We start from the raw sequence: 72,089 nt of genomic DNA, 5'->3' as shown, positions 1-72,089 counted from the left end.
TCTAGTTGATAAATTCTATTTTTTATTTTTGTTATTTCGCAAATTGTTAGGCTTATCTAGTCGTAGCGACTAGGTGCCGTCATGACATCTTACGAAGGGAGATTTGGGTCGTAACAATAATATATTAGCTTCCTTGATTCCGTGTTGTTACTTTCCTTAAATTCTTTATTATATCATTTCCCTGTCATTTTCATTATACAATTATTTCTTCTGTCTTGTTCTTATTATCTCCAGTAGGGCCTTGACCTGACCTCGTCACTATTCTACCGAGGTTAGGCTTGGTACTTACTGGGTATCATTGTGGTGTACTCATACTATACTTATGCACATGTTTTGTGTAGATCCAGGTATATCTTATCAGTACCGGTATTAGTGCCCTTCTATCATGTTCTTTCTTATTTCTTTACATCTTTATAGACAGTGATGTATATGAGTGTTCAGTACTGTATCTAGAGCTTGTGACTTATATTTCACTAGATTTTGTGAGATATAAATATTGAGTTGCATATTTTATTTTATATAGTTATTCATGTTTTGAGATTTAAATTATTATTTCAGTTATTCCGCATGTCGGTTAGGCTTACCTAGTCTTAGAGACTAGGTGTCGTCACGACATCCTATGGAGGAGATTTGGGACCGTGATAGAAGTTCAATAATTAGTTCCTTAAAATAAAATAAAAAAGAATATAATATAAAATCAATACCAACTCATTGATAATGTTTTTGACACGATGAAAGGACAAAATAGTACTAAATATTAAGGAATCGTACAATTATGCAATTAAAGTAAGGAATACAACAATACTTAATATTATTTTTTTGATTTTAAGATTTTCTTTGATTTAGTGAAGCTTTAATGATTCGGATACATGAAAATCATATTTATCAAGATACATTCTTAACAAAGAAACCCAAGATAGAAAGTCATTTAGTCATTCGTACCTTCGTTGGCATTACTTTTTTTTGTTGTGTTGCATGTTATCCTTCGTCAATTATACAAAAATTAATTTAAGAAAACATAAATTCATAACTATACAAATATTCAAAAGAAAATTGTTACCGCTAGGATATAATTTCACTCCAATCCTGATCAATACAATCCAATCTTTGGTTAAAAAGCACATCAATTTTCCATGTTTCATCCACGAGTTTAGTTGCTCACGCAAATCTAAAGCTCCACCATACATGAAGTTTCATGAATGCAATAAAATAGCTTCAAGCTTATTTACTGTCAAATTTGAATTATAAAAAATAAGTTAACAACAAAAAACTATATATGACAAGGAAGGGGAGAACATAAATCGGTTAAAATATTGTCACCTTAACCGGTCTCCCATTCTGCTAAAAAAATTATTTACTAAATTCAAAAAGGTAGTGCACTTAAAATATATGGTGGTGTTCACTGCAAAAAAAAAAAAAAAAAAAAAAAAAAAAAAATTATGTAAGCATATGTTAAAAACTTAAGGTGTGTACGGTATAAATGGAGAACGTAATTATTACGGTAAAAGTAGGATTCAAGAAAAATATTAGAGATATAATTGATATCCGTTAATAAAAAAGGTCAAGCTTTTAAAATCTCTATGGCATGATATATATAATGAGCTTTTTAAATGGAGCGACCATTATGTAGCAAACATATTTAGATGGACAGGATTGTGAACACCATTACTCAAATGGTCACTCAACTTTTCGAAATTATCTACCAAATTTATCTTTCTTTCGTTTGTAACGACAAGGTCACTTAACTATACTTATAGCACTCAGAAGATCACTCAACCAGATTTATCAAACTTTTGATCGCCAAATACGTATTTTACCCTCTAAATTATTAACTTTTAACTTCTATTTTTTTTTTGCTTTTTCAATATTATGAGTTTTTTCTCTTTTTAGTCAATATTATAATTTTTTTCTCTTTTTAATCAACATAATGGACTTACCTATACAACAAAAATATTATTTTAACAAATAAAAAATAAAAAAATTATTTTTCTAGCATTATAATGTCGAAATAATAATACAATTGAGCATAATATTCAAGAATATGTAATGTATATTACAAAAATACTTTTATTTTAAATAATTATTTTCTATAGTACGTGCATGGAATATATATTTTAAAACTTTATTTTCTTTCATTCTCAATTATGTAAATAAATTTTTGAGTTTTTTTTGTTAATTTCAAAATTATTATTACAAACAAATTATTCTAATTAACTTTCTATTATGCTCAATATTTTATTATTCCAACACTGTATATGCTTAAATACTATTTTAATTTTTTTAATTTATAAATAAAATTTATTTATTCTAAGGTAAATCCATAATATAAATTATAAAGAGAAAACTATTATATTAAAAGGCTAAAAAAATAAAAAGAAGATAAAAGTTGATAATTTAGAGGGTAAAATAGGTATTTGGCGATTAAAAATTTAAAAAATCTAGTTGAGTGACCTTCTGAGTGTTATTGGCATAGTTAAGTGACTTTATTGTTACAAACGAAAGAATGATGCTTTGGTAGACAATTTAGGATAGTTGTGTGATTGTGTACCAATAGGATTCAAACTTATAAGTTATAACAGGAAAAAAGTTTTAATTACATATAACTTCTGTTTTGGAAGACTCTTCGAACAAGAGTCAGAATGGATATTGTCTTAATCAACGAGAAAATTCAATTTGGTTTAAAACTCCTAGCATTAGGTAGAATAAAAAGTATAATATAATTTTGTCCAATATGGAGTTACATATCTAAAAGAATAATTTTACCTGGGCATAAATTAAAGGTCGGTCAATATTTCGGGAATATTTTTGTCGATTAATATTTAATATTCTAATAATGGTGCTTTTATAATAATATAGATATTGATAGTCTCTCCCTATAATATACACTACTAGAAATTTGGCAAAAATCGACCAAGGTCGACCGACCAACTTTGGTCGGTCAAAAAGCCGACCAAAAAATCGACCAAAGTTGGTCGGTTTTTCAAAATATTTTATTTTTTAATTTTTTTTTTACAAAACCGACCAACTTTGGTTCCGTTTTCTTTGGCGCAAAAATACGGAAAACTATTTTTGAGTCCCGCAAAATTTATTTTTCAAGAAACCGACCAACTTTGGTTGGTTTTTCAATTAAAATAAATAAAAATTAATATTAAAAAAATCGACCAAAATTGGTCGGTTAATTCGGCCGGTCATTTAAAAAAAACGACCAACTTTGGTCGGTTATTTTTGTGCGAAAATACAATTAAAGAGTATAAATCAAATAAAAGACAGTCTTAAAATAAAATGCACCAATGGTCTAGTGGTAGAATAGTATCCTGCCACAGTACAGACCCCGGTTTGATTCCCAGATGTTGAATCTTTTAATTACATAATTAAAATACCGACCAATTTTGGTCGGAAAAAAGTCAAAACCGACCAACTTTGGTCGATTGTTTTTGCAATTTTTTTTTGAATTTAATTGACCGACCAAAGTTGGTCGGTAATTTCCAACCAACTTTGGTCGGTATGCCTTTACGACCCCTAAAATACCGTTCACATATAAATGGTCGCGTTTTGGTCGATTATTGGTCATTACCGACCAACGTTGGTCGATTTTTACCAGATTTCTAGTAGTGATAGATATAGATATAGATATAGATAGATAGATAAATTAATTATTATGGCTTATAATTTTTTTATATAAGATTATAAGATTAGGAATGTAGATATTCGGAAGAAGGTGGTCGTGGCTCCCATGGACGACAAGATGCGGGAAGCGAGGCTTAGATGGTTCGGGCACGTGCGGGGAGAAGCATAGATGCCCCGGTTAGGAGGTGTGAGATGTTAGCTTTGGCAGGTACGAGGAGAGGTAGAGGACGACCTAAGAAGTATTGGGGAGAGGTAATCAGGCAAGACATGGCACGACTTCAGATCTCCGAGGACATGGCTATGGATAGGAAGGGGTAGAGGTCGAGCATTAGGGTTGTAGGTTAGGGTTGTTCCGGGGGCGGGGCTGGCCTGTTGATGTTTAGCTATGGGTTGTTAGTGATTTATGTAGTTTCCTCACTATTTTCTATGGTAGTATTGTTGTTTATAGTTATTTCTTTTACATCTATTTTTCTATTTCTTACGATGTTGTTACTATTTTTATCTTCTATTGTTGTCACTGATCTATTGTCTATTATTTATTTTTCTTCTTCTCGAGCTAAGGATCTTTTGAAACAGTCTCTCTACCTCTCTGGGCAGAGGCGGACCTACCTTGGAGGTAGGGGTCACCGGAACCCGTTAGCCTCGGCAAAAATACTGAAAATAATATTTTATGCACATTTGTATATACACTGGGGACCCCTCAAATAATTGTGATGACTCAAAATATCATCTTTAAACTTAATAATTAATTATGTGATCTAAGCACTATTTACCATTACTCGACTTGCGTATGCAGTCCGTAAAAAATTTTCGGAAAGTTTTCAGGTGAAAAATGAATTAAAATGTGAATTAGAGCTTTAAAACTCAACTGAGTTGACTTTGGTCAACATTTTGAGTAAACAGACTCGGATTAGTATTTTGACAGTTTTGGTAGGTCTGTATCATGATTTGGGACTTAGGCGTATGCCCGAAATCAAATTCTGAGGTCCCTAGCCCGAGATATGGAATTTTGATGAAAAATTAAAATTTTAAGTTCAAATAGTGATCGGATGTCAAATTATGTGCAAACAACCCCGGAATAGAATTTTGATGATTCCAACAGCTCCGTATGGTAATTTTGGACTTAGGAGCATGATCGGAATTGTATTTGGAAGTCCGTAGTGGAATTAGGCTTGAAATGCCGAAAGTTGAATTTTTGGGAAGCTTGACCGAGGGGTTGACTTTTTGATATCGGGGTCGAAATCCGATTCTGAAAATTTTCATAGCTCATTATATCATTTATGACTTGTGTGCAAAATTTGAAGTTATTCAGAATTGATTTGATATGTTTCGACACAAGATATAGAATTTGAAAGTTCAAAGTTCATTGATTTTGATTTGAGGTGCGATTCGTCGTTTTGATGTTGTTTGATATAGTTTGAAGCCTCGACTAAGTTCGTATGGTATTTTGGGACATGTTGGAATAATTGGTTAAGGTCCCGAGGGTCTCGGGTGGATTTCGGAAGGTAAACGGAATGGATTTCGAACAAAGAGTGCTGGAAATTTCTGTTGCAGAAATTTTGTGCGTGGAGCCAATTTTGGAAGCTTATATCTCGCAATTCATAAGGAATCAAAATATTTTCAAAACATGAAAGTTGTAGTCGTTTGATTATAGTTTCCAGAAAGTTAAACCATTCATTATTTGGACATTTGTACAAAAAGTTATGATGGATTAAATGAAGGCTAGTAGAGCAGTTCTGGTAGAACAGTTTCGCCAGAAATTTTTGATGCGTGGAGCCGACTTTGGAAGCTTATATCTCGCAATTCATAAGGAATCAGAACATTTTCAAAACATGAAAGTTGTAGTCGTTGGATTATAGTTTCCAGAAAGTTAAACCATTTATCATTTGGACATTTGTACATGAAGTTATGATCAATTGAAGGAAGGCTGGTAGAGCAGTTTTTGATGGACTTTTTGGTGACGAAAAATGGACTTTTAGTGACGGATTGGCAGAAACTTAAGGACCAAAAATAGTCATTTCATTCATTTCGTTTTGAATTTTTGGAGCACGATTCTTGGACGATTTTTGGGCGATTTTCACGGAAAAATATTGGGGTAAGTATTCATTATCCTATATTGATTATATTTCATGATTCCATACTCATTTACATCATGAATCCGTGAATTTGTGGAAGAAAAATCAAGATTTTTGCAAAATCTTCCAAAAATAAAAATTTAAGATTTGGAGGTCGAGTTGTTATCGAATTTTGGTAAAATTGGTATGGGTGGACTCGTAATTGAATGGGTTGTCGGATTTTATAAGTTTCGCCGGATTCCGAGATGTGGGCCCCACTGGCAAATTTTGAGCTAATTTTGGATTTTAATGAAAATGTAATATTTTCTTATGAAATTGATTACTATAATTTTTGTTGACTGTATCGAATTAATTATGACTAGATATGAGTCGATCGGAGTCGAAAAATCGAGGAAAAAGCATAATACTTGATTAAATTGGAGCAAGTCGAGGTAAGTGACTTGTCTAACCTTGTGTGGGGGAAATTTTCCCTAGAATTGATATTAATGTGATGAAAAGTCGTGTACACGAGGTGACGAGTGTGTACACGTGCTAAATGTGAATGATTATATTTTAAATTGTGTAGATCACTGTTATGCATTAATTAAATTATTTTATTTTGTTATATTCTTCATTATTGATTTAATGTTTATATTTTAAATTTGTTTGACCTTTTCCGGCTAATTATTTTTTTTGTTTAGTTGGAACTTGGTTTCTTTTATTCTGTGCATTATTTGAAGGTTGATTTTCTTTAAATTAAATATTATTAATATGAAGTATTTGACATTTTTAAACTTGATATTGAAGCAACATATTAAAGATTTTGAAATATTATTTTCCTGAATTATTTACTCCTGAATATTTTTGTAAGATTTTCGTACTCATTGTGATGGAGCAGTGAACTCTTTATTGTGGAAAAATATTATTGTTGAATTATTTTGACATGAGCCGTGAGCTCTTTGTTGTAGAAAAATATTATTGATGATTTATTTTAGCATGAGCCGTGAGCTCTTTATTGTGAAAAAAATACTGTTGTTGAATTATTTTGGCAAGTTAAATTATTTGAGCACTTGAGGTGTAAATTGTTATATATTGTGATATTGATACGCATGCGGTGGTATAAGGTCTGGGTGTTGAAACGCATGCAGTGAGATAAGGGTGGCTTGATACGCGTGGCTAGTAGGGGTGACTACTAGAAATCATGCGGTATGATAAGGGTGGCTAAAACGCGGGATGCTATTTCGGAAAAAAATGTTTTCTTTAAATAAATTGTGAAGGCTCCCGCGGTGATATAAGGAAATGAGATATTGTGAAATTATTTATAACTTAGGACTACGAGGCGGTACCTCGGTAGTGCCCTTGTTGATATTGATTTATGGCCATAATTGCTTTCGATTAATTGTTGTGATTTTCATAAAGTTGAAGAAAATTCTGTTTTGATTTATGGCCACTACAAATGGGTGGATTGCGGGGTCATGTATTATATCAGTTTTGGCCTGAAATGTATATATGTGGTACTGAAAGGTTCCCTAAAATTTACACATGTTTAAGACCTGAGATTTCGTAGAGGATAAGGTTGGGACTTGCGGTATGTCCGCCTCCTTAATAATCCTATACTTCAATACCAAAGGAGTTATAGAAATAACTCTAAATTTATAGAAGGTCTACTCAGTGTGGACGTCACTGTTGCGGATTTTGGGGTGCTTCGGAGTAAGTACACTTGTTGACGAGAGTCTGGACTATGTGGTTCGTGACAAGATTTGTCTGTATGGAGCTCTAGTTTTGTGATCGTTGTGTATAAATAGGGGTAAGGGTTACCCCAAAGAAGAGTTAAAGAGTATGTTAAGAAATTGGTCAGCTCAACAGTGTAGAGTCAGTATAACAAAAGAAGAAATTCGCCTTGGGAGAGATAATTCTCCATCGGTGTTCGCGGCAAGCCTATGAAGAGAGCAGACCAGCCAATGCAACACCGCCCACTTGGCTCAGTTCTCAGAAACACTTTTGAAAGAGTTTGTTTTCTGGACTCTCCGTAATGCATGGCGTATAGGATTTGAACGGTTGCGTCATGTCACCATTGACGATGTCAGAATATGCCATCAAGTTCAATAAGTTAGCCTGTCATACTCCTACTTTTCTTCCTACAGCCAGAGGGCGAGTCCATAGACTCATTAAAGGACCCAATTATGATCGTAAAATTTTGTACGACTTGGGAGCTACAAGTTGATACTTCATTTCTGCTAGTTGTACAAATTTCCAAGATATTAGAATGTGTTCGGGGTGAGGAAAAAAAAGGAAACTAAGGAGACCAAGACGTCTCAAGGTTCTGGGGGATTCAGTGGATTCTACTCTGCAAGTATAAATCATTATGGAGGGGGTTCAGGTAGTCGGCCAGCCCAGTCCGCACATCGGATTACTCGGGGTGCTCCAGTAAGTTCTTTTAATGCACCACCGACATGAGTTCTTACAATGGTTATTCCAGTTATCTGGCATAGACTCAATATGAGCAGCCTAACCCGCAAAAGGGTTGTTATGAATACGGTGATACTAGGCACATCATGAGAAAAATTGTCAAAAACTCGGGAGAGACTTATTTCATCAAAGCACTCAGGCTACGTGCCCCATTGCAGTTACTACACCACCCACACGACCAGTTAGGGGTGGAGGACAGACGAGTAAAAGGCGTCCTAGAGGTGGAGACCCAGCCGTTGATATATTTGTTTTACGGTATGGCAGAGGTCGCTACATCAGATGGTGTCGTTACAGGTACGACCTCGATTTAATATAAAGGAATAATTTCCTTAAGTTGATTCGGTTCTCAATATCGAAACGAGTCTTCCTATTGTGCTCCACTTATGAGTGAGCTTCATAATTCTATAATCTACTTATGTGTTTACCCCTGTTGGGAGATTTTATGGAGATAACTACGCCTATCATTTCGTGTTGGTCACTAATAAGAGTTGCGAGGCTAAATGTGGCTTTGTGTTACTCATTTCGGTAAATTTTGATATAAATTCTGAATAATTAATTGCAAATTATGAATTATATGCCCTACCGGTATGGGGTTCATTATGTATTGTGATTTGGGATAACCGAAATTATTTAAAAGGAGAAAATGGAAATTTTAATTGGCACGATGTGCATATTACTTGTGATTCAGAATTGAGGACGAGATTCTCGTATTTTTTTAAAATAAACTGATATGTTTAAACCGGGGTACGATCTGTGGTGGAAGTTATATAAGGACGAGATCCTTGTGAGAAAAAAAAAATCTTGTGTTTAAGTTCTCCCTTGTGAGATCCAATTTGTACTATAGTACTAATAGGGAGTCATGCCTGTTAGGCTTATTTGAAAATACTTATATGAAATCCTCTGTGCATACTTGCCAAATTTATGTTGTAATTATTGAGTTTTAACCTACAAGGTAGGTTCTCGCCCAGGTGACGTTAAATGTGACTCATTAATTCGGGTAAATAATTATGAGGTCTTCATGCCTCATATCTCGTTATCAGTATTGTGAAGGTTTGAAACGAGATTTTTGTTAACATGAAGTTAATTGACAATTTTATAATTGATTATGAACAACTATTAAGACCAAATTGATCCAAGAGCGTGCCCCATTTACAGGGTCAGACGAGTGTGAGTTAAGCTTTCAGAAGCTCAAGGTCACTTTGACTCCGACACAAGCGTTGGTATTACTTACATGTTCAAGGTCTTATACTGTGTATTATGACGCGTCGCGTATTGGTCTCGGCACGATGTTGATGCAAGACGGTAGGGTGATTGCCTACGCGTCTAGACAATTAAAGGTACATAAAAAAAAAAATCGGTCTACGACCTTGAGTTAGCAGCTATTGTTCGTGCCTTGAAGAATTTGGCTCCATTATTTGTACGGTGTCCATTGTGAGGTCTACACCAATCACCGAAATCTATAATATCTGTTTAAACAGAAGGATCTTAATTTGTGGCAACGGAGATGGTTGGAGTTACTTAAGGATTATTATATCACCATTCTCTATCATCTTGGGAAGGCCAATGTAGTGGCCGATGCCTTGAGTCATAAGGCGGAGAGTTTGGGCAGCTTAGCATATTTACCGGTAGCAGAGAGGCCTCTAGCCTTGGATGTTCAGGCCTTGTCCAACCAGTTTGTTAGACTGGATGTTTCCGAGTCGAGCCGAGTTTTGCTTGTGTGGTTTCTCAGTCTTCTCTTTATGACCGTATCATGGAACGTCAGTATGATGACCCACATCTGCTTGTCTTTAAGGACACAGTTCAGCACGACGATGCTAAGGAAGTCACAATTGGAGATGAAGATGTATTACAGATGCAGGGCAGACTATGTATGCCTAATATAGATGGTTTTCGTGAATTGATTCTCCAGGAGGCTCACCGTTTGCGGTACTCCATACATTCGGGTGCTGCAAAGATGTATCAAGACTTGAGACAGCACTATTGGTGGGGGCGGATGAAGAAAGATATAGTGGAATATGTAGCTCGGTGCCTAAATTGTCAGCAGGTGAAATATGAGCATCAACGACCGGGTGGATTACTTCAGAAGTTGGAAATTCCAGAATGGAAATGGGAGCGGATCACTATGGATTTCGTTGTTGGGCTCCCACGGGCTCAGCGGAAGTTTGATGCAGTTTGGGTGATTGTGGATAGGCTGACCAAATCAGCTCATTTCATTCCTGTGATTACTACTTACTCTTCAGAGCAGCTGGCTCACGTATATATTCGCGAGATTGTCAGACTTCACGGTGTACCGGCATCTATCATCTCTGACCGGGGTACACAGTTTACCTCACAGTTTTTGAGGGTTGTACATCGAGAGTTGGGTACTCGTTTAGATTTGAGTTTAACATTTCACCCTCAGACGGACGGGCAGTCCGAACGCACTATTCAGATATTGGAGGATATGCTTTGTACGTGTGTGATAGATTTTGGGGTTGCTTGGGATCAGTTCTTACCACTTGCGGAGTTTGCTTACAACAACAGTTACCAATCAAGCATTCAGATGGCTCCGTATGAGGCCTTGTATGGTAGGCAGTGTCGGTCTCCAATGGGTTGGTTCGAACCAGACGAGGCTTGACTTTTGGGTACAGACTTGGTTCAGGATGCCTTGGAAAAGGTTAATTTGATTCAGGATCGACTTCGTACAGCCCAATCTAGACAGAAGAGTTATGCAGATCGGAAGGTTCGTGATGTTGCATTCATGGTTGGTGAGCGGGTATTGCTCCGGGTTTCGCCTATGAAGGGTGTAATGAGGTTCGGGAAGAAGGGCAAGTTGAGCCCTAGGTATATTGGGCCTTTTGAGATTCTTGAGAGAGTTGGAGAGGTGGCTTACAGACTTGCACTACCACCTAGTCTTTCTGCGGTTCATCCGGTATTCCATGTTTCTATGCTTCGGAAATATCACGGCGATCCGTCTCATGTGTTAGACTTCGGTTCGGTTCAGTTGGACAAGGATCTATCTTATGATGAGGAACCAGTGGCTATTTTAGATAGGCAGGTTCGAAAGCTGAGGTCAAAGAACATTGCTTCCGTAAAAGTTCAGTGGAGGGGTCATCCGGCCGAGGAGGCGACTTGGGAGGTCGAGCATGATTTACGCAGCTGTTATCCACACTTATTCACCAGCTTAGGTACTTTTTCTAACTCCGTTCGAGGACGAACGTTTGTTTTAGAGGTGGAGAATATGATGACCCAAAATGTTATATTTAAATTTAATGATTAATTATGTGATCTAAGCACTATTTACCATTACTTGACTTGCGTGTGCAGTCCGTAAAAAATTTTCGGAAAGTTTTCAGGTGAAAAATGAATTAAAATATGAATTAGAGCTTTAAAACTCAACTGAGTTGACATTGGTCAATATTTTGAGCAAACAGACTCGGATCAGTATTTTGACAGTTTTGGTAGGTCTGTATTGTGATTTGGGACTTAGGCGTATGCCCGGAATCAAATTCCGAGGTCCCTAGCCCGAGATATGGAATTTTGATGAAAAATTAAAAGTTTAAGTTCAAATAGTGACCGGATGTCAAATTATATGCAAACGACCCCGGAATAGAATTTTGATGATTCCAACAGCTCCGTATGGTATTTTGGACTTAGGAGCGTGATCGAAATTTTATTTGGAAGTCCATAGTGGAATCAGGCTTGAAATGCCGAAAGTTGAATTTTTTGGAAGTTTGACCGAGGGGTTGACTTTTTGATATCGGGGTCAAAATTCGATTCTGAAAATTTTCATAGCTCAGTTATATCATTTATGACTTGTGTGCAAAATTTGAAGTCATTCCGAATTGATTTGATGTGTTTCGACACAAGATATAGAATTTAAAAGTTCAAAGTTCATTGATTTTGATTTGAGGTGCGATTCGTCGTTTTGATGTTGTTTGATGTAGTTTGAAGCCTCGACTAAGTTCGTATGGTATTTTGGGACATATTGGAATAATTGGTTAAGGTCCCGAGGGTCTCGGGTGGATTTCGAAAGGTAAACGGAATGGATATCGGACAAAGAGTGCTGGAAATTTCTGTTGCAGAAATTTCGTGCGTGGAGCCAACTTTGGAAGCTTATATCTCGCAATTCATAAGGAATCAGAACATTTTCAAAACATAAAAGTTGTAGTCGTTTGATTATAGTTTCCATAAAGTTAAACCATTTATTATTTGGATATTTGTACAGAAAGTTATAATGGATTGAATGAAGGCTGGTAGAGCAGTTCTAAGTTGCTCCGACACGCCAATTTCGGTGCCGTACCGGTGTCGACACGACACTGATACGGGTAAGGGTGTGGGATCTGTGTCGGATCCGGTCAGACTAGTTCGGGTGCGTTGACCAAAAATTTGGGAAAATTAATTTCCCTAAGTAAAGATTTGAAGAGATGGAAAACGAAATACCTTCAATTTCGCTGCTATGTAGTAATTTATACTAGTCCTTTTTTCTCCTTTGAAGCTTTTTGTCTTGGTCAATCTTTGAGTTTCCATGCTGCAAGTTTCTGAAATCAAGAGCTCTGTGTTTTTTTTTAGGGCAGAGAAGCTGTTGATGGGTGGACTACTGGACTGAGGCATATTGGGAAGGGCTCGAATGGGTGTGTTGTACTGGAAAAAACCAGAGACATGGAGAAGATTTTGTTGGAGAAGATGATTCAGAAGGACTGAAGAAAGGCGCAGAGAAGAACGACTGAAGAAGAAGACCTAGGAACTAATTAGGAGAACTAGTCTGTTAATTGATACATATATTATAGTATTTTTTTCACGTTAGTTTATGAGATAAATATTACAAATATTATATTCAAAAGTTTTAAGTTTATAAAAATTAGAGTTTTAGTTGTACCAAAATAATTAGAGTTTTAATCAAAATAATAAATAATTATTTAATTGTAAACTAAATTTTCTTTTTTTATGCTTTAAAGGCACACATTTTTTTATGTGAGTAAACTTCATATATATTACAAATAAGTATTTACTCTAAATAAACAAATTCTATTAATTAACCTAATAATACTATTTATAAATATTTTTTCTCTATTAATTAGCATATTATTTTTTTGATAGAATATGACCGCGCGAAACCTAGAAAAATTTATAAATTGTACATATTAAAATTGACCCCTTTGTTCTCCATTATATGCTATGTTGTGATTTGTGACACATATTGTAAGGGTAATTATAAATCACATTATTTGAGAATGAACTAAAATAATTTAGAAAAATGTCAAAGAAGAATAATCGCGAATTTTAGAAACCAAATCAAGAATTAGAGCATTTAAGAACACTTCATTTATATTAGTTAAAGTGAATATGAATTATTTGTATTCTTATAGTATATTTGATTAGGACCGCCAATTAATATTGAGCTATCGAAAAACTTGAAATATAATTAATTATTAATGGATAAGTTATATAGCTTTCCAACAAATCACATTAATCGACTAGAGTAGGAAACTCTTCTTGTTAGATTGTTTGTTCTTCCTATAAAATCAAGTGGGTAAAAATCTCATTTAATAGTATAAGTTTTGATATAACGAATTGCACAAAGTTTAATCACATATTTCTTCGGGACTACAACTTAACTTTATCCAGTTAACCATTAATAAAATATTACGATATATTTAGGGCATTAATGACATTACGATATATCCAGTTAACCATTAATGACATTTATTTCATTTAATAGTATAAGTTTTGATATAACGAATTGCACAAAGTTTAATCACATATTTCTTCGGGACTACAACTTAACTTTATCCAGTTAACCATTAATAAAATATTACGATATATTTAGGGCAGTAATGACATTACGATATATCCAGTTAACCATTAATGACATTTATTTCACTTTATTAGTATAAGTTTTGAAATAACGAGTTGTACAAAGTTTAATCACAAATTTCTTCGGGACTACAACTTAACTTTATCCAGTTAACTATTAATAAAATATTATGATATATTTAGGGCATTAATGACATTACGATATATTCAGTTAACCATTAATGATATTTATTTCATTTCATTAGTATAGGTTTTGATATAACGAATTGCACAAAGTTTAATCACATATTTCTTCGAGACTACAACTTAACTTTATCCAGTTAACCATTAATAAAATATTACGATATATTTAGGTCATTAATGACATTACGATATATCCAGTTAAACATTAATGACATTTATTTTATTTAATAGTATAAGTTTTGATATAACGAATTGCACAAAGTTTAATCACATATTTCTTCGGGACTACAACTTAACTTTATCCAGTTAACCATTAATAAAATATTACGATATATTTAGGGCATTAATGACATTACGATATATCTAGTTAACCATTAATGACATTTATTTCATTTCATTAGTATAGGTTTTGATATAACGAATTGCACAAAGTTTAATCACATATTTCTTCGGGACTACAACTTAACTTTATCCAGTTAACCATTAATAAAATATTACGATATATTTAGGACATTAATGACATTACGATATATCCAGTTAACCATTAATAACATTTATTTCACTTTATTAGTATAGGTTTTGATATAACGAATTGCACAAAGTTTAATCGCATATTTCTTCGGGACTACAACTTAACTTTATCCAGTTAACCATTAATAAAATATTACGATATATTTAGGGCATTAATGACATTACGATATATCCAGTTAAACATTAATGACATTTATTTCATTTAATAGTATAAGTTTTGATAAAACGAATTGCACAAAGTTTAATCACATATTTCTTCGGGACTACAGCTTAACTTTATCCAGTTAACCATTAATAAAATATTACGATATATTTAGGGCATTAATGACATTACGATATATCCAGTTAACTATTAATGAAATTTATTTCATTTCATTAGTATAGGTTTTGATATAACGAATTGCACAAAGTTTAATTATATATTTGATTAGGGCTAAAATATAGATTTATCTAGTTATCTATTAATAAGGCATACGGCACTATGATGATATTATTCTTAAATAAATCACATTTATCACATTAATAAATGTCTATTTAATGTTAGTATATGCGTTAGTCTATATGTGTTAGTATATGTGTTAGTCTATAAATCACATTAGCATTAGTCTATTTAATATATGTTTATTTAGTTGTTCCCCCACCGTTGGTTTTCCCCCCAAAAGTACAAAAGTGACCCATAAGGCTACTAATTCCTTTCAAAAGTATTTTCTCACCAAACAAAGTCCCTCAAAAGTCCAACCGCCTGCTGCCTTCATCTTGTTTACCATTCCAAATGCCTACTGCCTCCAAAGTCCATTCCATTTTGCTGCATCTTCATCTTCTTCTTTACCATATTATTTAGCTCTTAAAAATGTCTTCTTCTACCTCCTCAACAGCAAATCAAAAGGGGAAAGGTTTGTTAAGGCCAATAAAAAGTGTAGGCTCTGACTTTGATGATAAACCTCTTTGGAACCATGTCAAAGTCCTTTCACTTACTCCAAATGGTGGTAGAAATAGAATATGGTCATGTAACTATTGTAACAAAAGAGTTACGGGATCATATTCTAAAGTCAAAGCTCATTTGTTAAAAATCTCTGGTCAAGATGTTCAAATATGTAAAGAGATAAGCAAAGAAGTTTGTGAAGCTTTGAAGCAAGAACATGAAGAAGCTGAAAATAAAAAAGCATCTGTACAACTTGATGCGAGGAAAAAGTCGGATTACGTATCGCTTCCTGAAGGGTCGGATTTATCGCATTTTAAAAAAAGAAAAGGTTCAAACGTTGGAACTCTAGAGAAGTCGTTCGGCATTGAGAATAGAAACATCGCTGACAAAATGGTAGCCCGCATGTTCTACGCTTCAGGTTTATCTTTTAATTTTGCCAAGTCTCCTTATTTTAGAAAGTATTCAGAGTTTTTGGCAAAGACTTCTTTACCCGGTTATGTTCCGCCAAAGTACAATAGGTTAAGAACTACCCTTTTAGCTCAAGAAAAAGCTCATATTGATAGAAAATTGCAACCTATTAAGGATGCATGAAAGAGAAAAGGGTTGTCTATTTGTTCCGATGGATGGTTGGATATTAAGAGGCGACCATTGATAAATATAATGGCGGCTTCTAGTGGTGGTCCAATATTTTTAAAATCAATCAATTCAAGTGGCGTTGTGAAGGGTGGAGAATATATAGCTAATTTGTTCATTAAATCAATTGAGGAAGTTGGTGCAAGTAATGTTGTTCAAGTTATCACCGATAATGCAAGTAATATGAAGCTTGCCGGTTCTATGGTTGAGCAAACTTATCCACATATATTTTGGACACCATGTGTTGTTCATTGTTTGAACCTTGCACTAAAAAGCATGTGCCAACCTTCCGAAAAATCAACTCAATTTATAAATTGCAAATGGATTTTAGATTTGATTGATGAAGTTAGTAGCTTGAAAAATTTTGTGTTTAATCATGATATGGCTCATGCTCTTTTTCAAAAGCATTCAGCGTTGTCTTTGTTGAAAGTTGCCGAAACGAGATTTGCATCTCATGTTGTCATGACTAGTCATGTTCATCAAGTGAAAGCATATTTGGAAAGAATGGTAATGGATGATGATTGGAGAAACTATAAGGGAGATAAAGTGATTGAAGTTAAAACGCGTGAAATTAAATCCCTTGTAATGAATGACGAATGGTGGGATAAGATTGAGTACTTTTTAAAGTTTACCGAACCAATTGTGTCTATGCTTAGAAGTGCCGATCTTGATGCTCCAAAGTTGCATCTTGTTTATGATATGTGGGATACAATGATCGAAAAAGTGAAAGCATTTATCTTTGAACAAGAGGGAAAGGATCTTATTGTCGGGCAATCAGACTTTTTTTTATACAATTTAAGAAATTCTTGTTGTTAGGTGGAATAAGAGTAACACCCCTTTACAGTGTATGGCACATTCTTTGGTACCAAAATACTACCATGAATCATTCTTAGGTACCAAAATACTACCATGAATCATGGCTTAAAGGGGAAGGCAATGGGGTTCGAAGGCTTGCTCCAAATGAGGATAGCGAGATTTCCTTAAATAGAGTTAAATGCTTTTAAAGATACTTTAAAGATTCAAATGATCTAAAACAAGCATTTTTGGAGTATGGAGCATTTGCAAGTGGTAGTGGTTTCTTTAGTGAGCCTCATGTGGTTGAGGCTATGATGTACGAGGAGCCTCTATCTTGGTGGGCTAACCATGGTATAAACGCTCCACTTTTGCAAAGCTTGGCGTACAAATTGCTTTCACAACCAGCTTCTCCTTCTTGTTGCGAAAGGAATTGGAGCACCTATTCGTTGATCCATAGTATCAAAAGAAACAAGTTAGAGACTTCTAGAGCCGAAGATCTAGTTTTTGTGCACTACAATCTTCGTTTGCTTTCTCGTCAAAAAGAAACATATACAAGTGGCCTAAGCAAGTATTGGGATGTGGGTATGTCTATAATTTATGTTTTCTTGAATTTATATTTCCTTTAGTATTTTTTTATTTTTTAAATTATTTTTATTTTAATTTTGCTTTAGGTGGAGATCGTTTTGATGTTGATGAAGCCACCAATGATCTACTTGACTTATCAATCGATGAACCTCAACTAGAAGGAGTCATATTTGAAGAGGAGATTGAAGATGTGCAAGAAATTGATCTTGAAAATATTGAGGAAGAATGCTAAATGTTATTGTTCAATTGTTAAAACTTAGTAGTTATCCTCTCCTACTTTTTGTTAGTTTATATAGTTCAATGTTAATGTAACTTTATATGGGAATGCTCGAATGGTGATTGCAATTGTAGACTTGTAGTTTATTTTTGCCTTTTTGGTGTTCATACTTATTTTGATTGACTTAATGAGAATGGCTAACTCTTCATAATTTGTGACTTGTGAGAGAAATGCTAATTGCTAAATAATACTTACATCTTTTATTCTCTATATTCTTATCAACGTCATGTTCTTCGACAAAAACAGTAAAAGCCTAAAAGGTATGTTTTCAATTTTCTTTATCTTTATATATCCAGCTCTTTTACTTATGTAATTATATGATATTTATTATGTTTTAATATACTTTGTGTAACCACTAACTTGTAAGAGAATATGAGAATGGAAGAAAATCAAGAAATCGTGCCTACAACTTGAGAATAAAAATTCACACTTTACAAGTTATAGGTAAGTATTCCATAAAGTTTCTCATAATGTAGAGATATTTTTATTTTTGAATTAATTTTTGTCGGATCCCCGCACCCGTGTCGGTTCTAAGATCCGTATCCCCGAATCTAAAAATTTCCATCTCAAAGGATCCGACCTCTAGATCCGCGCCCGTGTCGGACACCCGTACCCGTGTCAGAGCAACTTAGGTGCAGTTTCGCCAGAAATTTCGTCAGAAATTTCTGATGCGTGGAGCCGACTTTGAAAGCTTATATCTCGCAATTCATAAGGAATCAGAACATATTCAAAACATGAAAGTTGTAGTCGTTGGATTATAGTTTCCAAAAAGTTAAACCATTTATCATTTGGACATTTGTACATTAAGTTATGATCAATTGAAGGAAGGCTGGTAGAGCAGTTTTGGTGGACTTTTAGTGACGAAAAATGGACTTTTAGTGACGGATTGGCAGAAACTTAAGGACCAAAAATGGTCAGTTCATTCATTTCGTTTTGAATTTTTTGAGCACGGTTCTTAGACGATTTTTGGGCGATTTTCACGGGAAAACATTGGGGTAAGTGTTCCTTATCCTATATTGATTATATTTCATGATTCCATACTCATTTACATCATGAATACGTGAATTTATGGAAGAAAAATCAAGATTTTTGCAAAATCTTCCAAAAACAAAAATTTAAGATTTGGAGGTCGAGTTGTTATCGTATTTTGGTAAAATTGGTATAGGTGAACTCGTAATTGAATGGGTTATCGAATTTTATAAGTTTCGCCGGATTCAGAGATGTGGGTCCCACGGGCAAATTTTGAGCTAATTTTGGATTTTAATGAAAATGTAATATTTTTTTATGAAATTAATTGCTATAATTTTTGTTGACTATATCGAATTAATTATGACTAGATACGAGTCGATCAGAGTTGAAAAATTGAGGAAAAAGCATAATACTTGATTAAATTGGAGCAAGTCGAGGTAAGTGACTTGTCTAACCTTGTGTGGGGGAAATTCCCCCTAGGATTGATAATTGTAATGTGTGAAAAGTCTTGTACACGAGGTGACGAGTGTGTACACGTGCTAAATGTGAATGATTATATTTTAAATTGTGTAGATCACTGTTATGCATTAATTAAATTATTTTATTTTGTTATATTCTTCATTATTGATTTAATGTTTATATTTTAAATTTGTTTGACCTTTTTCGGCTAATTATTTTTTTTGTTTAGTTGGAACTTGGTTTCTTTTATTCTGTGTATTATTTGAAGGTTGATTTTCTTTAAATTAAATATTATTAATACGAAGTATTTGATATTTTTAAACTTGATATTGAAGCAACATATTAAACATTTTGAAATATTATTTTTCTGAATATTTTTGTAAGATTTTCGTACTCATTGTGATGGTGCAGTGAACTCTTTATTGTAAAAAAATATTATTGTTGAATTATTTTGACATGAGCCGTGAGCTCTTTGTTGTAGAAAAATATTATTGATGATTTATTTTGGCATGAGCCGTGAGCTCTTTATTGTGAAAAAAATACTGTTGTTGAATTATTTTGGCAAGTTAAATTATTTGAGCACTTGAGGTGCAAATTGTGATATATTGTGATATTGATACGCATGCGGTGGTATAAGGTCTGGGTGTTGAAACGCATGTGGTAAGATAAGGGTGGCTTGATACGCGTGGCTAGTAGAGGTGACTACTAGAAGTCATGCGGTGTGATAAGGGTGGCTAAAACGCGGGATGCTATTTCGGAAAAAAAATATTTTCTTTAAATAAATTGTAAAGGCTCCCGCGGTGATATAAGGAAATGAGATATTGTGAAATTATTTATAACTTGGGATTACGAGGCGGTACCTCGGTAGTGCCCTTATTGATATTGATTTATGGTCATAATTGCTTTCGATTAATTGTTGTGATTTTCATAAAGTTGAAGGATATTCTGTTTTGATTCCACGAGATATTATTTGCAATTATTTGATGTCATTAAATGTGACATACTATTTGATTCATTTCCAATGTCATTTTATTTTAATACATTGATAAATATTTTACCATGCCATTATTATATTCCAATAGGGCCTCACCTGACCTCGTCACTACTCTACCGAGATTAGGCTTGGCACTTACTGGGTACCGCTGTGGTGTACTCATACTACGCTTCTGCATATTTTTTTGTGCAGATCCAGGTACATTTTTACCAGCCTAGACGTCAGTGAGTTACCTGCGCACGGAGACTTCGAAGTATATCTGCCAGCGTCCGCAAACTCCGGAGTCCCCTTCTATCATTTTATGTTGCTTCCTTATATTTTATTTAGACCTTGATATATAGAGACATTAAGAATAAATTCTTAGAAACTTGTGACTTATTTCTACCGGGTTTTGGGAGTTAAAATTATTTGAATTGTAGTTTATTTATTTCAGATATTTATTATTATTCCGCATTGATAGGCTTACCCAGTCTTAGAGATTAGGTGCCATCACGACATCCTACGGAGGGAATTTGGGGTCGTGACAATAATTTACCTGGCCCTTTTAAGTAATAAAAGCCGGACAAAAGTGCTGGTTTTGTAGCCTGCTCAAATGCTTCAGTTAGTTGATGGGACCAGGTTCGAAACTTAGCTCCTGCACCTCACTCCTTCCCTTTTCTCTTTTTCTTTTTTAATTCAACGATTGTTTACTTAGTACTAATCTACTGCTTTTTTTATTTTATCTTTTCTGATTTCTTTAATGCTTGTACCAATACTCAACCTAAATTTTTAACTTTTTTAAAAATCCCTCGCTCACCCCTTCTGCTTAAAAATAAAAATTCTTTTTCAATTGATTGTTTTAACCTTTTTCTGCATTTGCTGAACTCTGACTGTGCGAATTAGCGACGGTGACTCGATTTGAGACTCTTCTTCAGCTGAAACATACCCTTAGTAAGTTTTTTTTTCTTTTGAAGATATTAACTTAGCAAAATAATCTGCTATTGAACTTTTGCTTTCTGCAAAGAGTCGAGTTAAAAGAGAACGCCAAATTAATGTCGTAGCTCGTAGGCATTTGAAAATTGAGTGCTAATGCTATTTTGAAATATTCTTTCAGTGAAGTGTTTGTCTTCAAATAAAATTGTGTTTGGAAATTAGTATCAAAGCAGAACTTCGAATTAGGATATCTTTTATAGGACTAGGGTAAAATTTTGAACTTGTTTAATTTAATTAATACGTGTTCCGATAGTAGTTAGGTTAAGTAGTAAGTCTTAAAATCTTATTATAACTTGAACATTGGAACTGTTTTTATTAATAAAGTGTATAGTATAATAATATTTATTTCTTACATATGAATTTTGGTCTTGGGATAACTTTGTTGTCCACTTCGTAACAATATAGTATTTATGAATATAAGTAATAATATTTAATAAAATTAAAGTTTGTATTTTGCTGATAATTTATCATACTCATTAAGTTTTTGAAGAGTTGCGCGCCGAACTTTATCGCCAGTAACAGTGGCGGAGCCACCTTATAGGAAGTTCGCGGGAAAAATACAGTGTGTACAGGTAAAAAAATAAATTATATATTTATACTATGTATTGACTCCCCTTAATTTTCTGATATATTTACTTTTATATATTTGGAAACCCTTAACGAAAATTATGGATCCGCTATTGGCCAGTAATTCGTATGCTTAATATAATAGTGCCCCCGTAATGCTCAAATCCTGCGTACACTCTACCATTCCAATCCTATTTGTGTAATTTTATTAGTTTGTTGTTGTTGTAATTTTTTTGTATAAATTTTTAATTTAAAAAATTTAGAAATTAATAGTGAAGACTGCAAAATAAATTGAGACAATTTTATCGGATGTCCCAAAGGAACATACGCACACGATGGCCTTCCAAGAACTCTTTTCCAGTTAAACTCTCTCAACCCAAGCAGACAAAACAGCAAAACAACTAAACGGAAAATGGCTGCCGCCGGCGCCATTAACTCTAGCCTCCGAGCTTTTCTTTTCAAGACTACTACTCAAAGTCCTTTCGCTCCCTCTTTCTTTACAAAACTCTCACTACCCACTTGTCTTTTTCTCCCCAATAACCACAAATTTTCCCATCGCCCCTTTTGCTATTCGTCTACCCAATTGACATCCCAAGAAGACAATCCACGACCCGAAAAATGGCAAAATCCGAATAATAATACCCGACCCAATGTTCTACAAATTCTTGAAGAAAGAGGGTTACTGGAATCAGTGACCAGCGACTATCTTCGCTCCGTTTGCTCCGACTCGAACTTTGGTCCGTTGAAAGTGTATTGCGGGTTTGACCCGACTGCGGAAAGCTTACACCTTGGGAACCTTTTGGGCATAATTGTTCTCTCTTGGTTTTTGCGTTGTGGGCATAATGCTGTTGCGCTAATTGGTGGCGCTACGGGTCGGATCGGTGACCCGTCCGGGAAGAGTTTGGAGCGACCCGAGCTTGATTTAGTAACACTTGAGAAGAATATATCTGGAATTGGGGGGATAATTAAGAAGATTTTGTTTGGTTCACCAGATGTTTGTGAAAATGCTGGAGAGGTGAAAATTTTGAATAATTATGATTGGTGGAAGGATGTAAAGTTTTTGGATTTTCTGAGGAATGTAGGGAGGTATGCAAGAGTTGGGACTATGATGTCTAAGGAAAGTGTGAAGAAAAGGTTGGAGAATGCGGAGCAAGGGATGAGTTACGCTGAGTTTACATATCAGCTTTTACAAGGTTATGATTTTGTGCATTTGTATGAAAAAGAAGATGTCAGTGTGCAAATTGGTGGTAGTGATCAATGGGGTAATATTACTGCTGGTACTGATCTTATCCGTAGGCTTATCGGAAAATCTTCCGAAAATGGAACTGTTGTTGGCAGTGTTCCTGTTGTTTTTGGGCTTACTTTTCCTTTGCTTCTCAAGAGTGATGGTACAAAGTTTGGAAAATCAGAAGATGGTGCAATTTGGCTAGCCCCTTCACTTTTGTCGCCGTATAAGTTCTATCAATATTTCTTTACAGTCCCTGATGATGATGTAGTGAGGTTTCTCAAGATTCTTACTTTTCTGAACATTGAAGAGATTGCAGAGGTGGAGAGGGATATGGGAAAACCGGGATATGTTCCTAACACAGCTCAACGTAGGCTGGCTGAAGAGGTTACACGGTTTGTTCATGGACAAGAGGGATTGGAAGAGGCTCTTAAGGCTACAGAGGCATTGAAGCCTGGAAATGCTGATACCAAATTGGATTGGAAAACGATTGAGGGTATTGCAGCTGATGTTCCGTCTTGCTCCATGAATTATGATCAGGTGTTGAACATACCGATTTTGGATCTTTATGTTTCCAGTGGTTTGCTTGAGAGCAAATCAGCTGCTCGACGAATGCTTAAGCAAGGAGGGCTTTACTTGAACAATGCCAAAGTTGATGGTGAGAGTAAGAAGATTGAGGCGGATGACATTGTCGATGACAAAGTTATCCTTTTATCTGCTGGGAAAAAGAATAAGATGGTCGTAAGAATATCGTGACTTGCTTTGGTCTAATATTTGATTGCATTTTTATTTGGAATTTCAAATTCAGCTTTCTGAGTTGACAACGCACAAAATTTTACCTGGTATGCAAATGATAGGAAGAGAGGAAAGCAGCCAAGGGTTGAAAGGAAGTAAAGCAGGAAGATGTACATTTTAATATTAAAATTATTTACCCGATTAAAAGAAGATGTTGAAATTATTTCCCTTCACTGTCGTATTGGCATTTTTTTTGTACTTCTCAGAACAATAATTGTCTAGGTGGGAGAACAAGATGAGCTATGCAAATTTTAAGAACTACTTTGGAGTTTATGGATGTCTGATAAAGTTGTATCCACAAACTCCTGCTTGCATTTTCTTTTTCTTTTTCTTCTTTCTCTTTTGACGAGCATGATGTCCCATTGCAGGTAGAAGGACTCTTTATTTATGCTTAAACTATAGGGACTTCTTCGGTCTTCCTCCAGCTTTATGCATTCAATTTTACTATCTATCCTTTATTTGACATGATCTTTGGAGCAAGTTGTATCACAGAATTAATGGCGAAGCTAGAAAATATTTCAAGGGTGTTCAAACTTGAATAAGAAAAATAAAAATTGTGGAGAGTGAAGCTCGAACCCGCGCCCATGAGGCCCTCTTGACCACCCTTTGCCACTGAGCTATTACTCTTCATTGTTGCAAGGGTGTTCAATATGTATTAAATGCATGTAAATCCAAAATTTTACCTATATACACAGTGTTAATTTTCCGACATTTTCGGACGAAGGGTGGTCAGTTGACCACCCTTGCTACACTGTAGCTTCGACCCTGGCCATGTGGCAGGTCTTATTGTGGCCTTGAAGAATTTTATTCATTATGGCCTTACTAATAAATCACACGATATGTTTGCCATTGCTGATAAGAAGCAGATTACTTCTGTTAGCATGAAGCCAGATTTGGCAGAATCAACAAAATCACAAGCGGGCCGATATAGGCCTCCACACTGGCGAAATAAAAATCTGAAAAACTTGCAGTTGGAGGATGATAAATCTCTAACACTATCATCTGATTCAGAAAACAGTGACAGTAATGGATCAGGGAGGGTTACTTGCAAGACACCCTATGCTAAGACTAGATTAGCTGCGATCATCTGTATCCAGGTATATCCGAACTAACTTCTTTCTTGCAATTTGTCTCATGGTCTCAATATCTTATATCCTGCTTGATCTTGTGTGTACTGAACATCACATCAAATTCTAAAGATGTCTTATTTGAGATGATTCTGAAAGGTTCTGAAAACCTTTATGGTTCTTGTTGTTGATAGTTGGGGTTTTGGAATTGTTTCAATTCCACTCAATTCGTGAAAGACTCTTTTTATGCATATCCTACTTCTCGAACTTTATGATTTTTGTTAGATTTTGCTAACAAACAGAATGAAAGAGCATTTATATTTTAATGATATTGGATAGTAATAAGTGAGAATATATGGCAGGTATGCATTATCTGCATGCTTTAGCTATTATGCAGCAATAAGAAAATGTACAAACAGTCAATTCTACGCGACAATGTTTTCGGTGCAAAGCAAGGATACTTGTAGTATAGGTAGCTGTCATATTTGTGAGATGCCAGTGGATGACTCGGATTGAGTCATACAAACAAATTTGTATATACTCTGACACCAACTTGGTATATAGTAATGAAATGTTTGACTTGGTCCAAAAATTAAAAATCTACATGGAATATGACAGTGCAAATTTTTCTAGATATTAAATTGTATAGATAGCTGGAAAATTAGAGAGATTCCAGTGGATCAATTGGTTTGAGTCATATATACTTCTGACACCAACTTGGTGTATAGTAATGGTATGTTTGACTTATCAAAAAAACAAAAAAGAAAATCTACAGGTAATTTGACAATGGAAATTGTATTCAGTTTCTTTTTATTTTCTTTTGAGAAAGGTAAATTGTATTCAGTTTCTGTTTTATTAACTTATGCAATATTCTTAATGCGATAGTGATTGGCCTTCAAGATCCTGGATATGCTGCTCTATCACTAAGATCAGCATTTGTGGATCTCGTGTCTGGAGTGTAGTTGTGTCAGGGTGTTTCAATGTGGCAATTTCTACCAAACCCTATTATGTTACAATTGCGATCAATTCTCTAAATAAAAATTAGAAAATATAATGTTCGACAGTAAAACCGAGTAGGTTACCACTATTAAAAGTTTGGAACGCATATTCCATAATTATGTCTTTCTCTTATCCTCCTCGTTTCTTTCTTGGTGAGCAAGTGCCAATATGCGCGACTGCCGGATTGCAGTTGGCCTGCTAATCAGTCTATTTTTGACAGTTCTGATTTGTACATGTACTTTTGTTTAACAAGTTAGCCAATGCAATGGCTCAATTGCTTCATTGGTCACAATATCATCTATTTGTAACATTCTTTCTTTCATGTACTTATTTGAGTAAGTTAGCAATATGTTTTTCTTTGAGAAGGTAACATATTTGTATATATATAGAGGCTGACATTGGATGACCTACGGAGAGGTAGAGGTAGGCCAAAGAAGAGGTGGGGAAAGATGATTAGGCAAGATATGGCGCAACTTCATCTAACCGAGAACATGATCCTTGATAGGAAGGTATGGAGATTGAGGATTAGAGTAGTAGAGTAGGTAGTTTAGGATGTTCATAACAGTAGTATTGGCATGCATTCTCGCTTTCTGTTGGTAGTAGGTTTTTATGACTAACCGTTGTTTCTTCCATTGTTGATCACCTTACTATCTTGTTGTTTTTATTCTGCTTCTAATGGCTTTTTGGTACTGTCCGTTCTTGTCTATATTTTCATTAATGCGGTGCTTATACTTTCCTGAGCCGATGGCTTATTGGAAACAGCCTCTCTATCCTCACAAGGTTGGGATAAGGTCTGCGTACACACTACCCTCCCCAAACCCCATGGTGTGAGATAATACTGGGTATGTTGTTGCTTATATCATTCTAAGTGATTAGCTTTGATTTTGTCATTCTAAGTCATAACTCAATGGGGCTTCCTTTGTCAGTGTTATGTTGCAATTTATACATGAGTTTTTGTACTACCACGCAAGGGGGTTAAAGGCACCTTTATAGAAGTACCAGTGTGCTGAATGTATATCATAAATCTTTATATGCTGATGTGGAGTAACTTTACAACGTGTAAAGGAATGACTATGTGGCCCTTTTGATCTCTGATGTGCTTCATTATTGAACAGTTATTTGTAACTGCTTTCCAAGATTCGTGTATTTGCACATAGAAGTTTGAGGGGCGGGCCTATTATCCACCGAGTTTATAGCCATGTGCCAGTTGCCCTGGGGAATTTCTCAAAGTTTGGCTGGACGAATGTGGATATCAGCCAGATCTAGTACTGCTGTTTGTGTTCTCTAAATTTGCTGTGGCTTTTCCTTTTCCCTATTGAGCATCTTTTTCACTCATGGCCTCTTTATTCCAAATCATTTGTATAAAGTTTTTGTGGAACTACGAATTTTTGTGGTAATAAGTTGTGCAATTACGAATTTTTGTGGAACTAGTCAATAGTATGCGTGTTACGCGTGTACCTTGTCTAAATGAGTAAAAAGTTTTAAAAATTATATAAATATTTTATTTAAAATTATGTTTGAATTATAAAATTAAAGTGCAAGTCCTGAAAATGAAGAATATTGAATTCAATAAGGACAAATAGTTCCACAAAGAAGTTCTCAATCGCGGTAAATATTTTGAAAAAGAAAAAATCATCTGTCAATATACAAAGATTAAACTATACTAATTTATCATGATTAAGTGACAAAAAAGGTGAAAATATATATTAATTAACTATGATTCAGTAATAATATTAAATATAAAAACAGATATCATAAATATAATATGTGTTGTAATATTATAAAGCATATTATTTTTATACTTAGTTACCAGATTTATCGTAACTACGTAAAAGGAGTACATAGACTAACGTAGAATATATGAATAATATTGTTGTAAAACAAAGGGGCTCTTTTCCTTATTTGAGGTAAATTAAAGTGAATTTTAACTCCTAAATTATAGGATCTAATTCAATAAGGATATAATAATTAAAATTTAGTTGATTTCAAAATCCAAAATATTAGTAAAATAATTTAAATGACTATTTTGTCTAATGTGAAATCTAATTTCAAAGGGTAAAAAAGGCGAATGACATTTCGTTAAGGACGTTCGTGCTTTTAATATAATATCGATATAGATAGATAATTCGTAATTAATTATGGTGGATATTAATTTCGAAAATTAGAAATTAATTCCATAATTCGAAGCCTTGTTAATTAAATTTAGTGGTCTCTGCAGTGCCTAAATAAAAGGAAATAAAGGAATCATTTTTCTGGTGGAAAGGAAAACCCAACAGGTTTTGGAAAAGGATTTTAACCCTTAAAACTTGTGCTATAAATACATAAGGTTTTCCCCATAGAGGAGAGAGTCACGTTGGCCGAAATTTTCAGCCATGTTTTCCTAGAAATTTTGCCCACACGAAATTGTTATTTCCGGGTATTATTTGGGTAACACAGTAGAAGACCGTGGAACGTTCGAGGATCATAATTGTGCGGGTGATGGAGATTCCATTAAGACGTTATGGAACTGAAGGCTCACGTGATAGAAGAGATTTTATTTATTCACGCTTCAAGAGGTAACCCGTGAAACCTCATATATGCTAATTATCTAAATTACATGTGATTTTGATACTGGGATTGCTACCGCTGCTTATAATAATCCATCAAGAAGAAGGGTGAAGAGATATATGATGAATTCAACGTGAGGATTTAAATGCCTTGCCAGATTCAATAAGGTGTAGCTGAATTTGGAGGAACCAAGGAAGGCTGCTGCATGAGTTGCGAGGCAAATGTTGCCTGAGAAGGCCAGCAAGTTCTCTTGCTGTACGTACAGTATGAGCTACTGAACTCTTCATAACTCGCTGAGACCATGGATTTCATAAGTTGCTATTATGAGGACGAAACCAAATGGGGAATATATGTTTCGACTGCAAAAGATGTTGTGACAGATTATATTATATAAGTAATAGGGGTTGGAGATCAGTTTATAGATGTTGTGACAGGTTATATTATATACTCCCATAATAGGGTTGGAGTCTTGGAGATCAGTTTATTGTGTCACAACAGGATATTCTTCTAGAGGGACAACCTCAATTAATCTGACAGGTACGCTTATCTAAGTTCTCAGATGGGCAAAAGGTTTGGTTAAAATCTTTTTCTCTCGCGATAATCTCTATTTGCAACCCCAAGAATGAAGTTGCTGTAGAGGGTGGTGTATTTCAATGTGGTAAATGTACTACTTCAATTTTCCTCCTTGTTTATAGAGTTTTGCCTGCACTTCACTGTCCTCAGGAAAATTCATTTGTGCAAATCCCTCAGTATTACCGTTTTGGTGGCTGTGTCGGAATCAAGATTTTCACCAAGAGGATTAAAAATATAAACTCGTAAACATACAAAGAAGCCAGCAGGATCCAACATATAGTATATTTACCTATCTACACAGTACAATTTTCCAGTGAAGGAGTGTCAATTAACGGACAAATGTGGCTCTGCACTACACAGCGGGGAGCTTAGTGCACCGGCCTGCTTTTTTATCTAGACTGATTTACTTATTTCACTTGTTGTTGAGTGTTGTATCAAGCTTATAAACAGGAGTTTGTATTGTTCTTCCAGTATAATAGCATATTAACGATACCCAAAATTACTGTTTGTAAGTTAAAACCAAGAATACCATCTCCTAGAAGTGCGTTTTATTTGCATATCTTAATTTGGATTAGAATTGTCCCCCCACATTTTCAACAGTAGACATCTTAATTCGAGTATGTGCTTTTGTTTCTCATGCTAATTGAAAAGTTGAATATATATCTGAGCAACTGAACATGTTTAAAGCACTATAAAAGGCAAAGATGTTGAGAATATTAAGACTTATATTATTGAAGTAGAAACATCAGAAAAATCACAATGTAATGATCAATCAAACAGACGGTCACAATCTATCCTACTGAAGGACATCCTCATTGTGTTAAAGTCAAAGCTGATATAGAAATATTGTTGTGCCCAAACTCCAAGTATGCTAAAAGGCATCTTCTTACTTTCAGAAATTTGTATAGACAAGCAGAAATGATCAACGCGATCTTGTCGAAATAAATTGTCAGTACTAAACTCCATTTTAGCATTTTCAGAAAAATGATATGCTATTGTTGGAAGTCCTTTAAGATCCCGAGTGACAATTCCATAGTAACAAAGCTCTTCTGGCCTTGTGCTTATAAATTCTTCCAAAGTCGTACCAATCACAGATTTAATTTCTTCCTTCAGTTTGTTGTAATCTATCTCAGGCAAATAACTCGAAGTGGCCCAAGCATTCCACCTTGGTGATCAATGTCAAGAAACTTGTCCCCTACACTGATCTGCACCTTGAGAAAAAATTGACGAGCATCCAAAAATAAGACGCTTGAAAATCACTTGTGTTCCATTGCTTAACTCAAATGCCACAACTTGAGAAGCAAGATGTCCCCTAGACGTACGTACCTGTTGCATAAGAATAAGTATACTCACATCTCCTCGTGGAGACACCACATTTGCCTTTAAGAATCATAAGATCACAAACAGATGTCCCACAATACACATCTTCAACATATGATGAACCCAAAGTAACAAACTACCAGTGTCCATGGTAAGAATTTGTGGTACGGGGGGCGTACCAATCTTTAATGGAACGAGAAACTGAGAGGTATATCTGAAATTTATCGCCATCTTTTTCCATAAGATGTGAAATGCGAGTCTCTCATCTCTCATTCATTATTCTCACACCATCTTCAAGTGTGTGAATCATTTTTATGACTAGTCTCTCATGATGGTATGGGGAACTTGGTGTGGTTACAAAATTTTGTAACAATAGTAATACTACAAGAAGCAATTCCATCATTTTCAGAAATTAACAGGAGAGCTAGCTGTTGGTTATTTTTTTTGCCTTTCCTTTGGAAACTAGACAGGTAATTAAGAGAAATGGGGTGCATGGAGTCATATGGATAGTTTCTTCTTATAGATGCATTCTTAGTTTCTGATCTAATTAGACGCTTCTTTTTCTGTGAGTTAACTACTCATTCAACAACTTAGATACATAAGGTTTGAGTTCTTAATCTTGTCAGAACACACATTTTGCGAGTGCATATATAGATCATAAGACGTTGATGAAGTAAACATGATTATAAAATATTGAAGAAAAAAAGAGTATATCGAGAGAGCACAAAGGGCCCTTTTGGCTATAAAAAAAAATCACCTTTTCCCCGGAAAATTCATCTTTTTTCGGATTCAGTATTTAGTCATGAAAATTTCACTTGAAGTTGAATTTTCGAATTTTTCGAAAATTTTAAAAAGTACAAAAAACTATTTTTCAAAATTTTCACTTCAAATCAATAAAACAAAATAAAAAACAACTTCAAATTGTATTCGTGTCCAAATACTAACTCTAATTTTCAAATATCATTTTTACTTGAATTTATTTTTAATTTTTTTCTGAATTTTACAATTCTTATGTTCCAACGCCCACTTAGTAAAACAAGTGAAAAAGTTATTTTCTCTTTCCTATGAATACATGAAGTGATCATCTAAAATTTCTACAGTAATACTTTGAGTTCTTTTCATTTCTTAAATTACGTATATTTTCAACATTTTACATTCTTGGAGAGAGCTTGATTCCTTATGTACGAGTTTGATTTTTTTTTTATGAGATTATAACACGTACGTAAATTATTATTAATAACGTATCGATTTAGAAACCCTACTTATGCTAATCCCACATTAAATTATGTAACCTAACTTTTTACACTTGTTATATATCATTTGTTCTACCGGTTAATTTACTCTATTTTCAGGTCCAAAAAGAAAGCTTGTTCTGCAACGAGTGGACTCCGAATGTCATGAATCACTTGTGATGTAACCACCTGGCAGAGGCGGAGCTAGGGATTTAAGTGTGTGGGTTCTAAATTTTAAAATAAAACACTGCTTTCAGCGGATCCACAACCCTTACCATTGAACCAAGACCTCTTTTGGTACTGGATTCGGCAGTATATATTTATATAGAGTTAGTAAATATTTCAATACAAATACAGGATTTCGGGGAAAGTCACTGGGTTCGCCCGAACCCGCACCCACTATTGTAGTTCCGCCCCTGCCTGCGGGTTGAAAATATTTTGAAGGGGAACCTTAGCGTAACTGGTAAAGTTGTTGTCTAGTCACAGGTTCGAGCCGTGGAAATAACCTCTTGCAAAAATGCAGGGTAAGATTGCGTACAATAGATCTTGTGGTCTGGCCCTTTTCCGGACCCTACACATACCATGAAGACTTAGTGCAGCAAACTGCCCTTATATCAACTGCGGTAGAATGAGTCGCTTTAATTGTACTGCCAACAATAGAAGACCAAATTACAGAAAATACACTTTGTTGGTGCTTAATTAAATATTTGATCTTAAAATATAAGAAGTACTGTATCATATTACATGGATGTTTAGTGTAATTCACCCTTTGAGATTAGTAGTATATATTTCACAAGTAGGGGTGTTCATAAAAACTCGAAAAATCGAATCAAACCGAAAAACGAACCAAATCGACCAAAAAAATCGATATTTCTTAGGTTTGGTTTGACTTTGGTTTTGAATTTTAAAAATCGATCAAATTTGGTTTGGTTTTGGTTTTAATAAATAAATAACCGAAAACCCCCCGAACCAAACCGACTATAAAAGTAACTATTTAAATTTATTATTATACCTATATGTATGTATATTTTTATATGAAGTTTCTAAAATTTATATAAAGTTTCTAAAATTTTATGGTACATATTAGTCATTTATATTTTTAGTCTAGTTCTTTGCTATTATAATAATCTAATTCTTTGCCTTTACATTCTGGTTTGATTGGTTGTTTTCTTTTGCTAAGTACAAGAATTTATTTCATGTTAAAAATAATCAATTTTTTAATTGAGTACTTATATTATTCATCACAATTTGATTCAATTATGATCAATATATCTTGGTAAATGATAGATTTCTCAAATAACAATTGATTTAATAGTGTTACGTTGAAAATATAATCGCCGGAATATGCATTTGGTAGTGTGTGTTTCATATTTAAGAAAACCCCCCGATAAATAACCGAAAAATCGAAAAACCAACAAAAACCGAATCGATAAAAAATCGACATAATTGGTTTGATTTGGTTCCAATATTTGAAAAGTCGACTTACTTGGTTTGATTTTTTTTTTGGGAAAAATCGACCCAAACGGAAGTGTCACACCCCTTTTACGCCCCCCCGAAAAGACATGAATGTGTGTTATGGATGGTGGGTTAAAGAGTTTCTCCAATTAAAGTGACAAACTTGAATAGAGATTATTTTACTTACAGAGTCGCCACTTGGAATTGAGTTTTGGGGGTGTTCCAAGTCACTTTTTATTTGAATCCCTAGTCAAATGAAGGTTTGACTCTATTATTATTGGTCTACGAAAATAAAGTCCAAGTAAGGAATTCTGTTGACCAGAGAGAAGGTGTGAGGCATTCTCCGAGTCCCGTGGTTCTAGCACGGTCGCTTTATTTGACTATATTTGGCTTAATTATCTGATTTATTGCATGTTTGAAACCTATTGTGTATTTTTTACTTTTGAACCGCATTTAATATTTATGGAATTATTTCTGGAACAAGTCACGATGTCGTACACTTGTCATTTTGGTTCACATTGCAAACCGCGCCACATGAAATGCACCCGCGATTTACGACATATTTATTTTTATTACTATTAGAAGTTACGTTCGGGGCACATGAAATGCACACCCGAATTTGGATTTATTGATCGTGACCATGCCACGAAAACCGTACCCATGGTCACGGTGATTTATTATTAAATCACGCCTAAAGTACCTAAACCGTATCAAGCGTTGTAAGAACACAACATTATCCCTAGCTTAAAAAAAACATAAAGAAACAAAAATGTAGCAGCTTTAGGATGTGTAGAGAAATATAGAGCATTTAACAAGTAAAATTAACAAAGATAAATCAGTAAGATTACAGTATCCTTATCAAAGTTAAAGCTGCTTTGCTTTTCCTTTACACCAAAAAAAAGCTATTTAACTACACTAATCAGCACAAAAGAATGGTAATGGGCCTCACATGTGCATTATAGAAAAGATTAAAAGAAACAACATCAAGAGCAAACTTTTGGAGATCAACTTTTTAAATCAGAATAAGAAAATATCAACGTGAAATCCATGTTTAATGCAAGTAAACATATGAAACTAAAGTTTTAAGTAGCAAACCTTACCAAGTTTTAGTACTAAATTTCATCGAAACAGAACCCTCATTAACACATTAATGAAAACAGAAACTATCAAAATTAACGTGGCCAACGTAGTTTCGTTCATCTCACATTAACATAATTAAACAGGTAACTCAATGAAACACCGTTAAGGTTAGTCGAAGTTACGAAATTTATTTAAGAGTAGAAGAGAATGAACCTTTACAATTGCTTGACTGCTTCTTTCAAAATTCGAACAAGAGTGAACCTCTTACCGAAGCTTTTGCCGGTGAATCCGGACGGAACCGGCAACTCAAGACCTCAACGGCAACCTTGATCGGAGTTAGATCTAACCCGAAACTTATCCTCAATGTTTAATCCATCTCTGCTTTGTAATTTATTAAAGCTTTGGCAAAGAAAGTGATAGAGGACTGCGATGGTGGTCGCTGCTTTGGCGGAGAGGATTTGAGTCCTTGAAGGAGGCGGCAGTTTTTATTTTATTTTTTGTTTTAATTTTTTGGGTGAGGTGTGTGTTCTTCAGAGAAATAAAATGGATGAAACTCTGGGAGGAGACAGGCGTTGCTAGATTTTTCAAAGCGGGGGAGGGTTCTGTGATGTTCTCCTCCTTTTCTTTGTGTGTGTTATATGTGTCTTTTAATAGCTAAAAATGGGTATGGGGTTTATGATAGGGGACAAGCATGGGGGACACAGAGTGGGGAACAATGGAGAGTGGAATGAGGAACAAAGTGTAGGGAGACAAGCGTGGGGGACAAGTATGGGGGACAAAGGAAAGTAGAGTGGGGACGCGCCTGAGAAGATGTGAGCGGGATATATTCAAGCACGGTAAAAAATTAGGTACTCACAGCATGCCCCTCTTTGCTTGAAAACATTAAAAGTTTTCAGGCAAAGATAAAGTGAGCCGTGTGACTAAATTTTGACCATATCCATTACTCAAAAGAGGAAGAAAATAAAAGAAAAAGGTGCAACCGAGTCCTGATTTTGGACAGCCTACATATCTCGGGTTATAAGGGAATCAGGTCGCGTGTAGTTCAAGGAAAGTGATGGAATGATGAGTTGGAGAGTCGAGTGATGTTCCGTCGAGGCTCCGGTCTGTGGTCTTGCTATTACATCAAAATTGAAAGAAACTAAACAAGCCTATCAACTATGAGTTATAATATTCCTATCTATAAGTATTTTGAAGCTTGATCTTGAATCTTGACTGGTTGTTCATGCAAGCTCTGATCTGAACCTTGATGCTTGCTAGTTGTAAGTGCTAGTTCATTCTTCTACGGCTTCTTCTGAGCAAAACGGGAAATATGAAGCTCGTAACTTCAGTCATGTCTTGAATAGTCCGTATCCTTTCCATCTGCTTCTGCATGTGGATTCCCTTTCTTTTCCTTTTCTTTTCTTTATTTTGGATTGAGACTTTTTTTTTTGTTCATCTCGAACCTTGTGCCTCGAGGTAAAACCTGCTCAGACATCACAACAAAAAAATGAACGAAATTTTTCTGCCCCAGTTTTCACTAGGAAAATTTCGTGAGTTATTGTAACAAAATTCTAAACTACTTCTTTATTGAAAGCAAATAAATAAATAAATAACGGGAATGGTGTATCCTGAAAAGGTCATGATCCCAAAAGAATGTCTCAACTAAATATTGGTGTACCTTATGTTGGGAAAATGTGGCAAAGTAATGGGATACCCTATATTGGCAATGATATCAGGGTGTGGTGTACCATGAATTTAAGCTCAAATCAACTAGGGAATGAAGTATCCTATGTTGGATAACACAGCTAGGGATTGGTGTAGCCTATACTGGTAAGGAGATCGGGGATTGGTGTACCTTATACTGAAAAGGAAATGTAACCAGGGGTTGGTGCCCTGTATTACTGAAAAGGAAATATAACCAGGGATTGGTGCCCTGTAGAACTGAGAAGGAAATGTAACCAGGGGTTGGCGCCCTGTATTACTAAAAAGAAAATGTAACCAGGGGTTAGCGCCCTGTATTACTAAAAAGAAAATATAACCAGGAGTTGGCGCCCTGTATTACTGAAAAGGAAATGTAACCAAGGGTTGACGCCCTATATTACTGAAAAGGAAATGTAACCAAGGGTTGACGCCCTATATTACTGGGAAAAAGAATGTTGAATCCCCTTGGCGAAAAAGTTCTACCTGGGTTAAACTATGAAAAACAAGACTGGACAAAGAGTACTTCTACCCGGATTAAACCAAATTAAGCAAACCTGGGCGAAGAGTACTTCTACCTGGAAATATGAGCTGGATCCCCCTAGGCGAAAAGGTTCTAACTGGGTTAAGCTACGAAAAACAACCTGGGCGAAGAGTACTTATACACGTAACTATGAACTGGATCCCCCTAGGCGAAAAGGTTCTACCTAGGTTAAACTACGAAAAGCAACCTGAGCGAAGAGTACTTCTACCCGGAACTATGAACTTGATCCCCGTAGGCGAAAAGGTTCTACCTGGGTTAAGCTACGAAAAGCAACCTGAGCGAAGAGTACTTCTACCCGGAACTATGAGCTGAATCCCTCCTAGGCGAAAATGTTCTACCTGGGTTAAGCTACCTAAAACAGCCTGGGCGAAAAGTACTTCTACCCGGAACTATAAGCTGGATCCCCCTAGGCGAAAAAGGTTCTACCTGGGTTAAACTACGTAAAACATCCTGAGCGAAGAGTACTTCTACCCGGAACTATGAACTGGATCCCCCTAGGCGAAAAGGTTCTACCTGGGTTAAGCTACGAAAATAACCTGAGCGAAGAGTACTTCTACCCGGAACTATGAGCTGGATCCCTCTAGGCGAAATGGTTCTACCTGAGTTAAGCTACGTAAAACATCCTGAGCGAAGAGTACTTCTACCTGGAACTATGAACTGGATCCCCCTAGACGAAAAGGTTCTACCTGGGTTAAGCTACGAAAAACATCATGAGCGAAGAGTACTTCTACCCGGAACTATGAACTGGATCCCCCTAAGCGAAAAGGTTCTACCTGGGTTAAGCTACGAAAAGTAACCTGAGCGAAGAGTACTTCTACCCAGAACTATGAGCTGATCCCCCTAGGCGAAATGGTTCTACTTGAGTTAAACTACGTAAAACATCCTGAGCGAAGAGTACTTCTACCCGGAACTATGAACTGAATCCCCCTAGGCGAAATGGTTCTACCTGGGTTAAAAGCTACGAAAAAGAACAAGAGCGAAGAGTACTTCTACCCGGAACTATAAGCCGGATCCCCCTAGGCGAAAAAGGTTCTACCTTGGTTAAGCTACAAAAATGGGAGGTATGAACAGTAGTGATGCATGCTGCAAATAAAGGAAAATGGAGATTTTGACGAAACTTACCTCTGGTGACATTCGTCCTTTAAGAATCGCAATTCTGCACTGCTTTGATCCTGCTTCAAATAAAGAAAGATTCGTGAGTTTTTAAAGTGGTGGTCGGTTTGTGGCCTTGATGCCCTTAGTAGTTTGAATTCACCCCTCCGCTGTCGAAGAACTGATTTTGTCAGTGTGATGCCGAGGTTCCCGAATACTCTGTATCACTTTCTAGAGACATTGTCTTTCTGACGTTGCCCCTGGTTGTTTCATACCCGGATGTCCATGGTACTGCTAATCCTTGTCCCTAAGGCAAGGCAATTTTCCTTTAAAATCAAACTTAGTTGTCTTTCACCTAGAACCAATTTCTGTTTGTAGTGCTTATCAACTTTTCCCATGAAGCAAGTCTTGCTTAAGCGACATTTTCAGTTTCTTTGAGACACTTTGTCCGCCTTATCAAAAGAGATCACATATGGATTCCTGCCTTCGTCAAATGCCGTATATGCTCCAAATTATGCTCGGTATTACAGGAAAACTGTAGCCATTTTTGCAGCCATTTTTGCTTTGCTTTTGATGCAAGATTAGACCGAAAGGGAATCTAAGAAAAATTATGGAAAATAATAGAAGAGCAATTGGAAATAAAAAAGGAATTGTGTCTAAATAAAAGGTGTCCCTTTCGGGGAGAGAAATAAGGAGACTTATCTGGAGATATGTGCCGACTTCAATGAATCATGACATGTATTTTGGACTGCACGCCTGATCTGTCTGAGCTGTCTAACTCTCAAAATACGTCGCAAATATTTAATCTTGAAACTGTCTTAGTTGTGCTCATGCCGGAGCATGGAAGACCCTCATCCGGCTAGTAGCGCCCTTTGCGGGTTTTCACTAACTGACCTCTCTCATTTCTCTAATCATCGTCGCCTTACAATGCCCATACGGGTTTTCACCGATAAGACTCTCTCATTGTTTTTTTTTTTTACTAAGATACGACACGCGGAAGGTTGGCTGATGCCCCTGGCATGGGGACTTCAAGTATTCTCAAAGATCGATCAGAAGTTCTTAACAGGAAAAGGCGAAAGGAACCTTGAACTGAATTACAACCTTTGGAACTATTTCTACAGGAAAAACTATAAGATAAAAACAAACTTCTGCCCCAGTTTTGGAATATTGGGAATATGGATTTTTGTTGCAATGGGACCGAACCCAGGGTAAGGCTGCTTACGTATCCTTTCGGAATCAGGTCGGACGTAGTTCAATAAACTCAGAAAATTTGTTCAATGACTCAGCATTTTTTTTTGCAAGTACACATGTTCCAAAAAGTGGAAAACAAGGAAGAAGAAAAAAATATCTTAAAAGGGGTAACAAAAGGGTGACACTTGCTTGGAATAGCGAGCAATGGTAGCCTTCGTCATCTCGATCTAAGAAAATCATGCGCGAAATTTCCACCGTGGGTATATATCAGACATAATATCTTTTGACTGCATCTGCATTAATAGTCATGTCTGGTACCCGTCCTTCTTCATCTACCAAGTGCAAGGCCCCTTTTGGTAACACTTTCTTGATGATATAGGGTCCTTTCTAGTTTGGGGAAAACTTTCCTTTAGCTTCTACTTGGTGTGGAAGAACGCATTTCAGAATGAGTTGGCCTACCTCGAAGTACCTTGGACGCACTTTCTTGTTGTAAGCACGTGCCATTCTTTGCTGGTATAACTGGCCAAAACACACTGCTGCTAGCCGTTTCTCATCAATCAACATTAGTTGTTCTAATCGGGTCTTTACCCATTCTGCATCTTCAATCTCCGACTCCACAATGATCCGAAGAGAGGGAATTTCGACTTCAGCCGGTATTACAGCTTCTGTCCCATATACCAACAGATAAGGAGTTGCACCAATAGATGTGCGAGCAGTCGTGCGGTATCCCAGAAGAGCAAAAGGAACCTTTTCATGCCATTGTCTCGAGCCTTGGATCATTTTTCTAAGAATCTTCTTGATGTTCTTGTTCGCCGCTTCAACGGCTCCATTGGCTTTTGGCCGGTAAGAGGTAGAATGGTGATGCATAATTTTAAATTGCTCGCATACCTCCTTCATCAAATGACTATTGAGATTGGCTGCATTTTCAGTGATAATGGTATTTGGGATACCAAAGCGGCAAAGTCTACCACTGCTTTCTTGGTGACTGCTATGAAAGTGACGGCTTCCACCCACTTGGTAAAGTAATCAATTGCAACCAAAATGAATCTATGCCCATTTGAAGCCTTTGGCTCAATTGGCCCAATAACATCCATTCCCCAAACAACGAAAGGCCAAGGAGAGGACATAGGATGCAACTCTGAAGGTGGCGAGTGAATCAGGTCACCATGAATCTGGCATTAGTGACACTTGCGAACAAAACTGAAGCAATCTCGCTCCATTGTAAGCCAATAATACCCTGCCCGCAGAATCTTCTTTGCCAAAACATATCCATTCATGTGAGGTCCGCATACCCCCGAATGCACTTCACTCATGATCCGCTCAGCTTCTGTTGCATCTACGCATCTTAACAAGTTCAAATCTGGGGTCCTTTTGTACAAAATTTCCCCATTCAGGAAGAAACCTCTGGCGAGCCTCCTTATAGTTCTTTTTTGATATCCCTTGCCGTGCTCTGGGTATTCTCTCATTTTCAGGAATCGTTTTATGTCATGATATCATGGTTCACCATCTGGTTCTGTCTCAATTGTATTGCAATAACCGTGTTGATTCCGAACTTGGATTTCTAGTGGATCGATATGGGTGTTTCTCGGATAAGGGAGCATCGAGGCTAAAGTAGCCAAAGCATTGGCTAGCTCATTGTGAAACCTGGGAATGTACCTGAACTCGATGGATTTGAATCTTTTGCTCAAATCTTGTACACATTGTCTGTATGGAATAATCTTGATGTCTCGAGTCTCCCATTCACCTTGGGCTTGCCGGATAAGCAAGTTAGAATCTCCCATAACCAATAGTTCATGCACATCCAGATCGAGGGCCATTTTCAAAACCATGATACATGCTTCGTATTCTGCCGTATTATTGGTACAGAAGAACCGAAGCCGGGCTGTTGCAGGGTAATACTGTCCAATAGGTGAGATGAGTATTGCCCCGATCCCAACTCCTTTGTTATTGACAGCTCCATCAAAATACATTTTCCATATAGGGTTGTCGTCTGGAACTACTTCCTCTATTGAGTTGACCTCTTCGTCTGGGAAGTATATGGTAAGTGGCTTGTACTCATCAGCAACTGGATTCTCTTCCAAATGATCGGCCAAAGCCTGTGCTTTCATCGCAGTGCGAGTGACATAGACGATGTCGAACTCTGTGAGCAGGATTTGCCATTTTGCGAGCCTGCCGGTGGGCATTTGCTTTTGGAAAATATACTTCAGAGGATCCATTCTGGATATGAGGTAAGTAGTATAGGCCAAAAGATAATGTCTCAACTTCTGAGCAAAGCACAACATGTCCTTTCTAAAAGGGTGTACTTAACTTCATAATTTGTGAACTTCTTGCTCAAATAATATATTGCTTGTTCCTTTTTGCATGTCACATCATGTTGCCCCAGAACGCATCCAAAAGAATTATCCATCACCGATAGATATAAAAACAAAGGCCTACCAGGTTCAGGTGGGACCAGTACAAGGGATTTTGATAGATAATCTTTGATCCTGTCAAAAGCATTTTGGCAATCGTCTGTCCACTTGATTGCAACATCCTTTTTCAGTAACTTAAATATGGGCTCGCACGTGGTTGTGAGCTGAGCAATGAACCTACTGATGTAGTTCAACCTTCCGAGCAAACTCATAACCTCCTTTTTGTTCTTCAGGGGTGGCAGATCTCGAATGGACTTTATCTTAGATGGATCCAATTCGATGCCTCTCCGACTGACTATAAAACCGAGGAGTTTCCCAGATGGAACCCCAAACACACATTTGGCTGGATTGAGCTTAAGGTCATACCTTCGAAGCCGTTCGAAGAACTTTTTCAAATCATTCACGTGGTCAGCCTGTGTCTTTGATTTTATGATGACATCATCGACATATACTTCAATTTCTTTGTGCATCATGTCGTGAAAAATGGTGGTCATGGCCCTCATGCAAGTTGCCCCTGCATTCTTTAAATCGAATGGCATGACCCTGTAACAATAGGTACCCCACGGAGTGGTGAAAGCGGTCTTTTCTGCATTACCCTCATCCATTAGAATTTGGTGGTACCTAGCATAGCAATCCACGAACGACTGTATCTCATGCTTTGCGCAATTATCTACAAGAATATGGATGTTCGGCAAAGGAAAATTATCCTTCGGACTTGCTTTGTTCAGGTCTCTGTAGTCAACACAGACTCTAGTTTTTTCATCTTTCTTTGGCACGGGCACAACATTTGCCACCCAGGTGGTGTATCGTACAGCTCTGACAACATTGGCGCTCAATTGCTTCATTATTTCCTCTTTGATTTTATCACTCATGTCCGTTTTAAATTTACGTTGCTTCTATTGAACTGGTGGAAAAATCAGGATACGTACGAAGCTTATGAATAACTAAATCGGCGCTTAAACCCGGCATATCATCATAAGACCAAGCAAACACATCTCTATACTCAAATAAAAGTTGAATCAAGACATCTCTGGTTTTTTGTTCAGTGTGAATGCTTATCTTTGTTTCTCTAACTTCTTCATGACCTCCGATATTAATTGGCTCAGTTTCATTGAGGTTGGGCCTAGGCTTGTTTTCGAATTGTTCCAACTCTCTTTTTATTTCATCAAAAACCTTATCTTCATCATATTCGACCTCTTGATGCATTATTTCGAAATTAGACAGCTTTTTGAGATCTGGGCGTGAATTCCGCATGCATGTCATGTTATTAAAGCCGGCATTAACAAAACTGAAATGGAAATAAGATGGCAGGAATTAGGAAAAGGAAAATATACAAAATTTAATACGAAACTAAACTGCATTTCATTGAATTTTGAAAGGATAGAAGGGTTAACGTCAAAATAAAACAATCATACTAAGATATTTGGATTATAAACCTGAAAGTAACCCAAAGTACAAAAGAAAAAAGCTGCAAAAAGTCAACTACCAAGACTCCTTCCTTGTGGGGAGAGGAGTTGCTTCCCAGTTATTGAGCATGGTTTCTAGGCCAATTAGTTGCATATCGGCACGACTAGTGCCTTCACCCGCCTGGATCATGTTCACTTCAGAAAACATCTGGCTGAGGCCATGGAAAATTTCATCAATGTTTGCATGCGCCGAGGCATTTTGGCCATATTTGAATCGTGGCTCGACAAAAGTGTAAAAACTGTGAGGGATAGGTTGCTGCAAGACCCACCCGTGCTTTTTGCGGTGCTTGGCTTTGTCTTCGTATACTTGTGTTGTCCTGAAGCCTAAACCAAAAGTACCTCTGTTACTGAATGGGAAAATGGGTTCTGAAATTCCTTGCAATGATGCCCCCAAACCTTTTCCTGGCTCATAACCTTGTCTCATCATAAGTGCAGCCACCATTACAGATGTGGCGGAGAGACGCGGATGTAGAATGAGTTTTCCTTCCTCAACATGGTCCACAACAACCACTTCGAAAGCCTGATAGACAATAGACTCACATCCTTCCTTGGCCTCAATACATGGGATTAACGGGTCTTTATAAATGGATGACTCGTCTTCTCCGTGAACAATAATTTCTTGCATGTCGTGCTCGAATTTGAGCATCTGATGCAAGGTGGATGGCACAGCTTGGGCCGTATAGATCCATGGCCTTCCAAGAAGAAAGTTATAAGAAGTTTCCATGTCCACTACTTGGAAGACAATTTCAAAATCAACAGGCACAATCGTCATGGCGAGGTTGATCTCCCCAATGGTATCTCTCGCTGAGCCATCAAAAGCCCGGATGCGAACATTGCTGGGTCGGATCCTGTCTGTATTGATCTTCATACTATGCAAGGTAGAGAGGGGGCATACATCTACACTCGAGCCTCCATCAACCATGACTCGCTTCACATAATGCCCCTCACATTTGACAATCAAGTGCAAAGCCTTATTGTGACCTGATCCCTCCTCAGGAAGTTCATCATCAGTAAAGGAGATTTTGTTCACCTCAAAAAATCTATTGGCCATCTTCTCTAACTGATTCACGGCTGTATTCTCTGAGACATGCGCCTCGTTTAGGATTTTGATTAGTATACGGGCATGCTCTCCTGAGTGTATAAGCAGGGATAACAGAGAGATTTGGGCAGGAGTCTTTCTTAGCTGGTCAATGATTGAGTAATCCTGAACTTTCATCTTTTTCAAAAACTCCTCCGCCTCTTCTTCAGTGACTGGTTTCTTTATTGGCATTTGGCCTTCTCTGATTTGCTTAGCCTTCCTCAACTCTTCTGGAGAGTAACACCTCCCTGATCGAGTCAAACCTCCAGTTTCCCCCACTTCTTCTATGATTTCTTTACCTTTGTAGGTTACTACAGTTTTGTTGTAGTTCAAAGGGATGGTTTTCATATTTGTTATACGGGGTTGTGTGGCAGGCTTGATTATGATCGGCTCTATTATACCCGTAGTACCGCCCTGATTCTCCTTTGTGATGGGGTGACCTCCAAGGACATATAACTTTAGGCTTGGAGCATTGGAGCGAAACTCCAACCTCGAGATTTTTGGAACAAATAAAGTTGCCCTCTCTGAGCTCTGGGCACCTTTCACAACCAACGGTGCATCTAGGCTTGGACTTACTTCCAGTTTGGTTCCCTCTTGAATTGTTACCACTGTCATTTCTGCTCGACCAACCGTCTTGCATACATGATCTCGTCCAATCATTCCCAAAAAATGAACATCATTGTGTACTGGCAATGGGTTATTGGTCACATTAGGAGGTCCTCGCCATTCGTGACTACAATCAATTTTTCAACAATGAGTCTTTCTATGGCTCTTTTCAGGGTCCAACAGTCTTCAGTGCTATGCCCCAGAGCACCTGAATGGTATTCACATCTAGCATTTGCTTGAAATCCGTGCGAATCAGTATGCATATGGTGGGGAGCGATGGGTCCAATCACGCCCATCTGCTTCAACTTCTGGAACAGACTATAGTATGATTCAGCCAGTGGAGTAAATTTTTCCACCGGCCTCTGCTATCGACCATAATCCTGCCTAGGACGAGCATTGTAGGGTGCCCGAAAATTTTGCTGCTGAGGTCAGGGGAATCTTGGAGCTGGTGCCCGTACCTGTTGATTGGGAGGACTAGCATATGATTGAGCATTAAACACTGTATATTGTGGCGGTCCCACGGAGTACTGAGGAATTGGCGGGGGATAGTAATGTTGAGGGTAGCTGGATTGCCCCTGCTAAGCTTGCACATAAGGGTGTGATGCCCCTCTTTGAACTTCCCTGGATCCCGAAGTCATCATGGACCCTTCATCTCTCTTCTTTCTATTTGCCAAACTTCCCGACCCATTTTGGATAGCTTGGGTGGTGGCTTTGAGAGCAGCTTGACTTACAATTCTGCCAGTCTTGAGGCCATTTTCGACCATTTCTCCTATTTTGATCGCTTCTGCAAAAGGGTAGCCATTGCGGACATCATGTTCTGAAAGTAATCAGGCTCTTGGGCCTCCAGAAAAACAGTGATCAACTCGTGGTTATCCATGGGTGGCTTAACTCTAGCTGCTTGCTCCCTCCACTTGATTGCATACTCCCTAAAGCTTTCAGTCGGCTTTTTCTTCATATTGGACAGGGAATTGCGATCCGGCGCAATATCTATGTTGTATTGAAATTGTTTGACAAAGGCTTGGGCCATGTCATCCCAGATATGCCAGTGAGAGATATCTTGGTCAATGAACCATTCGGAGGCTACTCCCACAAGACTTTCTCCAAAATAAGCCATCAGCAATTCTTCTTTTCCACCTGCACCCCTCAGTTGGTTGCAGTACCTTTTCAAATGGGCGATAGGGTCACCGTGTCCATCATATTTCTCGAATTTTGGGGTCTTGAACCCTGGTGGCAAATGGATGTGAGGGAACATGCATAAATCACTGAACAAAATGCTTTTGTGACCCCCTAATCCTTGTATGTTCTTTATGTTCTGTTTAAGACTTTTCATTTTCCTGGCCATCTCATCCGACTCAACCGTCTTGGTAGGCTTTTCATTTTTCACTGGTGGCTCGTACTGAGGAGTATTGGAGAGTAGTATTGGCCATCATAAGCATGTGATGGTGGCTCGTTGATTGGCCTCGTCACAGGATGTGGAGGCGGGATTGTGTATGCCGGCGCGCCAGACACGACTAGAGGAGTGTTCCTGACCGGTGTGACTGGAGGTCGCACATTAGACGTACCAGGAGTAACGTGGAGGCTGTAGTTTGGCACATACCCTAGTGGTAGGATGTGGTCGCTCGTTGCATGGGGCGGTGGTTGAGTAGCCAGAGGTACGGTGGAAGTTTCCTCTGAGGGACCACGGGGTGGAGGCTGACCAGACACCCAAGCTTGATACACATCAGACAATTGCTGTCTCAATTTTCTTATTTCCTCCGACTCCTGTTCAACTGATTGACCTTGAGGGTCGTCACTGATCAACTCGATCTCATCATTGCTGGCCATCACTACCGCTCCCTTAGATCTAGTGAAGTAATGGTGTGTTGCCAGTTTCACCACAAACCAACCACCTTAAGCCTACTTAAAAGAGCTGAGACAGCAAACGTGTTAGGGTTAAGCATTTTATAGATATGAATCACACAAAATATGCCATGCTCCTATCATTGTCATTATTTCTAGCATGCTTTTGGAGGCTTCATGTTTCATTCCGGTTTTTTTTCCACTCACGCCTCATTTTGATCCCTCATCTTAGAATCATTGAAAAAATATTTTGATCGAACCTTTTGTGGGTTGCCTACGTATCATGTCGCCGCATGAATTAGATCATTACGTAGTTCAGGGATACCGGGAATAAAGTTCATAAGCTAGCTCTTTTTTTTTCTTTTGGAATGTTTGAAAAGAAGAATTCTTAAAGGAGAAAGAAATTTTTTTTTTTTTTTTTTTGGATTTTGATTATTTTTGTTTTTGGATTTTTTGGGAGAAAGACTTCTAAAGAAGGAAAAAACATATTTTTGGATTTTGATTTTTTTTTTTCGGTGAGAATCAGACCCGTGTAGTTCGGTGGATAAAAAATAAAATAGATAAACTAACTCTTTTTCATGTACAATTTATCCGACAAAATTTCCTAACAAAGAAAATATTTATAATTTTTTTTTTTCGATTGTTTTTTTTTTGGAATTGGTGAAAGAAAAACTTCTAAAGTAAAAAAAAATATTTTTGAATTTTGATTTTTTTTTTTTTTTAATTTCAAAAGAAAGATTTTTTTTTTGGATTTTGGGAGAAAGACTTGAAAAAAAAAATATTTTTGGACTTTTAGTCTCAAAAAAAAAGAAGCTTCTAAAGAAGTAATTAAAGGAAAATATCTTTTTGGATTTTTAAAAATTGGGGGACGAAACCGATGAGGTTTGCCTACGTATCTCACATCCGGTGAGAATCAGACCTGCGTAGTTCGGTGAAAATAGACTATGTTCTTTTTATTTTTATTTTTTATTTATGAAAATTAATCTTTAAAAACCATATGCACTAAACCACATCATTCTTTCTCTCTTCGTTCAACTGATATATGCTAAAGTCAGTCGACATGCAAGCCTCCCAAATAATGCAACAAGTAGCACGTAACATGACATAATGGTCTCAACAAAGCCTGTCCTAAAACAGAACTCGGCCTCTGTGTCGAGTGTTGCTAAGTCAAATGCACATGATGCAAATAAAGCGTAGCCTACTAGGGATATTCATTGCTTGTGGCTTGTTCTTCTAAGTTTGTAAATGCTAAAGGAGATGGTATCTAGACCTGGCTTATCCGGGCGAACAACCCGAGCCGAGGAGCATCAAGCGTCACCAGTAGTAGAACAGCACTGGCTAGCTAACGGCTCTCCCGCCTAAACACGTGTGACTAAGACTAAATCCTTCACCAGAAGCTGGTAGGCTAACTGGCTTTATCTCAAGACAGAAATTTTGTGATGCTGGTAGGCAAACATAACATAGTTAATTATCACAAGACTCAGAGGGATGCGAGAGAAGATACAATTTATATGTACAGTTTAACAATATCAAAACAGTAAAAACTCGACAAGTAACACATTAGTCCCAAATAAATCACAATATATACAAAAATTAATAAAGCCAAATAAAGTCAATGTACAAGCTCGAATTCTGGAGGTCCCCAGCAGAGTCGCAAGAGCTGTCACACCCCTTTTATGCCCCCCGAAAAGACATGAATGTGTGTTATGGATGGTGGATTAAAGAGTTTCTCCAACTAAAGTGACAAACTTGAATAGAGATTATTTTACTTATAGAGTCGTCACTTGGAATTGAGTTTTGGGGGTGTTCTAAGTCACCTTTTATTTGAATCCCTAGTCAAAGGAAGGTTTGACTCTATTATTATTGGTTTACGAAAACAAAGTCCAAGTAAGGAATTTTGTTGACCGGAGAGAAGGTGTGAGGCATTCTCCGAGTCTCGTGGTTCTAGCACGGTCGCTTTATTTGACTATATTTGGTTTAATTATCTGATTTATTGCATGTTTGAAACCTATTGTACATTTTTTACTTTTGAACCGCATTTAATATTTATGGAATTATTTTTGGAACAAGTCATGGTGTCGTACACTTGTCATTTTGGTTCACATTGCAAACCGCGCCACATGAAATGCACCCGCGATTTACGACATGTTTATTTTTATTACTATTAGAAGTTACGTTCGGGACACATGAAATGCACACCCGAATTTGGATTTATGGATCGTGACCATGTCACGGAAACCGTACCCATGATCATGGTGATTTATTATTAAATCACGCCTAAAGTACCTAAACCGTATCAAGCGTTGTAAGAACACAACATTATCCCTAGCTTAAAAAACATAAAGAAACAAAAATGTAGCAGCTTTAGGATGTGTAGAGAAATATAGAGCATTTAACAAGTAAAATTAACAAAGATAAATCAGTAGGATTACAGTATCCTTATCAAAGTTAAAGCTGCTTTGCTTTTCCTTTACACCAAAAAAAAGCTATTTAACTACACTAATCAGCACAAAAGAATGGTAATGGGCCTCACATGTGCATTATAGAAAAGATTAAAAGAAACAACATCAAGAGCAAACTTTTGGAGATCAACTTTTTAAATCAGAATAAGAAAATATCAACGTGAAATCCATGTTTAATGCAAGTAAACATATGAAACTAAAGTTTTAAGTAGCAAACCTTACCAAGTTTTAGTACTAAATTTCATCGAAACAGAACCCTCATTAACACATTAATGAAAACAGAAACTATCAAAATTAACGTGGCCAACGTAGTTTCGTTCATCTCACATTAACATAATTAAACAGGTAACTCAATGAAACACCGTTAAGGTTAGTCGAAGTTACGAAATTTATTTAAGAGTAGAAGAGAATGAACCTTTACAATTGCTTGACTGCTTCTTTCAAAATTCGAACAAGAGTGAACCTCTTACCGAAGCTTTTGCCGGTGAATCCGGACGGAACCGGCAACTCAAGACCTCAACGGCAACCTTGATCGGAGTTAGATCTAACCCGAAACTTATCCTCAATGTTTAATCCATCTATGCTTTGTAATTTATTGAAGCTTTGGCAAAGAAAGTGATAGAGGATTGCGATGGTGGTCGCTGCTTTGGCGGAGAGGATTTGAGTCCTTGAAGGAGGCGGCAGTTTTTATTTTATTTTTTGTTTTAATTTTTTGGGTGAGGTGTGTGTTCTTCAGAGAAATAAAATGGATGAAACTCTGGGAGGAGACAGGCGTTGCTAGGTTTTTCAAAGGGGGGGAGGGTTCTGTGATGTTCTCCTCCTTTTCTTTGTGTGTGTTATGTGTGTCTTTTAATAGCTAAAAATGGGTATGGGGTTTATGATAGGGGACAAGCATGGGGGACACGGAGTGAGGAACAATGGAGAGTGGAATGGGGAGCAAAGTGTAAGGAGACAAGCATGGGGGACAAGTATGGGGGACAAGCATGGGGGACAAAGGAAAATGGAGTGGGGACGCGCCTGGAAAGATGTGAGCGGGAAATATTCAAGTACGGTAAAAAATTAGGTACTCACGAAGTGTGAACATTCCTACATGCAGGTTTATGCGTGCGTTATCAATTGTCAAATAGAATAACCTTTTTTAAAAAGGGTATTATTTATTTTTGAAGGAATTTGCAACGGATACGTAATATATATACTATTTAGTACTAACATGCAGGTTTATGCGTGCGTTATCAATTGTCAAATAGAATAACCTTTTTTAAAAAGGGTATTATTTATTTTTGAAGGAATTTGCAACGGATACGTAATATATATACTATTTAGTACTACGAGTTGTTTTTGTATCAAAATTGGTAAAGAAGAATCCTAGTCCAACTTTACCTTGAATTACTCAAAAGGTTATAAAATCTGACTAAAACAACAATACTAACACATCATTATCCCTGCCGTTCCCAATTAGGAATATCTCCATTCAGCAACCACATTCTTTCGTAGTGGTGTTACAATGAGGCGGAGCTAGGGATTTAAGTATGTGGGTTCTAAATTTTAAAATAAAACACTGCTTTCAACGAGAATTGAACCCCCATCTTTCCCAGCGAACCCACAACCCTTGCCATTGAACCAAAACCCCTTTTGTTACTAGGTTCGGCAGTATATATTTATATAGATTTAATACATCTTTTAATATAAATACAGGGTTCAAGAAAAAGGTACTGGGTTCGCCCGAACCCGCACTCACTACTGTAGCTCCGCCCCTGTGCACAATGGTTATAGAAATAAGTTGCTCTATAGTTCACGCATGAGAATTAAACATGCAATCTAAAATAAATTTTTTACTGTGTGAAGGTTGAAAAGATGGAAGCTCAAAAATTCACTCTCATCACTATCATAATTGTCCTCTCTATATTCGTCTCACCGACTATTGCATGGATAGACAAAAAGATAGGCGAAAGGTTCTTGGTAAACACAGAAAACTGCGTAAACCTTTCGTTTACTCCAATGTCAAAGCAAGTGTATGAAGAAAGTTTTAGGGTTATCCATGAATGCAACGAGGATTTCCATATTCAAATCTATGGTTATGAGGTAACAGGTAGATGGCCAGTTTCAGAATTCTATGAAGCCTTAAAACAAGTTTCAATTTTCAACAATAATGAAAACTGTGTTGAGACAACATATTTGTTATTTAGCCTTTCCTGAGAAAGTTAAGGACAGTGCTTCACATATCAAAAGGCCTTTCATATTATCTCCACCTGTAGAATTATTAGAAGCATTATGCATAGCTTTAGATCCAACTATGGTCATCCATCAATATTGCGATTCTTGCGAATTATGACTGGTAAAGTTGGAAGGGGAGCTTTGGCGTAACTGGTAAAGTTGTTGTCGTATGACCGGGAGGTCACGGGTTCGAGCCGTGAAAACAGCCTCTCGCAGAAATATAGGGTAAGGCGGCGTATAATAAACTCTTGTGGTTCGGCCCTTCCTCGGACCCCGCGCATAGCGGGAATTTAGTGTACCGGGCTACCTTTTTTTTGCGAATTATGAATTTGCAGTTTTATGTATGCCTATTTATTAAAATAAATTCGGAGTCTCGTATCCATGAAAAACTACTTAGTTTTGAAGTCTGTTTTATTTTGTGATAGATTAATCTATCTAAAATTTGAAGTATACTTTTATCTCTTGTCCATATGGTGACATTAGTAATGCAGCATCCCACTAGGAATAAGTTACCTTTCGTAGGAAGCTAAAACGAGGAACTATAATATGGTTGCTAAATAATTAGAAAATAATATGGTTGCTAAAAAATTAGAAATACTATCATAGTTTGTGTACAGCTGAGTTACTAGCCTGAACTTTTTAAACTTAAAAAGATTATAGAATAATACAGCGTTTTTTACCCTGTGGTGTACCGTACCATATGATATTATACTAATAAAAAAGCACTTAATCCTAGATAAGTAGATATTGTTATTACGGCTGGAAAAACGATGAGTGGTGTTCTCTGCTTAGGGTGTGCTTGATATAATAAGAAATTATTTTCATATGCGATAGTCATTTTTAATAGTGGATCACCAGTTTTTCATCAAAACGGATCTATTTTCTAGGTGTACCTATGATATTATACTAATAACGAGCCCTTAATTCGTTTTCTTATGTTCGAAAAGAAAACGAGTGGTAATTTTTGTTTAGGATGTATTTATTAGTATAACAAGTCATTTTCAGAAAAAAAAAATATATTATGAGAAAGTTATTTTATGGTGTTTGATTACTAGTTTTTCGTCAAAAGGAAGAATATAACTTCTAGCACGTATGGAATAAGCGTTTTCTTTCTTTTTTTTCAACAACATAATCATTTTCAATACAACTAGAGTTTCTGGCTTTCTGTTATACCATACACACGCCTAGAATCCTAGCTCGTTGTACCCTTAAAACTATGTTAATGGGTTTGGACTCCCTTTGCAGAAAGTTGAAAAAATGACACTGTATAGTTGTTGTAAAAATAATAGTCGAAAAAATATATAAAATTTATATATATATACACATTCGGTATGTTATATACAAAAATTATATAAGTTTTATATATTTTTTCAGCTACCAAATATAAATAGTTTTTAGCGCGGGTTACAAGTAATAATACCCACAGAAAGTTGAGATGTAAATAGAAAATTGATAAATCGCACCAAACCGGCAATTTGAGTTCGGAAAATTTAATTTAGTTTGATATTGAAGAAAAAAATCCAATCGTTATTGGTTTGGTTCAATATTAATTAAAAAAAGTCAAACCTAAATCATTACATGTATAGAATCTTTGCAAATATGCTATACATAAAAATATTTATTATAAGGTAATTTATAAATATTTTTTAAATTTTTTTACAGTTTCTATTTTAACATAATATTTCAGATTCGGACTTAAAATTTTTGAATAATCCAATAAATTTATGAGTAGCCCATCAGTGTCTAGGCAGTAAGTCAGATAAAGTCCAAACTAAAACCTAATCAAAATCGATGCTAAATAATGATTCAATTCACAACTTATTAGCAGTACTTGTTAATGGAATTTTATTGTCTTTATTATTGGTGACACTATATTTTAATACAATACCATGATTCATCTCACCTTTAGTGTTATTTGCACCATATAATCGTTGTATTTTACTAGGAAAGAAAAAATATTTGGACTTTGGAGTACTAGTTACATGTTTTATGCTATGCAATAAGGATGTACATATGTTAGGTTGGCTCGGATTTTTGAATTACCAAACCAAATCAATTGTTTCTAATTTTTAATCTATAAATCAAACCAAATCAAGAAAATTCGGATTTTTCAATCTCGACTTTTCGAATTTTTTCCGATAAAATCTTCATAGTATAAAATATATAATTTGTACTTTAATATTTCTTAGGTCCTAATAGGATAAAACTATATAAGATGTTATCCAAGAAAATAATATAAAATAATGTGAGATGAGTCATGATATTATACTAAAATACCCAACAAGTCGCATAAAATAAATGTTGCTAATTAATAAGCCATAATATAAATAAACATAATCTAATAGTACTAAATCATGTTAAAATAAGTACGACTAATAAGTACTAAGTATTAATTACATGACTAAATAATAATAAAAATAAGTTATGCATTTTCACTATCTAAACCAATGCAAAACTAAAAAAAATAAATATCCAATACTATTGTCATTCCTAGCATTTAATTGATTATTTTTTGTTAGCATTAGTATTGAATGCTAGGAATGACAATAGTATTTGAGTTACTAACTTTTATGGGTTATAAAATATATTTGACCGTTCAAAAATTTTAAGTTTAAGCTTGAAATAATACATTAAAAGAGAAAACTATGAAAAAGTTTTAAAAATATTTATAAATTACATTACAATAAATATTTTTAAAACTTGTATACATCATGTAATGTTGGGTTGATTTGGTTTTGAGTTTTATTTTTAGTTAAAATCAAACCAAACCAATTATGGTCGAATTTTTTTCTTAACATCAAACCAAACCATAGTCGGGTTTTCTTTTATTTTCGGTTTAACTCGAATTATCGGATTAGTACGGTTCGTCGGTTTCCTTTGTATATCCCCTCCTATGGAGACCGGAAAAAAAAGAATCAAGAAAACTGAAAAAATGATAGAAATCGAGATTGAAAAGACCCGAGTTTTGTTGGTTTGGTTTATAGAATTAGAAAATCGGCACAATTGATTTATTTTGATAAATAAAAAACCTGAACCAACCCAATAACATGTACACCCCTAGTAGCTGGTATAGAGTTATTTATGAAACAAATTGCTCTGCCAACTAATAATAATATATTTCTTCATTTTTAGTTAAAATTTATTTCTTCTCTTAAGTGATTTATTATGAATTTATTGTTCAATAATGAAAAAATTATTTTACGAACCAACAGAAAAGATATTGGGGCCGAAGGTATAACAACAACAAACTTAGTGGGGTCTCACGAGTAGGGTCTGAGGAGGATAATGGGGGCAAGTGTATATATAGTCATTCTCAGGGATGCTATTTAGAGATTAACGATTATTTATTGTCCTAAAATTTTAAACTAAAAATCTTAACTTCAAGACAATTCAGGATATTTTTGTCCTAAAAATTAGAACTGAAAAACTAAAATTTAGGATGCACTGACTAATTTTTAAATAGCAACCTTTTAAAGTGGTTACCTCGTGTCATTTTTAAGAGGATAATATGTACACGGGTCTTATCCCTACCCTTAGGATAAAAATGTCATTTCCGATAGATCCTCGGCTCCAAAAGACGAAACACTAACAAGTAATATCAACCACAAAAGCCAGAAAAGTGAGACAGAAGGTACAAGTCTACATATTATTATTTTAAACTTTAAAGGGGCACACTCTATAGCTTGGTTACCCTTGAGCTCGAAATTGTAGGACTTTGTTAACTTTAAAGTAAGTATAGATTGGTACATAAATACGTGTTAATTCTCATTAATTATAAGAGCAAACAAATGAGCGAGAACTTCAAGTTGACCTGATAATTTACTCTCCTTTATGTTTTTTCCACCCACACCATGCCAAACTCATTAAAAAAGGAAGCACTCCCTTTTATTTTCAATGCTCGAAATCGAAATTTTTAATGAGAAAAGAAATTTCTTATTCATCGTTTCACAACCATTTAGTAGTAACAATTTACTTGTGTTGTAGTAAAAAGTATTATTTCATATAGCTTGGTGCAAATGTAATTAGAGAAGAAAAAATAAAATAAAAACAACAGGAAAAGGAAGAAAAAGTTCAACTATTCTGCTTCATATTGCTTGTCTTAACTAGTCTATCTTCCTTGGTACTTTATTATCAATTTAACAAGACAAAAGAAATTTAAAAAGAAAAAACCTGAAATTAGAGAAACAAAACTGCAAATACCCAAAAAACAAAAGGTAAAACGATCCTAAGAATGCTAGAAAAATCATACTCTAGTATCAAACAAAACTTGTTCTTGTTCATCCTAGCTCATTCTCTGGCGAATTTGGTCTTTTCACAAAAATACCCTGCAAAAATAAATAAATATAGATATTTGAGGTTCCAAACAGAATAAAGATAAATGAGGGGTGTATAAAGAAATATAAAGATTTTGAAGAACTTCATAGGATGAATTGAAATTATAAGCTTGTATAAGTACAACTTGGATTATACAATGAATCCATTGAAAAAAGAACCTAATTTACTCATAGAGTTGTTAATTAAGTGGAGCTATACGTACTTATAAAAGAAAACATTTTCTTTCCCCTACATAAATTGATTTATTTAACGACATACGGCCAATGAATTAATAAGAAATTTGTAACTAACCCCTAATTATAAAATTGACCTTTTTTTTTTCTTTCAGAATTTTCTAGACTTCGATAGAGTAATTGAAATTTAGTTCTATTTTTTTTAAAAGAAGAAAAAGAACACAAAACAAAAAGTGAACTGAGAAAAAGTTAAAACAATCATTCACAGGCAGAAAACTTTTAAAGGTCTTTATATGATTTATAGATCCCCCACAATCTCATTTTAAGTGTGCTACCCAATGATTGAGGTAAGAGTTTAACTTTATCATTTTTTAATTATAGCGGTCAAAACACAGACAAAAAAATCAACAACTATTTATAGATTTAGAGCTTTTTATAAATATCAAAGTATATGTAATTATTAAAAATAAATAAAATATTTTAAAAAATAAAGCAAGCAACCCATCACGACAAGTAACATTGATAGTGCGAATATTTTTAAATTATTCATGTCTATAGATAAATTATTTTATAATAATGGTACCTTCATTATGCATTATCGATCGGATTTTCTAAGTTGGTGAAATTCTTTTTAAAGATCAAACGTGTACGTCGTTTTTCTTTGTAACGTAACACACCAGCCTCTCTCACGCCTCCATTCTCTGAGAATAGGTCTATTTGTGCCAATCTGGCCTGCATCCAATATTAAACCATTATTAATATTTAAAAATCAGAATTTTGAGGACAAATATGTCATATTCCTATACATTATTGATATTTAAATACTTCTAAGAAAAGAAAGATGCAAACATGTAAGTATGTAACTAAAACACACTCGATATAATAGAACCAAATTAGTGACCTACTTGAAAGAATAATAAATAATATGATAATAATTTAACCTGTTGAATAATTTAACAGGGATAGAAAAAAAATTGAACTTTTCTAAAATCTTTTTAAAGAATAAATTAGAGTGGAAAACAACAGCGGAACTTGAATATTAACAGAGGAAAAAGCGTTTAAAAAGCAGAAAAGCTTTTCTTAAAAAATAATTTAAAGCAAAAAAGCGTGAGATGCACGTGCCATGGTCCAATAGTACGTTGCAGTTTGTATGCTACTTTTAACTAAAATAAAATAGCAGAATCCTAGATTCAATATCTCATGGAATTAAGAAGAAGAAAAAACACATACTCTGACATCATTTCCGGCAGCCTCCGATCCCGGCATTTCATCGGAGAACGGCGACTCCTTATCGTACCACGCGTTCAAAACGTTGTCGTAGTTCAATTTTAGGAGCAACTCGGATTTTGGCTTTGGAACTTTAACCTCTTCTTTGGTTGATTGACTCGAATTGTCCTTGTTCGTCCTTTTTGGAGTCGAATTATCTTTTGTTGATGATGGTTTCGAGCTTTTCTTCTTCTTTTTTTGTATCGGCGGTTTGCTAAATTTTGGAGTAATGTCGATGACATTTACACTAGGATACTTCCACCAATCCCCGTCATCCACATTTCTCAATGGTCGCACTCCACTTCTCATGCCAAAATCATATTGGAGGTATCCATTTTCAAATCCTAGTCCTATTGGAAAACCATAACAAGTACTACCAAAACTATGACTAAAATTGGACTCATTCAATGGTTCTTTCTCCACAATTAGCTTCCCCATAATATTATCAATCACACCCTCTTCAATTTCCTCATCCAAAATTGACTCTTCATCAAAATCTTCTTCAAATTCATCACAAACCTCTAAAAAACTACTCCCTTTGGAGTCAATTTCCCCTGGACTTTGGCATGGTTTGTCACAACAACTCACTGACCTTTGCTCAATTGGGCAATTGGGTTTTTCTAGCAATGGTGGATGGATTAAATACCCCGAATTTTCGACCATTTTATAAGGCACAACTAAGTCTGAGGATTCATATAAGAAGGGATAGTGTGGCTTTGGGAATTTCCAAGGCTTAGTGAGGTGTTTTGTGTTGAATATTTTGGGATAGGCTGTGGATAGAAGGGCTGCAGCTTCATTGTAAGTTTGATTAGGCCTTTTTCGAGGGGTTCGAGGTTTTCTAGTGGAAACAGCAATAGGAGAATTGCTAGATTCTGAAAGAGTTGAAGAAGGTGAAGATGATTGTGAAGTCCATGAATTAGATGGAGATTTTATAATATCTAAATCCAATTTATAAGCTGCCCTTCCACCACCCGTTAACCAAGAAGACATTGTGCTAAAAGAGAAACAGGGGAAAAACAGAGAAGAAATTCAAGAATTGAAATCTTGGAATTCAATGATGAATTCTTGAAAACCCCATTAAGCAATTCAGACTTAATTCTCAAAAATCAGGTGAATTCTTAGGCCTGCAAATCAGAACTGAACTTCCAAATTGGGAAAGAACAAAGAAGAAGCTAGAGAAAAAGTACCAATTGGCAAGAATTGTATTGGTTTTGGTGAAGTTTTCCAAAGAAGTACTATGTTTTTGTAAGGACATAAACCAAAATAGTACAATAACAGACTCTTAAACCCTAAAAAGTACACTCTTTTTCACTATAAACCAAACTTTCCAAAGCATTTTCTTTTTGCAGCACTAGTTCACTCTAACATTTAAAAAAGAAATTTGGCTTCAACTCACCAAACAAAACAAATGGACAATGGATAAACAAACCACTCTATCATCAAGTCAAAACTCAAGAAAGAGAGAATTTGCTTGGATTTGCCCTTTGGCCAAGAATTGAGCTAAGGAAGAAGATGAAGCACTGAATTCAAGAAAGCACTTTGAAAAATGGGACTTTTGGTAGAGAAATATCTAAGAATGGAAATGAGGGTATAAAGGAATTCAGAAGGGTTTTAGGGTTGGCATATGTATAAATATAGAAAGAAAGAGAAAGAGGGGTTTTAGGTACAGTGGTCACGGGAGATGTATATGGAGGAAGATATAAGGCTAAGATTTGTTGATGAGAGACGGTTTCTCTCTGTGTCTGAAGAGATTGGGGTGTATCTGAATACAGAGGAAAAGAACAAACAAAGGCTACAACTATTGAGTGGACCACTATTGCTTTGTGTAACAATTTCCCTATATATACTTTTGCATTACAATCACATATTCTCTTCGATAATTTGCTAAAATGCCCTTACAAAAGCATTATTTCTAAGAAAATTATTTTAACCTTCTTGATAATTTGTGATGAGAGTATATGACTTGTTATGTCTTTCATAAGATATGATTCTTCGAATCAAAGATTCAAATCTGACGAATTAAGATCTTGAAGCGGAAACGATTGTTGAATGATTAGTTTAAAACAAGTTCAAGCATGTTCTAGTTCTCAAAAGAATTACGACACTTAATAAACATTAGAAGTGAAATCAAATACAAAATGATTTGTCAAATATAATACAAATTTGTATTGTTAACAAACTTTAAATTGCTTGATCTCTGCCTCCTCGAATATGATATATTTGCAATTACAAATTAAGAGATAGGTTTTTCTTAGACGAGGGGATTTTCCGATGACAGTGGTGTCTAGCCAATTTGTGCGTATCTCGAGTAATTTTATCAAATATTCGTAACCTCCCACTAGCACAAGTACGGGATAACTATACCCACCTATTAAAATTTGAATAGAGAGAAGAAGATTTTCTTTCCGGATAAGGGTATGATTTGCCCCTTTACTATCATAAATACGCTTTATTTACCCTCAGTTTAATTTTTCTATCAAAAATATCTTTACCGTTATACATTAGGTTCATATTTACTCCTTACACGTTAAAAATGGTTACATTTGCCCTTCGTTATACTTTAGGATCATATTTACCCTTCTACTCTTCAAAAAGGGTTACATTTGCCTTTCGTTATACTTTCTTGACATATTTATCCTTACAATTATACCCTACATTTATCCTCATCCGGTAGATCGCCATGTCCCACCTTTATTTTCCTACATGGGGCCTATATGGATTTCTTTTTCTTCTAATTTAAATATGGTCACCTATTTAAGATAATTTAACCTGCCCACCCAATTTAAATAAGATACACTAACTAAAATAAATGGAAATCATAATTCCCAATCCCCTCCCCCCCTCCCCCACTCGTCCATCTCTCTTCTCCGGGTCAGCTTCATGTTTTTCGGAGAGCGAGAAAATTTTGGACAGTGCACTAGTGAACGAAACTATAGTGTTATCTCTAATTGATTTATTTAATTATTTCACACAATTTATGAAGATTGTGTGAAATACAATAGTTATGGCAGCGGCAACATATTGGCAAACAATAACTTTAAACTCAAAATCACTAATCTAATACAACTCACAATTATTGCAGTAACCAAAGTAAATTATAAAAAGTTTCACAACAATGGAGTTAATGAAGTCTTATTTAAATTGGGTGGGCGGGTTAAATTATCTTAAATAGGTGACCATATTTAAATTAGAAAAAAAAAAAGAAATCCAAATAGGTGCCATGTAGGAAAACAAAGGTGGGACATGGCGATCTATCGGATGAGGGTAAATGTAGGGTATAATTGTAAGGATAATATGTCAAGAAAGTATAACAATGGGCAAATATAACCCTTTTTGAAGAGTATAGGAGTAAATATGATCTTAAAGTATAACGAAATGCAAATGTGACCTATTTTAACGTGTAAGGGGTAAATATGAACCTAATGTATAACTGTACAGATATTTTTGATAGAAAACATAAACGAATGGTAAATAAGGCCTATTTATAATAGTAAAGAGGCAAATCAGACCCTTATCCGTTTTTTTTTCACAACTGGTTGAAAATTCACCTTTATCTTTGTGGATTTGAATGTGTTAAACACAGCCCATGTTCTCAACTGTATATTAAGTAACATCTTTCTAAAACTCATTCCTTGTTGTATTGCAATCATCACATGTAATGAGGACTGAGGTAGATGCTCTACAATCCTTTACCTCTTCTTCCTTTTTCATTTTTTTTGCCTCTTGTTGATCTCGTGAATTGTATAGAAATGTATGATAACGTGATAAAGTTTTGTGAACTTGATCTTGTAGAAATGAAAGATAAGGTTATCTACGATAGACCTAATAATATCGTCTAGTGTTTCTCAGAATCTACACATCGTCGGTGTTTATTATACCAACTTGCCATTCTGGTCTAGATCAATTCAATTATTTCATTTGTTGTTGTATTAGGCTGATAAATTAGGAATATGTATTGTTATTACAGTATATTAATTTGATGAAATCTACTATATATATATATATATATATATATATATAAAAGATGTCGGAACTGGATTTTTTGTCTGAAAAACATTATCTAGGTGCAAATGAAACTAGAGAAGGAAACAAACAAAGCAAACATGAGAAGATGAAAAATTTCAACTATTCTGCTTCATATTCATTGTCTTAACTAGTCTATCTTCCTCGGTACTTTTATTCTAATTGTAACAAGGCAGAATAACTTTAAAAAGAAAAATAATGAAATAGAAGTAACAAAACTGAAAATATCCAAAAATAAAAAGGGAAAAATATCCTAAAATTCTAGATAAATCAACTCTTCATCCTAGCTCTCTCTCTCTCTGGTGAATTTGGGCTTTTCACAAACCGACCCTGCAAGAATTAAGAAAAATATATATTTGAGGTCCAAATAGAATAACGATAAATTGGGGTGTGTATAAATGATTTTAAAGAACTTTATAGGTTGAATTGAAATTAGCTTGTACAAATACAACCGGACTCAATTCTTATCAATGTCAAGCCGAAATTAAGAGACTACTAATGACATGAAATGGGATTATACAGTAAATACCAATGAAAAAAATGGAACCTAATTTACTTATATTGATGTTAATTAAGTGGAGTTATACGTACTTCCAAAAGAAAACACTTTCTTGCCCTTCGTTAGTTTTATTTATAATTCCGTTTAATAATATATGTCCAATGAACGAGGATTTAAGAAAAAAATTTAAACGAATTCTTAAACCTATAATCGACTTTTTCCTTTCAAAATTCTCAAGATTACCGAGTTATTTGGAAAAACAATTCATTTAAAAAATAAAATAAAAAGAGAACCGTACTTACTCCAACTATACCAAAAGTCCAAAAGTGATTTGAAAAATAAACAATCATTCAGAAATGATTGCAAATGTCTATTTTTACTCTTTTTTTTAATTTTATTAAATGAAAAATGCTCCCTATCATAAGTTTTTAAATTCTTGAAACTTTAACTCGAACATCCAATTAAATAGATTTTTTTTATCATTTCACCCCAACCCTTATTAATACAAATATCTATCGTTAATCATGAAAATAAAAACATCATTCCCTAAAGTTAAATGCCTTTATATGACATTATAGATCTCCACAATGTGATTTTAACTTTGCTACCAAAATGATTGAGGTAAGAGTTCATTTTCTAATGTTAGTGGTCAAAACAAAGAAAAGTTTATCTTATGTTTGGAGAAATAGAAATATGGCTCATTTGTTCCTTCATTGAATTATATTAAGAAAACGGAAAAGAATGTATAGAAAATTGTAGGGACAATGATTTACTGATTAAAACAAATAGACACCTTCTTAATATCATATAAGCCTGAAAATAAGGGAAAGGAAGCGAAAGGAAGGAATAATTTTCCTTTCTTTTGTGAAAATGAAAAAGGAGAACCTTCCTTTCAAATATAATAATAATAATAAATAAATAAATAAATAAAACGAAATATTAATCGAACACTTGAAGTACTATAAACTCATTAAGACCGAATTTAGAAAATTTAGAGGCCAAATTACATTTTCATAAAACTCAAGCTGCTCTTTTCATGATGAGTTTAACTTTTAAATATTGATAATGCAAGAAATTCTTTATATTACTATCTAGAAAATAACTAAAGGTAAACTACAAATAATAAAGAAAATTATTGACTTAAAAATATGATAAGCAACCAGCTAAAACAAGCTAAATTTATTGATAATATAAAAATTCTTTCACGTATCAATGTATCTAAGCTAAATCCTTTCATAATAACGGTACCTTCATTCTGGGTCGTCGGTCAGCGTTGACTTTTCTAACTTGATATCTAATTTTTTTAGAGAACAAACGTGTGCGTCGTTTTTCTTTGTAACGTAACACACTAGCCTCTCTCATTCCTCCGTTCTCTGAAAATAAGTCTATTTGTGCTAATCTGGCCTGCATACAAATTTAATTTAAGAAAATCAGAATCTCGAAAAATAAAAAAGGAAACAAATTATGTCATATTCCTATACATTCTTCAATTTTATTGATTTTAAATAGTTCTAAGAAGAGAAAGATGCCACCAAGAAGGAAAGCACAAAAGGGTGAAAACAATTACATAATTACAAGACACTCGATATTATAGAATATGCTCTTGACAGAATGACCTACTTGAAATAGTAATAAATAATTTGATAATAAAACAATGTCATTATTTCTTTTGGAAGCATTTATTACGTTAACAACATATTCTTGAATAAAATATTAAGAAAAGTAATAAAAAAAACTATAGCAATCATTATGTGTTGTTGTATGTTAAGGATGCATAGACGTAGTTATTTCGAAAACGGAAATAGAAAAAAATAATAATATTATTAAAAAGAATAGAAAAAATATTGAACTTTTCTAATTTTGTAAAAGAGTACATTAGTGTGTCAAAAAGGTCCCACTTTCAAGCTGGAAAGAAGTAGACTGTAACATCGCTTTGATGCCAACTACCAATTTGAATATTATGTCATGAATTGCACATAAAGGAAAACGAGTCAAATAAAAAGCAGAAAACTTTTAAAATATATATATACATTTAAGAAAATATAGAAAGAGAAAAGCGTGAGATGCACGTGTCGTGGTCCAAAGGTATGTTGCAGTTTATCTTAGTATGCTACCACTTTTAACTAAAATAACAGAATCAAAGTTTCAATTGCTCATGGAATTCCAAAGACACTTACTTGGACATCATTTCCGGCAGCCTCCGATCCCGGAATTTCATCGGAGAACGGCGATTCCTTATCGGACCACGCGTTCAAAACGTTGTTGTAGTTCAATTTTAGAAGCAACGTCGATTTTGGTTTTGGAATGTCGACCTCTTCTTTGATTGATTGACTTGAATTATCCTTGTTCGTCCTCTTAGTAATTGAATTATCCTTTGCTGATGATGATTCTGAACCCCTTAATTCCACCGGTTTCTCTAATTTCTTTTTCTTCTTTTCTACCGGCGGTTTGAATTTCGGTGTAATGTCGATAACATTTACACTAGGATACTTCCACCAATCTCCGTCATCAACATTTCTCAATGGTCGCACCCCACTTCTCATGCCAAAATCATATTGGTATCTATTTTCAAATCCTAGTCCTATTGGAAAACCATAACATGTACCAAAATTGTGTTGGTGGCTGCTATTGCTATAACTAAAATTGGACTCATTCAATGATTCATTCTCCACATTTAGCTTCCCCATAATACTATCAATATTGACACTCTCTTCAATTTCCTCATCCAAAATTGACTCTGCATCAAAATCTTCTTCAAATTCATCACAAACCTCTAATGAACTACTGCCTTTGGAATCAATTTCCCCTGGACTTTGGCATGGCTTGTCACAAGAATTCACTAACCTTTGCTCAATTGGGCAATTGGGTTTTTCTAGCAATGGAGGATGGAGTAAAAAACCCGAATTTTCGACCATTTGGTAAGGCACAACCAACTCTGAGGATTCATATGAGAAGGGGTAGTGTGGCTTGGTAAATTTGCAAGGCTTAGTGAGGTGTTTTGTGTTGAATATCTTAGGATAGGCTGTGGATAGAAGGGCTGCTGCTTCATTGTAAGTTTGGTTAGGCCTTTTTCGAGGGGTTCGAGGTTTTCTAGTGGAAATTGCAATAGGAGAATTGCTAGATTCTGAAAGAGTTGAAGAAGGTGAAGATGATTGTGAAGTCCATGAATTAGATGGAGATTTTATAATTTCTAAATCCAATTTATAAGCTGCCCTTCCACCTCCAGTTAAACAAGACATTGTACTAAAGAGAAACAGAGAAGAAATTCAAGAATTGAAATCTTGGAATTTAATGATGAATTCTTGAAAACCCCATTAAGCAATTCAGACTTAATTCTCACAAATCAGGCGAATTCTTAGGCCTGCAATTCAGAAATGAACTTCCAAATTGGGGAAAAAAGTGAAGTATGAAATAACATGAAGAACAAAAGGAACCAATTGGCAAGAATGTATTGGTTTGGTGAAGTTTTCCAAGGAAGTAGTGTTTTTTATGGGAAATAGACCAAACCCCTATAAAGTATACTTTTTCTCACTATAAACCAAACTTCCCAAAGCACTAATATAAATTTAAAAAAAAGTCAATGAACTAAACACTTTTCAGCACCAGTTCCCTCTATACTTGGTCCAAGAATCCACCAGAAACATTAAGAAAAATTTGGCTTCAACTCACCAAACAAAACAAATGGAGTAAAATAAACAAACACCTCTTAGAATTAACTAACTCCGATCCAAAAGAATCTAACTTAAGAAGAAGAGAGAATTGAGCTAGGAAAGAAGATAAAGCACTGAATTCAAGAAAGCACTTTGAAAAATGGGAAATATCTAAGGATGGAAATGAGGGTATTTAAATAAAGGAATTCAGAAGGGTTTTGGGGTTTGGCATATGTATAAAAATAAACCAAATATATAAAATGGAACCCTGAGAAATAGAAAGAAAGAGAGGGTTTTAGGTACAGTGGTCACGGGAGATGTATATAGGAATAGGAAGATAAAAGGCTAAGATTTGTTGATGAGTTCACTAGATATAGCAGAGACAGTTCCCCTCTGTGTCTGTGAAGAGATTGGGGTGTTTTGGCCTTTGAGTGATTGAGATCAGTACAGAAGAAAGGGACAAAGAAACGCTACAACTATTGAATGGACCACTACTGCTTTGTGTTAGAATTTCTCTCTACGTACATTTACCTGTTTTTGCACTTTTTTGCAGTACAACTATACATTTTACTTCATTTACTAAAATATCCTTACTAGTGCATTATTTATAAAACTTTTGTTGTAAACTTCTTGGTAAGTTGTGACATAATGACTTATTATGTGTTTCGCTTGAGTCAAAGGACTAATCGATTAGGATCAAAATCTTGAAGTGAAAATAATTATAGATAGTTAATTTTAAACAAGTCAATAACAGTTTGAAATAAGTTCAAACGCATTCAAATTCTCAAAAAGAATTACTATGAAGAAAAGATAATGTGAAACTAATACATAAAGATTTGTTAGATACGTCACAAACTCGTTAGTTAACCAACTTTGATAAATCTCGATCCCTTCCTCCTCGAATATGATCCGTGTGTGGATATTTTTGATCTATAGTTCAATCAGTTTATGTAAACATGTTCAATTAAAACTTTTCATATACCCAAAAATATAAACTTACTTTTTTTGTATATTGAAAAATATTCAGTTCATTTTTGTTTTTACAGAGAAATACAAGAGGAGGAAACAAATATCTATCTAGATGTCCTAGATACAATGAAATATTTCAAAAGTTCCAATTCTACAATTCAAAACAAAATCTTTCTTTTTCATAAATAATTTAATATTATCTTGAATATAATAAATTTGAATAAAAGGTGCATGGTCATCTTGTTATTTCATTATCAAGTATGGGGCAAATTTGTAACAAAGAGAGGCAGTGAAAAACAGGTTGAAGATACTATCTAATCCTTATCATGGGCACTCATGGATTTCCTTTGTTCTATCATAAAACTGAAAGTACCATACCTAAAATTCTTTGAGGAATAATAAAAAAAAGTGTTTCTTATCTGATGACATGGCAAGTTATGTTTGGTTGTTGAGATTTTCTTGGATGACGTGGACTGTCTTATATGGGGTTAGAGGATTTTCACATGTATCTAGAAAAGTGATAGGGGTGGTATTTTTTTGGATCTAAGATTGAGTGCAATGATTAAAACCCTATTGGTGTCTTTTGTGGTCCTTTGTGTGTGGCATATGGCAATTCAACGTATGCCTATTTATGATCAATGGCTTCTAAACAATATTGCACAACTACTCCCCTAAGTTTAATTTCCTCAAATCTCCCCCCTTGACTTCCATCTCATGAATAATTTAAATTTTAAATTGTCTTATTATCAGAAGATCAATTGAGCTATTTTTGAAGTTAAAAGATAAAAAGAAATTAGGTATAGAGGAACACCATATGCATAATGCAAAAACTTATGCCTTTTTCACTACGAGACCGTTTATAAATTTTTATTTCGATTTTGCAAAACAATTGTCTTGAAATCAAGAAGTCGTTTTATCTCCATGAATAATTTTTTTTTAATTAAACATTAAGATTTTATTTTATTTCTTGTTGTTGATGATGAAGGTGGAATGAGGATTATGTATATCAAGAGTCTTCTTTGGCATGCTTTGCTTCAGAGTAATAGGCATATATGAACTTAGAAATATCAAATTTCACCAATATAAGGAAAAAATAAAGAAAAATAAAAATTAATTTACGATAAGGTCCCTATTTATTTTTTTCCTTCTTCTTTCCTTATTTGAAATAAATACAGTTTATTGGTTGAAGAGACTTCTGTACAGGGTTTGCCCTTTTACAGGCTTTAAGGATTCCTTATCGTAAGATATTTTCAAAATATCTCAATCAGATTGTACATTTTAATTCTTGTATGCACTTTAGATATGTATTTTCCACTGATTTTTTCTATTCAATTCATTGTTTATTTATTTATTACTTATACATTTATTTGTGTGTGGTGTGGTTGTATATTTTTTTTTATTACTGCACAATCTTAAAATTTACCTTCTATCTTCTCAAAATTTACACAAGTTGCTGAATAACATAAACTCAAAATTATTAACTAATTTTTTTTTCTAGAAAAGATTGTATCAGCTTAGTTTGATTATGTATTTAAAATAGCAAATCGACAGATTTTTACTTGAAATGCTAATAGCGCCTCACCATTGTAAGGACGTCATTTATACTTGATATGATACCGATATTTAAATTATTAATCATTAACTATATACTGAAATTATAGAATTATAATATTATTTTAAGTCATTAATACTCAAGAAATATATTTTTAATGCTAAAAATAAGAGATAATTTCTTAAATAGTGAAAAGTGAAGTGTCTTGAAGAGACCAATTTATTTATCATCTTCTCTGACATTTTCAGTTCGTATAATTACGCTTATAATAGTTGCAATTAAGCCAGAAATTAATAAAGGTAACAGTGGAAACATGCGTGATGGCTAATAAATCTGTACATAATGCCAAATAATTACTTGTATATATCATGTCGAGGCTTTACTACAGCAGAAGTAAAATAGAAGTTAGGCGGTGTTTTAAATGAAATAGGAACACATTGTAAGTTCTTTATTACATGCACAGAAAACACCAATTTAGATACAAAAGAAAATTAGACATTTCAAAATTAAATTAAGAATATTATGTGTACTCAACAAGTTTGAAATGTTTAATGGCCACCACATGTTATGGTAGGGTGATAAGTACCTTTATCCTTAAGCAAAAATTTTGAGCTCGAGCATTAAATTGGAATCACATTTTATAAGGAACATTTTACCTTAAAGTAAAACTTCGTGGCTCAAATTCATATCAATTAGTCAAGGTCCAAAGAAAATTACGACATCGATTGAGAAATCAAAAGCAAGTTATTTAAAAAATCAAAAGCAAATTACGACACCTCTCATCCTATGGAGCAATAGTATTTATGTTAATTAAAGAAAAATTGTAATGAACCAATCGGTTATTTTGACTTTTAGAACTTCGTTTCACTAAATAAAATTTCTTGTATGTGCTTTTATTAATTTATGACTTGAGGGGATGATTGATTCGGGATTTGGGAGTGTTCGGATTGAAATAGGAACACTTGGTTCCTTAAATTGGCCTTAGAATGTTAAGTTTGACTTCGGTCAATATTTTGAGAAAACGACCCCGGAATCGAGATTTGACGGTTCCAATAGCTCCGTATGGTAATTTTGGACTTAGGAACGTATTCGAAATTTTATTTAGAAATCCGTAGTTAAATTAGGCTTGAAATGGCTAAAACAAGAATTTAAGTTTGGAAGTTTGACCGGGTAGTTGGCTTTTTGATATCGGTGTTGGAATCTAGTTTCGAAAATTTTTATAGCTCTGTTATGTCATTTATGACTTGTGTGCAAAATTTGAGGTCAATCGGACTTGATTTGACAGGTTTCGGTACCGAATGTAGAAGTTGGAAATCTTAAGTTTTATTAAGCTTGAATTGGAGGATGATTCGTGGTTTTAGCATTGTTTGGTGTGATTTGAGGGTTCGACTAAGTTCGTATGATATTTTGGGACTTGTTGGTATATTTGGTTGAGGTTCCGAGGAGCTCGGGTGAGTTTCGGACGGCTAGCGGATCATTTTTGGCCTTTGAGAGATAGCTAATAGCTGCTGGTATTTTCTTCTGATTTCCCTTATATGCGATCGCGTAAGTTCGTCTGCGATCGCGTAGAGTAATTTGGGCAAATGCGACTTTGTTCTACGCGATCGCATGAATGGGGTTGCGATCGCGTAGGCTTAATTGGGCAACAAAAAAATTTGTTCTATGCGATTGCGTAGGTTGGGTCAGTCTGTGCATCGCGATCGCGTGGCGTTGTTTGCGATCACGTAGGGGAAACTGGAGAGGAAGCTGGGCCACACGTTTGCTCTATGCGATCGCATAGAGTTGGAACCTTGTGTATCGCGATCACGTGGCATTGTTTGCGATCGCGTAGGGTTATTTTCTGGGCAGTAAAAATTTGTGCTACGCGATCGCGTGAGGAAGTTCGCGACCGCGTAAAAGAAATCATTTTCCATTTTTATCGATTTGGAGCTCGGATTGAGGCGATTTTTGGGAGATTTTCAGAGGAAGCAATGGGGTAAGTGTTCTTAACTTAATATTGATTAAATTACCCGAATCCATCACTATTTTTATCATTTAATTGGTGAATTAAGTTGGAAAAGTTTAAAAAACCTCTTGGATAGATTTGCGGATTTGAGTGCTGAATTATTATCGGAATTTAGTAATTTTGGTATGGGTAGACTCGTGGTTGAGTGGATGTTCATATTTCGTAACTTTCGCCGGATTCCGATACGTGGGTCCCACGGACGATTTTTGAATTGATTTTAGATTTTTATTGAAAAATGTATTATTTTCTTATGGAATTGATTCCTATAATTTTTAGTGATTGTATCGAATTATTTTGGTTAGATTCGAGCCAGATAGAGTTGGATAATCGTGGAAAAGGCCTTCTAGTGGATTAAATTGGAGCAAGTTGAGGTAAGTCTCTTGTCTAATCTTGTGAGGGGAAAATTACCCCATAAGTAATTAAATTAATAATTGTTGCTAATTGTGGGGGCTACGTACGTACGAGGTGACGAGAGTACGTGCGTAGCAACTATTAATGCTAAAGTCCGGGTAGTTTAGGACTCAAAGCATGAATTACTTGTGTAAAATGTATCCGTTATTTAATTAAATTATTTGGTATATATTGTGAATTGTTAGAAAAAAATATTAAAATATAAAAATCTCATATGCTTAACTTTCTATTTAAATTAATTAATTGTTAAAAGAAATTATTTATCCTCTCGAATTGATCTTATAATAAATATACTCAACTTCCAGAGGTATATAAGAAAATGTCCTCCTTTCTTGTGGAGCGGGCCGAATGCCTCGGCAGGATAGATGCATCTATGGATCGCGCCGCACGTCCCTCGGTAGTGTACACGACACTCTAGATCGGGCCGTACGACCTCGGCAAAAATCGTGCCTAACAAAATTTATAATTACACGATGCCTTGGTATTTTAATTGGAGCTTGTGAATCTAGTTAATAGATTGGAAATTGTTGTATTTTAAGGAATTAAATTGTTTCTGTTGTTTAAATAAATTATTGTTAACTCTGTGAATCATATTGATTTAGATATTCTAGTTTTACTTCAATTATTATTATTGACCCATAATGAGTGTCAAAGTCGGCCATCTCATCTCTACCTCTTCGAGATTAGGCTTGATACTTACTGGGCACACGTTTACGTACTCATGCTACACTTGCTGCACTTTTTGTGCAGGATTTGAGGTAGGCACTAGTGGAGGCCTTATCATCGCACATCCGCGTTATCCTGAGGCCTAGTGGTGAGCTGCCTTTCTGAGCCGTTCTGCAGCTACCAGTGCCTCTTCTTGTATTTGCATTCTGTCTATTTTATTTCAGACAATATTTGGAGTTTTGTATAATCTACTAGATGCTCATATACTTGTGACACCAGGTCTTGGCACATACATTGGTAGAATTGGGAGTTGATTATTTTTTTTCTTGGATTTAAATTAATTGGTATCTTTTCTATTTTCTTTAATATTACTAGTAAAATAATAAAATTATTTAGAAAATTATTCTGAAAATAATCGATGTATGTTTAAATTACTAGTTGGCTTGCCTAGCTGTAGTGTTGGGCGCCATCACGGCCTATAGGTGAAATTGGATCGTGACAACATGGTATCAGAGCATTAGGTTAACGTAGGTCTCATAAGTTATGAGCAGACCTAATAGAGTCTTGCGGACCGGTACAGATACGTCTGTACTTATTTTCGAGAGGCTATACGGTGTTAGGAAACTACCTATCTTCATCTTTCATCGTGCAATTGATGTAGTATTAAATATCTTTCTCTTATTCTCTCACAGATGGTGAGAACGCGCTCTAATGAGGTTCCAGACCAGGGAGCTACTCCCCCAGTTGCTAGAGGCCAAGGTAGAGGCCGAGGGAGGGCTCCGGTCCATGGTAGGGGGCGAGGACGTCCCAGGACTTTTCCAGTTATACCGACAGTGGGGCCAGCACAGAACTCCATTGTTGAGGAACAGGGTGAGGTGCCTGTGGAAGAGCCAGCTCCGGTGGATTTCACATCTGCACAGGGATTTTAGGATGTCATGGGTCGTATGCTGTGGTTCATGGACACTATGACTTAGGTCGGTTTATTTTCGGCAGACCCAGCTACATCTCAGGCGGGCGGAGGAGCACAGACCCTTACCGCGCAGGCTCATGGGCAGGCAGCTGCTGTATATTAGACCCAGGGTACACTACCCATGGGTGGAGCCCAGCCAGTGGCAACAGCTATACCTGAGCCCAGGCCAGCTGCAGCCGCTGATCCGCAGAAACTATTGGACAGATGGACTAGACTACATCCTCTTGTCTTTGGGGGTGAGCGACATGAGAATCCCCAGGACTTCATTGATCGATGTAGGGATAAATTGTACAACATGAGGATATTGGAGTCTCATGGGGTTGACTTTGCTACTTTTCAGCTAGAGGGCAGGGCCCGTAGATAGTGGAAGTCTTATGTTCTTGGCAGAACAGTAGATTCTCCTCCTATGACTTGGGACAGGTTCACCTGTATCTTCTTGGACAGGTATATTCCACCCTCCCAGAGGGAAGAGTTGCGATTTCAGTTTGAGCAGCTCCATCAGGGTCAGATGTCAGTGACCGATTATGAGGCGAGGTTCTCTGAGTTATCTCGCCATGAACTTATGATACTCCCTACTGAGGCGGAGAGAGTGCAGAGGTTTGTTGCGGGTTTACATACTGGCATTCAGTCCACTACGGCTCGAGAGGTTTAGATGGGTACTTTTTATGAGTTAGTCATGGAAATAGCCTGGAGGATTGAGGGTGTGCGTCAGCGGAGCCGAGAGTAGGTTATGAGAGATAAGCGGTTTAGATACCCTGGAGAGTTCAGAGGTGCTCCGTCTAGGAGCAGAGGTCAGTTCATGAGAGGGCAGTCCAGCAGGCCCCCCATATCCAGCACCACCGCCTCATCGGGGTACTCTAGTGC

General features: G+C 35.5%; 4 protein-coding genes across 4 annotated transcripts; 2 read left to right on the top strand and 2 right to left on the bottom strand.

The window, feature by feature from the left end:
* The first annotated feature begins 16,242 nt into the window (after positions 1-16,242).
* Positions 16,243-17,827, top strand: LOC107814692 (uncharacterized). The gene is made up of 3 exons (XM_016640140.2): positions 16,243-16,985; positions 17,222-17,592; positions 17,682-17,827. The coding sequence occupies exons 1-3, from the start codon at positions 16,243-16,245 to the stop codon at positions 17,825-17,827; spliced, it is 1,260 nt and encodes a 419-aa protein (XP_016495626.2).
* A 4,325-nt stretch (positions 17,828-22,152) lies between these two features.
* On the top strand, positions 22,153-24,155 carry LOC107832553 (tyrosine--tRNA ligase, chloroplastic/mitochondrial-like). The gene has a single exon (XM_016660419.2). The coding sequence runs from the start codon at positions 22,246-22,248 to the stop codon at positions 23,812-23,814; it is 1,569 nt and encodes a 522-aa protein (XP_016515905.2). The 5' UTR covers positions 22,153-22,245; the 3' UTR covers positions 23,815-24,155.
* Positions 24,156-54,687: 30,532 nt separating this feature from the next.
* On the bottom strand, positions 54,688-58,147 carry LOC107760140 (protein CHLOROPLAST IMPORT APPARATUS 2). Its single transcript, XM_016578188.2, has 3 exons — positions 56,445-58,147; positions 55,798-55,946; positions 54,688-55,031 (listed from the first exon to the last, which is right to left on the bottom strand). Exons 1-2 carry the CDS (start codon positions 57,468-57,470, stop codon positions 55,803-55,805), a joined length of 1,170 nt encoding a protein of 389 aa, XP_016433674.1. The 5' UTR covers positions 57,471-58,147; the 3' UTR covers positions 54,688-55,031; positions 55,798-55,802.
* A 2,439-nt stretch (positions 58,148-60,586) lies between these two features.
* On the bottom strand, positions 60,587-65,102 carry LOC107760235 (protein CHLOROPLAST IMPORT APPARATUS 2-like). The gene is made up of 3 exons (XM_016578286.2): positions 63,180-65,102; positions 62,251-62,406; positions 60,587-60,833 (listed from the first exon to the last, which is right to left on the bottom strand). Exons 1-3 carry the CDS (start codon positions 64,239-64,241, stop codon positions 60,774-60,776), a joined length of 1,278 nt encoding a protein of 425 aa, XP_016433772.2. The 5' UTR covers positions 64,242-65,102; the 3' UTR covers positions 60,587-60,773.
* Between the last annotated feature and the right edge of the window lie 6,987 nt (positions 65,103-72,089).

This window comes from Nicotiana tabacum, chromosome 9, assembly GCF_000715075.1.
Source record: "Nicotiana tabacum cultivar K326 chromosome 9, ASM71507v2, whole genome shotgun sequence".
Lineage (NCBI taxonomy): Eukaryota > Viridiplantae > Streptophyta > Magnoliopsida > Solanales > Solanaceae > Nicotiana > Nicotiana tabacum.
Note: the sequence above shows the minus strand (reverse complement) of the source record. Positions and strands in the feature narration are given on the sequence as shown.

Bases quoted from the DNA above. Each gene is read 5' to 3' on its own strand.
- LOC107814692 (XM_016640140.2), top strand. From the start codon at position 16,243: ATGGCGGCTTCTAGTGGTGGTCCAATATTTTTAAAATCAATCAATTCA. The intron at 16,986-17,221 runs GCAATCAGACTT...ATGCTTTTAAAG, and splicing joins GGAAAGGATCTTATTGTCGG to ATACTTTAAAGATTCAAATG. The intron at 17,593-17,681 runs GTATGTCTATAA...ATTTTGCTTTAG, and splicing joins AAGCAAGTATTGGGATGTGG to GTGGAGATCGTTTTGATGTT.
- LOC107832553 (XM_016660419.2), top strand. From the start codon at position 22,246: ATGGCTGCCGCCGGCGCCATTAACTCTAGCCTCCGAGCTTTTCTTTTC.
- LOC107760140 (XM_016578188.2), bottom strand. From the start codon at position 57,470: ATGTCTTCTTGGTTAACGGGTGGTGGAAGGGCAGCTTATAAATTGGAT. The intron at 55,947-56,444 runs GTATGTGTTTTT...TATTGGATGCAG, and splicing joins CTGCCGGAAATGATGTCAGA to GCCAGATTGGCACAAATAGA.
- LOC107760235 (XM_016578286.2), bottom strand. From the start codon at position 64,241: ATGTCTTGTTTAACTGGAGGTGGAAGGGCAGCTTATAAATTGGATTTA. The intron at 62,407-63,179 runs GTAAGTGTCTTT...ATTTGTATGCAG, and splicing joins CTGCCGGAAATGATGTCCAA to GCCAGATTAGCACAAATAGA. The intron at 60,834-62,250 runs GTACCGTTATTA...TAATTCTTGCAG, and splicing joins ACCGACGACCCAGAATGAAG to GGTCGGTTTGTGAAAAGCCC.